Source organism: Helianthus annuus, chromosome 4 (genome assembly GCF_002127325.2).
Source record: "Helianthus annuus cultivar XRQ/B chromosome 4, HanXRQr2.0-SUNRISE, whole genome shotgun sequence".
Classification (NCBI taxonomy): domain Eukaryota; kingdom Viridiplantae; phylum Streptophyta; class Magnoliopsida; order Asterales; family Asteraceae; genus Helianthus; species Helianthus annuus.
In genome coordinates, this window is record NC_035436.2 from 133,849,657 (window position 1) to 133,921,745 (window position 72,089).

Sequence of the window (72,089 nt, forward strand, 5' to 3'; positions counted from 1 at the left end):
ACTACTGAGGCTGAAGCTACTACTACAGAATTTCGGGACGAAATTCCAAATCAACGGGGGGATGATGTGACACCCCAGGAAAATCAGTAAACGATATAACTTACCTAGCTTCCTCAGTAACCGCATGCTAAATTTCGGGACCTAATTTCTTTCAAGTTGGGGTATAATGTGACAACTCGAGTTTCCAAGATTCCATGTTCGCATTTATTGCACGTTCATTGTTTGTTTAGTCGTTTACTTGCACAATTAGTTTGCTGTGAAACTGTAACGTTTTGATTCAATAAAGTATATTGTGTTTGAGCATGGTTATGTGTTGCTTATGAAGGATTTGACAAATACTTAAATGTGGTGGTGAAACTGTAAATTATATATCTTGTGCATGCAATATGTGATAGATAATTCTTTAGGGTGCTTAGTGCTAATAGTGAAACTAAAATCATTCTTAACCCTAATCCCTTTCACTAATCATCACCCAAGAAACTAAGCACGTACTTTCACATTCTCTGATCATCTCCTACAATCATTTGCTTCATCTTCAGCACAAGTCTTCTGCATCAATCTTAGTCTTTCAATTCATCTAGAATCAATCCAAGGTAATTGTTTAATCGTTGCTTGTTGTAAATCGTTGGTTATATGATTCATGAAAAACCCTAGTTCTACATGTAATGTTTCTGTGTTTATTGATTCTGATTATTGAGAAATGAATATGATTAGTTGTATGCTCGATAGATTGTTCCTGTAATGATTGTTGTTGTTAATCATCGGTTGATTGATTATGATTCTGCCGTCTATATGAATGAAATTAGGGTTTCTTATTCGTATGCGTAATTGTTACATTGTGTTGAACATTTGCACGATTGATGCTAACCCTTGATTACACCTTGTCCGACCTTTATGTTATGCAAGTGGTCCGAACTTTGTGATAACATGTATGTATGTGTGTGTCCGAGTTTTAGATGGGGCATGATGTCCGACCTTTGCTAACAACCCTTGTCAGAATTCTTTCTTTTAACTCATGGTCCGACTTTCTTGTAAACAAAGGGGTCCGACTTTGAGTGAGTGTAGTATGTCCGAGTTTTAAAACATGATCTGAGTTTTAGCTTAACATGCTGTCCGAAATTCGGTATGTAACATTTGAAGTCCGAGCTTTCAAACTTATGCATAATGATCTGAATATATAAGGGACTTGGAGTCCGAACTTTGTGAGTATTTACATGGTCCGAGTTTTAGCATAAGGAGGTAGGTCCGATCTTTATTGATTGTCATGTGGTCCGACTTTTGATTTAAGATGAACTTGTCTGACTTTCTTTGATATGCGTTGTCCGAATATGTTAACTATGTTAAGTGATTTCGGCCCAACTGATAACCCTCTTAATTAATAACTCTGTTAGTTATTAATTCTGTTAAGTTATGCATGAAACTCCATTAATTATGTAACTATTAAACTTGTCAGTATGTTATGTGTGTATGATAACTCTGATTAATTCTGAATGATTCTGTTACGTATGTTCTCTATGCTAAGTGCGTAAATCTTGTCAAGTGTGGAACCTCGTTAAACCTGTTAAATGCCGTTAGACATGTTAGTGGTTAATATTGTTCGAACAAACTGAGAAAGCCTTGAATGTAAAGCTTGAGTTGCATGAATGTGATTAGCTACTTATGTGATACGTGATGTTAACTGTCAAACGTTTTGTGACATAGATCACATGCGTATCATTACGAACATGAACTGATCTTTTACACGTGCACACTATAGGACTCGACTGGTTACTTAACCTAGCATACCGAGCAAACCAAGGTGAGTTCACATAGCCAAGGCATGGGGTTCCCAGGGTGGGAATGGGATTGGATTATTTACTTGTACTTCTCTAGATAATGGAACGTAGTGAGATGATCCTCGGGTGAGGAAGGTGATTGGTTAAGATACTGCTAGACTAGTGATACTAATAGAACTGATCTTCGCATACACGCCAGGGTTGGCCGCGATAATATGACTGATCTTCGCACACATGCCTAGAAAGGGCTGCGAACTATTTACTAAACTTCGCACAGATGCCGGGTGGCCGCGATACAAATATACCTAGTCTAGAATACTTGAGAACTTTCCTTAATCTTCGCATACATGCCTAGAGGGCCGCGATACGAACTAATACGATACATGACATAATGAACGAACACAAGGCTTACTATACTGTTACAATTACTGAACTATTAATTGTGAACTCGCTCAACTAGTTGTTAACTCTCTGCTGCATGCCTTGCAGGAACTTAGGTACATATGGAGCTTGCACAGGGAGGAGCAGGTCGTTGTGGAGCATGGATCGTGGATGTTATGTTAAACTTTATAACACTTGAACTTATTACATACATTGGGTTTTCATATTATGCTTCCGCTACTTAAACTATGTTTGGTTTGAACATCAATTGTATTGAATTGGGTTTTACAAACTACTTTGATTATTATATACTATGTTCAATATGATTGGTGGCTTGATCCTGGTCATGTCACGCCTCCAAGCGGTGGTACTCCGCGTGTGGATTTTGGGGGTGTGACACGTATAGGTTTGATCTTTTGACTTCAAGAACATGACCCACGAATACCTTGAATAGTTGTCTGTAACCACCAGGCAATATAAATCATCGGTTATACTCTTGACATTCACAAGACCAAAGAGATCCATGTGAAGTCTTTCTAGCAATCTCGAGATCGAGTTTTCCATCTTCCCGGGGCAAGACTTTTTGGTTTGTTTACCTTTTTAGCAACTGATGCACTCACCTTCCAAGTGAAAACTTTTCAAATTCACACCTTTAACCAAATTTGTAACACCCCGTATTTCGAAAGTCAAAGTCAAAGTCAAGATTGAAGTCAAAGGAAGAAAAGATTGCTAATTGCGATCTGTCACTCTTTGCACAACTCCTGTTTTGACTTCTTTGACTTGTAGTGAACCTATTTATTTATTTGTTTTAGTTGTATTATGTGGAGTACTTGTTAATAATCGAGGTTTAATCGATGTTTATCGCGTGTTTTCATCGCTTTATCGCTTATCGCATCGCAATCGCATTCGCAACCCGAAATATGCGTACTGGATATTGTTTTACGTGTGTGTGCTATTTATGTGTTACTTGTGCATGTTTATTTATGATAATGTTGTGGTGATTAATCGAAACGCAATCGTAACTCTATCGCAATAGAACCACAGACACTACATGCAAGTTAATTATAGTGATTGTATGTTAGATATAGTAGTTGGGATTAATTGTGTAACTAATGGGTAATACTAACGCATCGCTCACTCGAAACGCATCACAAAACCCAACGCACGAAACGAAATGCCGAAACTCATCCGTCAGAGCCACTCGATCGAGTGACCGCTCGATCGGATGGCCAATCGATCGGATTGCCATCTGATCTGGTTGCCATCCGATCGGACTGTCATCCGATCGGTGACCCACTCGACCCATGGCACTTTCCTTTTTGGGAAACCCTATAAATACCCTCACTTGTCACATCACTTGATGTGACAGCTCCTCACTCGACCCAGCCGCACTCCAGCCTTCTTTCTCTCGATTTCTCGTGATTCTAGTATGTTTTCAACCTAAATCTTGTACTTGTATGATCTACATACACTTCTTCATCATTCTCACTTTTGAATCTTAACTTTTAACCGTAAAATCAGTGGATTTGAGGTGTTCTAGGGTGATGTCATCATGGAGTTCTTATGAACTTCATGTTTTGGCTTCAACCCACCAAGAACAACTTAGATCTAGACGGTTCCACATGAATGAACAAAGATCTTGCTTAGAACTAAACATATTCATGGTGAAAAGGATTGAAAGATGGTTTTGAAACTTTCTTTCAACTCTTTTACACTCAATGTTTGACACCCGGCTTTACAGGCTGTACCGTACAATTGTAACATGTGTTGTGAATAGGAAAAAGGCTGTATTTGACTGGTTATGATGTTTATATGTGGAATTTAATGAGTCGAAAATTTTAAACCTTGGTAAAAATTACGTTGGCAACGATAAGATAAACGCTTATCGCGTAACGGTTAAAATGCGAAACGAACGTCGGTGACCACCCGATCAGTGTTAAAATCCTAAAAATAGTCTGTTATCATTAATATAATAATTTTAATCTTATTCGTGAGGAAAAATTAATTAACATGCTAAGAAACTCTATTTTTCGAGTTTAAGCGCGTACTGCGCGATGCAGCGCGTATACCGACAAAATACTGTCAACACAACCTGTCAAGGCAACTCATAATCATTTTAGTAATAATTTGATGACTTTATTACTTTATAATGATAAAAATAAATAAAAACACATAAATCCCTATTTTAGCGATTTTAAGCGCGTACTACGCAGCACAGCGTGCATACTGCCAAATACCGACAACGTAGCCAGTCCAGGCAAACAAAATATTGTTCAGTAATATTTTAATGAGTTTATTTTTATAGAGTGATAAAAATAATTTAAAACGCACTAAAACGGGATTAAAATGCTAGATAAAATACCCGGTACCCAGTAAAATACCAGTTTTTACTCTATATTACTTATATATATGTATATATATGTAAAACTTCGTATATGTATGTGTGTGTAGAGATATATGGCAGCCCCTAATCACACTCTCTCTCCTCTCTCATAATCATATTGGGCAATTTAGGAGGTGCATGCATGAGTGTTTCCTTATGTTCCCCATATCTTCACAAACCCAAGGCACTTTTTCAAAAATCACTCAAACAATCTCTCTCTACAATTCAGCCGAAAACCTCCTTCAATCCTCCATAATTTCGAAAATTTTCAAGTTCTTGTAAGAATCAACTTAAATCCAAGGTGTTTCCAAGTTATTTTAAAGATCCAAATGTGTTCTCTTGGTGAAACAAGCTTTCAAACATAAAAAATCATGTCAAAACCCACTTGAATCTTGAAGGTATAAAAACTAATCTTTTGAAAATGTTCTTGATTATTTTTATGGAGAAAATGATTGTAAAAGTTTCTCTTGTTCTTGGATTTAAACATAAACTTGAAAACTAAAATAAACGGGTTTTTGAATAAAATAAAAATGGATGTGTACATATATGTATATGTGGCCATACATATGCATGTGTGTATGTTAGAGTATGAGTTTTGATTTTTAGTATGATCTTGTTTGATAAAATGTTGAAAAGTGATGTGCATGTGATTTTGGAAAGTTCAAAAAGGATTTTAATCATGTGAATGAACATGTAAAAGTAAAAGTTTGGATTCATATGAGTGTATGTATATATAAGCCATGTATGTATGTATAAGTATGCATGCATGTAATATTTTGATGATTAAAAGTCTTAGATATGTAAGAATGTGTGTGTCTTGCATATATGTTAAATGATTAGATGATGATACATGAAAAAGATGATGTTCTTGAATGTTTGAACATAAGTAAAGTGCATAATAGATATGATTTAGTTCATGCATATTGATGATGATATGATATGGTCGCATTAGATGCACATATTTAGACATGCATGTTGAAAGATGATCAAGAAATGATGATTTGAACATAATTTAATAAAGATGATATTTAATCAGGCCCTAAACACTAAAAATATGATTGTTTTGAAGTTTTAAGTAATATAAAACTTTGTCATAAAGATGGCTAGTCTTGCATGTTGTACTTGGTGCATTAAAAGTTGTAAAATACGTGAAATCGCATGATCTATGTGACTTACACAAAAACTGCACTAATCTGGTTATAACCACTATTTTAATCAGTATATAACATTTATTGTGTTAAAATATCAAGTCGTTTCGAGTTGGGATGGTTATACTAACGTTTAACGCAAAACTATGCGTTAAAACGGTCAAAAATCGGCTTTTCGAGTGATTTTTATAAAAAAAAAAATTAGATCAGTAAATAAACTGATGATTTTAGTTTAAAAACAAGTATTTTAACTAATTTTAAGTTTACTTGGTGTTTGGTTGGTCATACGTGACTTCCGACGCCCGAAATCGTTACCAAATCGCTAAAATAAGCATTTTTCGATGAACACTAGTATGGGTAAATTTTGAGTGAACCTTATGTGATAAAATGTGTTAAGTGATTTAAACATGAAAATGTGATAATATGTTAAGTGTTAACTTGATAGTGGGAAATTTAGACTATGCGTGTATACTTGTGCGTTTTGTACGGTAGAAAAGGTAAAAATTGCGTTAAATGTGTAACTTATTTGTCGAGCATGAAATTTGGTACATATGAGATGTTTTATTTATATTTGCTTTAAAAATGACAAAATAGATAAGTTAACGAGATTTCGCGTGTTTCGGTGTTAAATTATGTAAACATTTATGTATATATATATTACGATGCGCAAATCGTAGATATATTGCGTATAAACGGGAGAGTTAACGGATTTACACAATAATGGTCACCAATAAAATCGTTCAAGTCGCAAAATCATATATATATATATATATATATATATATATATATATATATATATATATATATATATATATATATATATATATATATATATATATATATGGACTCATATATATTAACGTGCCAACATAATCAAAAATAACAACTTTTCGAGAAAATCACAAAGTTATGTGATAATTCTAAGAAACGGAGAAACGTAGGGTTTTTGTGTTATGTGTACTAATTTAAAATCGTTCCTATATATATATATATATATAATAGGACGTGTAGAAATCAATCTCTGGGATTGCGCTATTTAAAATACGCACCCAAAGGTGAGTGTCACTAAACCCCTCTTTTTACTGCTTTGTATATGTTTTGGGGGTAGAACACGTCATTAAAAGGGTTTAATAATGTTTTCGAAATAAAACATACCTTTTAATATAAAATATATATTTTCGCTGAAAATATTTGAAATTTAATAAGTCATACGTTTCGAAGTAAAACGTTTTTGATGAATGAACATTGAAAGTACGGTATTTCCTAAGCAAAATATGACCCAGTTAGGGACGAATTCTTGACTGGGTCTCATATGATGGAGAGTAAGGGGAATTCGTACAACGTCGTGTATTAAATTTTCATATTAGTAGGATATATATTGTACGTGAGGCAGATATCATGTTGTCCTTCAAGAGGACCTTGCACCCATGATGTCGTTTAATCATTTAAGTATTGCACGCGATGAATTGTTGGTAGATCTATCGGGTTGACAACCCCGTCATGACCGGTCGCCCCATGTCAAGTCAAACGATGAATTTAAATTCTGTTTATTGTCTAGCTTTGATTATCCCTGCATGGTTAATATATAGTTCGTATCGTCTAGCTAACATACGAGTCTGAAAGTTGACGCAATAATTTAATATACAAAACCTGGGCAATATATATATATTACAGTTGTCGGATTGATGAACCGATGGAAGGCCCATGGATTTTATTAAGGAAGTAAAATGGACTTTCAAAATTATATGGATGTTTTCAAATAAACATCTAAACAGAAAGTTTTACTTGGATTAAAATTGTGTATAAGTGAATATGTGAACTCACCTTCCTTTGTGTTAACACTTGATTTTAACATGTTCTACAGGTACTTGAGTTCAGCTTCGGGAATCATGGTGTATCTTGTGATTGTTGATGCATGTTTTGTTACTTAAAATGTTGGATTGACTTTTAAATTTTTCTGGGAAGAATGTTATAAGATCCATAAGGATCAAAACAAATTAATCTTGGTTTGATTGTAATGGACTTTAAGACTTCATATTTTAAAATCTATGTTTTAATTAAGTGAAATGTCCAACATTTCGATGCATCGTTCAGCAAGATACAAATGGGCACCAGCTTCCGTCACCACTACGTTTTATATTCCGCTGCGACGTTTTTGGGATGTGACAGAAGTTGGTATCAGAGCCATTGGTTGTTAGCGAACTAGATGTTTTCGGAGGAAAACACTAGACTTCAACCAAAGAATTTTGAGATTTAAATTCCAAAATTCTCGAAGCCAGGATTTTTAAATAAATAAACATGGAAAATTTTATCATGTATGAAAACCCTTATGTGTTTATGTGCATACGTGATTTTCTGTTTATTTGGGCCTTATGTGTTACTATTCATATTGATCACACACTTACTTTGTACGGTTACGATATGTCACGTCTCGATCTATAGAGCCATTAGTAGTCCTGCTCACTGATACTGTTGAGCCTACACTTAAGATTCCTTCGCCCGTCGTTATAGAATCGTCTATTTCGCTATTCGAGTCGCATGTTTTGATACACCTCTTTCAGTCTACACTCGCCGTAGGAAGAGGACTCGACCCGTTGGAGAAATCGCATCGACCTCGAAAGCTGAGACAGCGTCCGCTTTGAAGAAGCAGAAGGAGATTTGGGTCAATCACTCTCACTGTGATCGTTAGTTCGCCACGATACGCGGAGGCATGGAGACAATGAAGGACTCAAAGGGACAGATGGACTGATATGATGAGCTAGAAGAGCTTGTTAGGAAGATGTTGGACTTCCAGGGATTGAAGCGTTAGTTGTTGGTTGTTTCTATTGTTTGTTTTGTATGTCTCATTTGATGAACCCTATTTATGGCTTGCATGCCAAATTTTCAGGTATTTAGGAGAAAATTTCATATAGACTTGTTACGGGTGTTGATGTAGACACGCCGAATTTTGATTAGTCTTAGTACTAAAAACAAGCTTTGTAAATTTCTGGTATAAATATCAAATTGGTTCCTTTTAGTTAAAAATTGTTCTCATTAATACGTGGATATTATACATGCGCAATGTTTGGTCCACTACCATTTAATGATTGAATTATTTTTGGTTATCGTCTTATGTGATTATTATTGTTGTAAATAATAGAAACGACGAAATGCCGCCAAAAGCGAGACAAGGTTCTGGACTACCTATTACCCTAGAAGAGTTGGCACAACTCATAGCCCAACACGTTAATACCGCCATGGAACAGCACGATGCTAACCAAAATAATGGCCAGGAACGTGGAGTGATGCTCATGGGCATGGTTTTGGTGGGACACGGATCGGAAACCCTTTAGGTGATATAATGATCGGAAAGTTTTAGTAGTTCCTGTGTTATGATATAATCGGAGCGTATTCCTGATTTTCATTAACTTTGTGAACAGTACGTAGATGTACATATAAACACTCCAGGGTTATGGCCCAAGATCATTTGTTGGTACCCTGTGTTATGCAATGACGTGGCAATGGTATGCGTGATGTCAGGCCGTCTTAGCAGATCGACCATTCAAATAATTCCGCATTCCGAGCCTAGAGCTGGGGATTCGCGAAAGCAAAAGTCTGAGAGTTCGAGGAAGGCGTATGTAGCCAGTTCTAGCCATTCTAGAAAGGATAATGCCAGGGATGGCAGGAGTGGTCTTGAGAGGAAGACTCACGAGGATGAGTGGATAAAGTGCGCTAGATGTGGTCGGACTAGACATATGACTCCCAAGTGGTATGCTGAGAGTACATTGGATGGAGTTACGCTCAAAGGATGCTACGAGTATGGTGAGCAAGGACATTTTGATAGAGATTGTCTGAAAATGTAGGGTCAGGATGCCAGGGGTAGAGCGTTCGAGCTAAACGCTGGGAAGGCACGAGACGATCTTGCTGCTGTTACCAGTATGTTTCGAATCAAAAACCAATCTATGTTCATACTTTTAATACCAAAGCTGACTTGAGTTTTGTTCGAGAAACTTTGAACCATTTTTGTGTTCACTAACAAGTAAGCTGAGTATAAAGCGCCCGATAGAACTAGCAATTGGTAAGTTGATAGAAACTAGCGAGGTCGTTCACGGTTGTAGTATTTAGTTTGGTGATCATGGTTCTAGTGTCAATTTATTTCCAGTGGAGCTGGGGAGCTTTGACGTACATGCGAGGATGGATTGATTATCCAAGAACGAAGCAGGGATTATCGCTTGAAGAAGCTAGCTAGGATGGATTTATTTCCAGTGGAACTGGGGAGCTTTGGCCCCACGCTTAAACTTTTATTTCAACTTTTCAAGTTTTGAACGTCGAACGGATTACCGTCCGATCGGATTACCATCCGATCGAACGACCATCCGACCATGTGATGTTTAGAACTTTAACACTTAAACAATTTTCAACATGTTCAATGCAATACCAATTCTAACGGATTTCCACCCGATCGGTAGACCATCCGATTGGATGACAATACCGCTGTGAACTTGTTCTCTGAGAAATACCTCACCGAACGGATCGTCACCCGATCGAACCGCCGTTCGATCGATCAACCTAAAGGGTAGAGATACTTCTCTGTTTTCAAAATGCTACCACGAAAACTTCAAAAGACAAACCATCATACATAAACACATCAAGATGTCAATCTAATCGAATGGCCATCTGATCGAATGACCATCCAAATGGATTGACATCCGATCGACTGGCCATCCGATCGGATTGCCATCCGATCGGATTACCATCTGACACTTATCACCCTGCACCGTTTTACGCGCCGCTTATCATTATTGCAATCGTTAACTGTTCAGGTTAATCTCTCTCAGCGCTCCCTTCAATCCAAGAGCGTGTTTACTTGTTAAACACAATGTGTGGGTATACTTGTTGGGATTGAACCCTACCAGAGGAACAGATAATATAAAGCCAAAACCAGATCACATCAGTGGACTAACAATAAGCAGCAGTTTACTCTTTGCTTTCCCCTTGAATGTGGCTCAAACATCTGATATGCTCCAAAGTACTGCTTCTATAAACATCTGCTGACCTACAACTGCTGATTCTACTCAAGGACTGATGAAGACTAAAAGCCCTGCTGTTCAATCTGCTGCCTTGAATCAAGCACTACTGATCATGACAAGTACTGCTGGGTTCACAGCAGTGGAATGATGCAACAGCATTTCTATTCATCTTATGTAAACTTTATACACTATCAGTAGTTAGCAAAGCAGTAGTTGTATAGATCAGTAGATAGAGTTTGTTAGGTTGTTAGATGTCACTTTCATGGTGACGTCAGCTGAGATGCGTCAGTGGATTGGATTGTCTATAAATGGAACAATACTCTGTACTGTTACATTTTGATCGTCTTGAGTGAGTTCTTCTCCTCAATTCAATCCTTTCATCTTGTACAACCAACCTTGGGGCATCAGGCTGAGGGGGAGCTTAGTATTGTAAGCATGCTTGTAATCTTTTGATTTTCATTGTAATCATTCAACTTAATGAGAAAGCATGTGTTTATCAAACTATTTTCCTCTTTAATTGTGTTTACAAAGTTTGTATCCATTTCCGCTGCACTTTACATTATTTCATATATTCTGAATGTTCAACTTATACAAACAAACACAATCATGAGAGCCTCCCATCCTAACAAGTGGTATCAGAGCTTGGACAGTCAAATTCAATCTAACAATCAATTTGACATAACAGTTCAGCTCACAAATTCATTGATACTAAGGTTGGTCGTATTTTAGTTGAAAAACAGAGTAACGAGAAATCATGTTCAAAATGATGACTCAAAAGCTCTGTAAAACAACCAAGATGTCATAAGATTCATAGATCTCATACAACTAGTGATATTCATGCACAAGTCACTCATAGTTTCCAGATCTGAAAAACTTATCTGGTAACTATGGTAGATCTTCATTCAAAATTGATTTCAACTATTGTTATGGGATTTGTGATGAGTTTATACTAAAGTATGTACCTCAGATTAACAAAACCTATGTTCATATAAACATTAGTGTTTTGCTAACATAGAAAGAGGGAAATAAAGCTTTAGTCAAAATTTCTTATGTGCTCAAAGGTAGGTTGAGATCCTCAAAAGGACCAAATCAACTTTGTCAAAACACATTAAGAAAATAAGGTGTCAAAACAGTCCAAATTATACGTAATGTGTGATCTGGTAATAAAACATGTACAAATGTGGCCAGATCTCTCAAGACATTACTTCAAAATGATTCTGGACTAAACTTCTTCAAAATAAAATCTCCCAGTGAGTATTTCTGTACTTAAGAATGGGAAGGGTAAAAGGGAAAAAGAAAATGAACAAATCTCAAAGTGTGGTTATCTCAAAACTTTTGAAATCAAAAGAAAAGAGTATAAGCATAAAACACTCATGAGGTCAAAGTTGGGTAAACAGTGGAATCATGCAACTGTGTGCTTTCATCAAATACAGGAATCGTTTAGGTAAAAATGGCATCTCCAGTGATTGTCCTTAAAAGAAGAATTTACAATCAATTAAATGACCCCAAACAATGGTCAAAATAACTTGAGAATGATATGATCATGAACTTATTTGAAAAGCTGTCAGATCCTTTTGATGATTTTCAAAACTTCCTTTAATTTTTTAAGGTGTTTTAATCTAAATAAAACCAGATATATATATATATATATATATATATATATATGTATATATCACTTTTTATAAAATATATTTTGTACTTTTACTCATTTTTTATAGTAAAAGTTCATCTCTGGTCAGGATGCAATTTCTTTTTTTTTTTTTTGTGTGTGAAATTACTATCCTTAAATCTGATCAAAAGGAAATGGCACACATATCAAGGTCATGTTAAGCTCAAGTTTGGATGTCACAGATCAAAAGTTGATTGCAAATTGATTTTGAACTACTAAGATACTCATGTTCTAGTTCAAGTAATTAGACACAAAATAAGTAGCTTGGTAGAAATGTCTTCAACATCTGGGATGCTAAACCAATGTATGGAATAATGGACTTTTGGCAAAACCTTGAACAAAAGTTTCTGTAGATGACTGTTGGCAATTTAATCTTGATAATATACATCTAAAATGTACTTTGTTAAGAATAGCATTTCTGGTGCTCAACAGATATTGGATAAGATATTATTCTTTCACAAGACAAAATCAACTCCTATATCTGAACAAGCAGATGCTAAAATTATTTGTCAAAAGTCAAAACACTACTGCACAAACAGTTGTCATGATAATGATCCTCAATATTGTCTTTGACGACTGTTGTTCTTAAATGTTGTTGTGCCACAATATCTGCTCTCAAAAGTCTGTCCACTGCTGACTGTCAACCTCTGTTCCTTCAAAAACACTGATGTTTAAAATCATTGTTCTATCCACTGATACACCCACTGCTTCATTTCATTAACGTTGTAACTACTGATGCTTGATCCATCAGTGGTTATCAAAACAACTGTCCTCCATTATTTACCATTTCATCAGGGGTTGGCACGTGGTCAGTTTTTAGCCGTCAGATCATTATAACCGCTGCCACATCAGCATTCACCTTTTTCCCTAAAATAAAACCCTGATTAAACCCAAACAGAGGCTTACAATGTCGAATTGAATTCCAAACATTCTCTTCACAAAGCAGTTTCCCTCTGATAACTCCAAAAATCTTCTTCGATCTTCTTCATCAAAAATGACAAAACCAAAATCGAAGTCAAAATCAAAACCATCGTCTTCCTCCACCACAACAAATGCCACTCAAATGGCCGCTGATACCACGGAGATTCGCTACAAATCTCCACACAACTATATGGGTATACTCACAAAACCCACAACTGACAACACCTTCGACTCCATCATTGATATCCCATCTGTGTCAAAGTACAAAACTTTGATAACAGCAGACACTCCTATTTATCTTCAAACCCAGAGAGAGTTCTGGAAGAATGCCACCCTTGAAAAACAAGGAGACATCATCACAGCATCAACTCCTCGATACAGGGTAAGAAGGTTCAAATCTCTCCACAATCCATTTCTGAAATCTTTAAACTCGATGATTTGAAAGGAAAAACCTCATTTTCTAAAGACGAGTTGAAAAAGGATTTCTTAAACAGGGGCTATTCGGGGCAACCTAAAAGGGATACCTTACAAAAAGGTTATTTTCCCTCTGCACCCAGATTTTTGTTTCACACACTATTAATGTGTGTTTCTAATAAAACAACGTCTTTTAATGAAATACCAACAAAAATTCAATGCCTGGGGTATGCAATTTTAAACAATGAAAACTTTAATTACTCCCAGGAAGTATTTAATGATTTGGTAAAAAAAAACGTTGAAAATAAAGCATTTCTGCTCTTTCCATGATTTCTAAGCTACTATTTTGAACAAAAATTTGTAAAGGAAGACGCAGAATTGCCCAAACAAGGTGCTTCTTTTAAAATAAATTGTTTAACACCTGAAACATTCTCTAGAATGTTGGCACCAATAAAAACAAAAGCAGAGGTGCCTGAGCAGAATTTAGCAGGTGAAACTGCTCCTCAGGTATCTGCTGCTGAGCCCACTGCTCCAGGTGATCAAAGCAGCACACCCACTGTTTTGAAACCCACACCTGCCACCACAAAAAGAACCAAAAAGAAAATATCCAGAAAGCCCACCAAACCCAAAACAAAGGCATCTCTGGAAGATGAGATCCCAGAGATAATGCCAGTGACCGCACAAAAGTCACAAATAACCACTGCTGCTACTTCCTCACAGCAGTTGGAAGAAAGATCTCAACCCTTGCCTCAAACTCCTCATGCATCCTCACAAAAGGATCAGGTTGTAAACACAAGGACCCCACAATATGAAGCTCTGGACCCACTCGGATCCATCTTCCACAGTCCTGATCCCAAGGACATGTCTCTTTCAACCCCTTTACCCTCACCTCAAATAATGCCACCATCCACCATAACCTTGTTGCATGCAGCTGATGTTACTCATACACAGACCAGTTCCTCTCAACCACCTATCACTGAGACTATACTTCAACAGGTGACTGGGTCTGATGTTGACATTTCTGCTATCCCAGCAACAATTGAGGAGGTTACACTGCAGGAATTACAAGTAATTCCTGTCAGTTGCAGCCACTACAAGTGTTGAATCTACAGGTTTACACTTGGACAGTGGTTTCATTAGTAAGACTCCCTTGAAGGCAATTTCTTCTATAGCACCACTGAGAACCACCAGTGAGTTTGTTTTGACCACTGGCAACATCAAACGGTTATCAAGTGCTGAAGAAAGAAGTCCCCAGTACCAAGAACAAGGGGTATCAATGGCTGACTTTTGGGACTCTGTTCCTAAGTCATTCATTGGTAAAACCACTGCTGGTGGGGATTCAGATGATCCTGTTAACTCAAGTGATGATTCAAGATATCAGGAATTGACGGGCAGGGTCGAAAACCTTGAAACCTCTGTTGCTGAAATAAAAGATATGGTGCAGCAGCTGCTAAAAGCTCAGAAAGCCCAATCAACTGCTCCTCCTGCTCAAGCATCTGCTCAACAAGCACCTGCTGCAAATGAGTTATGGAACCTATTCCAACCACTGCTGGAAAGACAAAAACAGATGGCAGATCAGCAGCATGCCATACATGTTCAAAAGCTGACCAATATGGTGGAATCAAGATTCAAGGATACTCAGGCAGATATAAAAGCTATAAAGGCTCACATTCAAAGTGCCTCTGGAAAGGTTCCCCCCACTATTCTCTTCATGAACGAACCCTTCTCAGATAATGCCAAAAAGGGGGAGAAGATTAAGTGGAAGAAAAAGGGAATTGATGATGGTATATATATGGAGCCAGAAAGTAGCCAAACCAAAACTACAGTATCAACACACACCACATCACCACACACCACCACAACTACTGTTCCACCACCATCTGTGTCTACAGTACAAAAACCACCATCACCATCAAAAACAGCCAAACCATCATCACCCCCTGCCAAAAAGTAGAAGACAACAGATGTTACAACATCTGTTGTAATGGCAACAGCGGTTGAAACACCAGTTGTTTCAACTACTGTTAGCCAGCCACTTATCACCACTCCAACAACTGCCATCATAACCCCTGCTCAAAAGCAGAAGACATCTGCTGATACATCAGTAGTTGTAATGACAACTGCGGTTGAGACACCAGTTGTTTCAACAGCTGTTAGTCAACCATCCACCACTGCTTTCACCTTTCCTACATCACAACCAAAGGTCTTCAGTAGAAAAAGAAAGCCAATTTCTGCCAATGAGGGTATACACGATCCTAATGCTGCTCAATATCCACTGGAACTTGAAGCTATCAAAAATGAGATGAGGCAATTCTATACAGAAGAAGATCCTTCAAAAAGAAGATTCTCCTCACTCATAGGCTACATGCCACCAGAGGATATGGATGATTACCTCAAGATCAAGGCAAGGCAAGCTAAACTAAGAGCTAAAGTTGAGAGTGAAAGTGAAGGTCTAAGCGAAGAAGGCATTGCTAATAGACTGGATTTCTTCCTCACTAAAGTAAAGCAGATAGAAGAGTTTGCACAACAACTGAACAAAGAAACGGCTGAACAGCGAAGAAAATTAAGAAAACAATACCTAGCCTACATCATGAAAGAAAAATTCTATCCTGCTGAAGAAAAACAGTTTGAACAATGGCCACTAATCGCTCTAAAGCATGAGGCTGATAGGATTGACAGAATAAAGAATGATCCTACAAAGAAGAAGAATTCTCCAAACTGGAGCAAATTCAAAAAGCTCATTGCTGACCTCACTGCTGAGTACAAAAGAAAGAAAAAGTAGCTGGTGGATGCAAAAATAGATACTGCTGAAGCCATATCAAAATGGTCAAAACAGCAGACTGATGAAGCCTATGAAAGGCTAAAGAAAAGAAAGATAACTGTTTCAAGTGCTTCAAAGAAACGTGAACAAATGATGAAGCTTGAACAGCAGTTTGAAAACCTCAGAACACTGTTCAAATCAGCAGACAATCCTACCCTTGTGATAAACCAAGAGAAAGGAAAACAGCTGTCTGAAGAAGAGGTCAAAGAAAAGGAAGCTGGGTACTTCAATGATACCATCACAAAAATGGGTCTAAAAGAAGAAACTTCAACAAAGCTTCAGAACCTTTTTAAGAAGGTATTAAACAAACCTGCATCACCAAACACTGCAACAGACATGTCAGAAATTGAAAGGCAAGAGCAAGTTGAAAAAGAAACTGCAGAAGACATAGGTGCAGCAAGCAAAGTCATTGAAGAAGCCTTCAAAAGAATGTCTGAGAGTCTGCAAGTGTTCACAAGGCCATCATCTCCTAACTCATCAAAGAATAAATCTCTCCCAAGAAACCCATTTGGTTTAAAAATACTAAAGTGGATATCTGAGCAAAAGACCCACGTATTAACTCTGGTCAGAACCAATGGTGAAGTGAAGTACATATCAAGGAAAGAAGCACTAGGCCTTAGTGTTGAAGATTTGCAGGATCTCCTTGAACTTACACTGTGTAGGGATGAAGATGATCTAAGTTCCAAGGAATTTGAAGCTGATTTAAAAGACAAGCTAAGGAACTTTTGGTGAGAAATAAAGGTCCTGAATAATGAAGGGTTTTGGCATTATCTGTTCCAGGGGGAGATTGTTGGGATTGAACCCTACCAGAGGAACAGATAATATAAAGCCAAAACCGGATCACATCAGTGGACTAACAATAAGCAGCAGTTTACTCTTTGCTTTCCCCTTGAATGTGGCTCAAACATCTGATATGCTCCAAAGTACTGCTTCTATAAACATCTGCTGACCTACAACTGTTGATTCTACTCAAGGACTGATGAAGACTAAAAGTCCCACTGTTCAATCTGCTGCCTTGAATCAAGCACTGCTGATCATGACAAGTACTGCTGGGTTCACAGCAGTGGAATGATGCAGCAGCATTTCTATTCATCTTATGTAAACTTTATACACTATCAGTAGTTAGCAAAGCAGTAGTTGTATAGATCAGTAGATAGAGTTTGTTAGGTTGTTAGATGTCACTTTCATGGTGACGTCAGCTGAGATGCGTCAGTGGATTGGATTGTCTATAAATGGAACAGTACTCTGTACTGTTACATTTTGATCGTCTTGAGTGAGTTCTTCTCCTCAATTCAATCCTTTCATCTTGTACAACCAACCTTGGGGCATCAGGCTGAGGGGGAGCTTAGTATTGTAAGCATGCTTGTAATCTTTTGATTTTCATTGTAATCATTCAACTTAATGAGAAAGCATGTGTTTATCAAACTATTTTCCTCTTTGATTGTGTTTACAAAGTTTGTATCCATTTCCGCTGCACTTTACATCATTTCATATATTCTGAATGTTCAACTTATACAAACAAACACAATCATGAGAGCCTTCGATCCTAACAATACTCGATCCCTTTTTGCTTTACGCACTTTTGGGTGTTACATACGTTACTTATTCTAAATCACAATCGACACACAACGCAAACACTATTTATACGCAAACCGTTATTGCATGCTACGTGTTATTCGATGAATGCTTTTATGTTATGTTAACACAGTGATTGTTGCCTGACACCTTAGCAACGATAGTACTATAGTTTGGACTCAGCACCTGTCGTGGACAGGGGTTGTTAAGGGCTTTACATCACGTGTCCCAGTGGGGATATGTGTTGCGCATTCTACAACTCGGAGTTACGTCTGTGCATATTTCTCTGTCGATAACCTACTAGCTTTCACTTTATACATTTTACATGCTGGTTATGCGTAAACAATTTCGAACTCTATTATATCTATTAAACTTGTATGCTCACCTTTACACTATATGTATTGACCTCTATTTTTATGTATGTGATAGGTGTTTAGGATGTTATCTGCTAGGATGCTTGCTATGTGGAATCAAGTTAGGAAGAGTCTAGAAACAAACAAACAATTTATTTAAATCTGAGTCGTCGGAACAGTTTAATTTGTTTTTGAGATGATATGTCTGTAATAACTAATTTGCTGGATGTGTTTTGGTAGTGGGACTTAACGTTAAATATTTGGTAATGTTAGCTGTTATGGATTTCTCTTGGACAATCTGTTTCGCTCATTGCCACGCCCCGATGTTTCCGCCATCGGTTGGGGTGTGACAGATTGGTATCAGAGCCATAACTATAGGGAATTAGGCAAGACTCGACCTAGTCCGGGTCGATGTCTTAGAAACGACCTAGTCTATAGTTAAGTACCAACAGACCGACTTGTGCATACCCTTTAGGGGTGTTGTACGAGCTTACTTGCTATTTCTCGCTATTCTCGCTTACACTACACTATCACTGCACACTAATTTTTGAAAATGAACGAGTGATTAGGTCGGGATTAGGTGTGAAAACCGCAACTCCTGACTAAATTACTTGTTCAACCAGCATTTTATCTATAAACAAGAGAATTTGCATTGAATCAGGAGTGAAATCCATACTTTAACGCAAATTTTCCCTCTCTATCTCATCCAAACAGGAATGTAGTCGCTAAGTTAGGGGTGAAACCCGAACCTTGACGACTTGTTCTGCCCTTTATTTTCGTTTTTACAAAACTCTCACCAAAGTCTCGACAGACTCCAATGACTTGAAGTCACACTGTAACTGGAGGGATGCATGCCGATCGTCCAAATTGAGGCGAGAGCACAGTCCCTAAGGCCAAAGTGTGTACCAAAAGTCCTTGTGAATAGTCGATTCACTTTGGGTAGTCGACATCTATCAAGCCTTAGACAATCTATCCTCGATTTCAAGCTCGCAATCGCTGATTTTACGTGTTTCAATTCTGAGCCGCAACTGTTGACTCTGATATTTGTCGTTTTATGTGAAATTTTATGTGTTTATGTGGTTTTATCTGATTTGTTAGCGTTTTGAGATACTGATGGTTTTGATCTAACGCTTCTTGCTCCGCTCAACACGCACAACACACTACACACCGTTAACAAATCGTTGCTACTTATGGATAATCGAACGCCATGTTACTCGATGTGTACTCGCTAATCGCAATCGCTATTCTTGAACGCGCGAACTTTGAATGATAGGTTTCTGTATTCTGACTGCTTCTATGTGCCCTACGTGCTTATGTGTTCTGTGTTTACGTGCTTATGTGATTATATGTTCTTGTGATTATGTGAATATGTGCTACATTATTCGTATTCCTGAGCTTTAGTCGTATTAAGTGAGTGTGAGGTGAGATTCGATTATACTGTGTTTGAGTCCTGTGGCAATGTCTATTGCAGACAATGTTGTCATCTAGATCCCTTCACTCTCGAACTGCTCGCCGAAACCAGAAAGACAAACGCCTTGCTGCTCTTGTCGCTAAACAGATATCGAAAGTTATCCCTCAGATCGTTAGCGACCTACACGAGAATACTAGCAAGTCTTCTGAAGAATCCCGAACTGATTCGCCAAAGCCTGTTTTTAGCTCCAAGCAGTTCAAAGCCTGCGGCCCGAAAGAGTTTACTGGCGAAGATGGGCCTACGGCCTTGTTTCAATGGTTTGATTTGATCGAGGTCACCCTGCACTAGAGTGGCTGTCCTGATGGTCTCCACACTCTGAACGTCACCGGCGTCTTCCAATCCCGAGCTCTAGATTGGTGGACGGTCGAGAGAAACAAACACGGAAATGATGCAGCTTACGGTTTCACGTGGGATGAGTTGAAGGACGTCATGATGGAAGAGTTCTGCCCTCCCCACGAGCGCCAAAAGTTGGAGGACAAATTCTGGCATATTAAGCAGAAGGATAGTGACAATGCTGCTTTAACTGCTCGCTTCAGACAGCTAAGCAAAATCTGTCCTGGTCAAGTTAAGACTCCTGATGTGACGATCAAGAAGTATATCCGAGCTCTGCCGGATTGTGTCGAAGACTTTGTGCAAGCTTCAAAACCAGCAACAATCGAGGAAACTTACCTGCTTGTCGCTGAGAAAAACGACAAGCGGGTCAAGTCTGGTTACTGGGATAAGGCTTCTAAGAAATTGCATCAAGCTACCACTGCCGCAATCGCTGAAACCGTCGCCGCTCCGCAATCTTCAAAGTCCTCACGTCGCAAGAGGAAGAACAATAGCAACTCTAGCAACAAGAATTGTGTTGACACTAGCTCTGCCCCGCTCCAAGCTGTACCAGCTCCACAGCAGACTCAACAGTGCCAAGTCACGGCACCGGTCACCAACGCACCGCCAGCCAAGCGTGCGTACACTGGTCCTCACCCGGCCTGCCCGACTTGTACCTATCATCACCCAGTGGGAATCGCCTATAGATACTGCGTGCATTGCAACATGTACGACCACTTCACCGCTAACTGCCGTACAGGTCCACGCCAAGCTCCAGCTTCAGCCCAAGGTCAAGCTACTGCTCAACAAGCTCTACTTCCTGCTCCTCAAGGCCAACAAGCGGCTCCTGCACCCGCGATCTATGCTAGAGCTTGCTTTGCATGTGGTGATCCCAACCACTTCGCAAACATGTGCCTGAATCGAGTTGTGAAGCAAGAGCAACAACAGCAGCAGCCCCAGCAACAGCAGCAGCCCAAGCAGCAGCAACAGCAGCAAACAGCTCGTGCCCGAACCTTCAACATCAATGTGCGCCAGGCTCAGGTTGATAACAACGTGGTCAATGGTACGTTCCTTGTGAATGGTATAGATGCTTTGTGTTTGTTTGATACTGAAGCCGATAACTGTTTTGTGTCGTTTGAATTCGAAAAGCTCCTTAATCGTAAGCGCTCCCATCTCCCCTCGACGTTCGATGTTGAATTTTCCACCGGAAGAACCGTCGCTGTCAATTTTGTCCTTCGTGATTGTACTCTCGAATTCAACAATCACATCTTCCCTATCGACCTTATTCCGATACAGCTCGGTAGTTTTGACGTCATAGTAGGCATGGATTTTCTTCGCGAAAACCATGCTGAAGTTGTTTGCTTCGATAAGATGATTCGATTCTCGCTCGCGAATGGTGACCAACTATGTGTGTATGGTGAAACTCCCTGGAAAGGTCTCAAACTCATGTCATGTGTCCAAGCTAGCAAGTATCTTCGCAAGGAATACAGAGCTTTCTTGGCCAACATTGTAGTAGCGGAGAAGGAAAAGAAAGAAAAGGCGGTAAATCAGGTACCTGTTGTTTGTGAATTCTCTCTCGTATTCCCTGATGATCTCCCGGGGCTACCGCCAAGTCGTGATATCGACTTTTGTATCGACCTCATTCCTGGAGCAAACCATGTTGCTAAAGCTCCCTGTCGACTCGCTCCATCCAAAATGCATGAACTCTCGAGTCAGCTCCAGGAATTACTTGATAAAGGCTTTATTCACCCTAGCACCTCTCCTTGGGGCGCACCAGTCCTTTTCGTCAAAAAGAAGGATGGGTCGTTCCGGATGTGCATCGACTACAGGGAACTGAATAAGCTGATAATCAAGAACCCGCTATCCCCTGCCTCGAATCGATGATTTGTTTGACCAGTTACAAGGTGCTACATGTTTCTCGAAGATCGATCTATGCTCAGGCTATCACCAATTACGCATTCAAGAGGAGGATATACCCAAAACCGCTTTTCGCACTCGTTACAACCACTATGAGTTCGTTGTTATGCCTTTTGGTTTAACCAACGCACCCGCAGTTTTCATGGATCTGATGAATCGCGTGTGTAAACCATTCCATGACCGCTTCGTCATCATGTTCATCGATGATATCCTGATCTATTCCAAGTCGAAAGCTGAACACGCGCAACATCTACGTTTGGTTCTCGAGCTACTCCAGGGGAATCGACTCTATGCCAAGTTCTCCAAGTGTGAATTCTGGCTGGAGGAGGTTCAATTCCTCGGTCATATTGTCAATAGTCAAGGTATTCACATCGACCCCACGAAGATCGAAGCTATTAAGAGTTGGGTTACACCTAAGAACCCGTCTGAAGTCCGTTCTTTTCTCGGACTAGCGGGCTATTGTCGCCTATTTATCGAAGGATTCTCTAAAATCGCTGTGCCGCTTACCTCTCTCACGCACAAAGATAAGACTTTTGTTTGAGGAACTGGACAAGAGACTACCTTTCAAACTCTCAAACATATGCTCTGCAATGCTCCCGTCCTTGCTTTACCCGACGGAAACGATGACTTCGTGGTCTATTGCGATGCCTCGAACCTTGGTCTTGGTTGTGCTCTCATGCAACGGGACAAGGTTATCGCTCATGAATGTCGTCAGCTCAAGATCCACGAGAAGAACTATACAACCCACGATCTCGAGCTAGGCGCAATTGTTTTTGCATTGAAGATTTGGCGACACTACCTCTATGGTACAAAGTGTACGGTCTTCACCGACCATATGAGCCTACAACACATCTTCAGCCAGAAAGAACTTAATATGCGTCAACGCCGATGGGTAGAACTTCTCAACGATTACGACTGTGAGATTCGTTATCATCCTGGCAAAGCAAATGTCGTTGCCGACGCCCTCAGCAGACGAAGCTATTTGCATAGCATTCGTAATGTTCAAACCCAGCATCATCTCGAAACCCTTATCTGCGAAGCCCAACATGCTTGTTTTACCGAGCACCTTTTGAAGAAGGAAAGGATTCTCAACGATGGAGCTCAGCTAGTGAATAAGTCGAATGGGATATTCCATTATCTGGACCGGATTTGGATTCCCAAGCGCACCGACTTACGAAAGATCCTGATGGATGAAGCCCACAAATTCCGATATTCTATTCATCCTGGTGCCGATAAAATGTACCAGGACCTTCGCTACAAGTACTGGTGGCCGGGCATGAAGAAGGATATCGCTCTCTATGTTTCAAAGTGCCTGACTTGCTCAAAAGTCAAGGCCGAGCATCAAAGACCCTCTGGCTTACTCGTCCAACTCGAGATCCCTATGTGGAAATCGGAGAGTATAGCCATGGACTTCATAACAAAACTTCCGCGCACGCCATCAAGTCACGACAGCATCTGGGTTTGTCGTTGACTAGTTGACCAAATCTGCTCATTTTCTGCCGATACGAGAAGACTACAAGGTAGAAAAATTAGCCCGAATCTACACCAATGAGATCATTTGTCGACATGGGACGCCTCGCGACATCATCTCCGACCGTGACGCTCGGTTTACCTCGCGTCTATGGGAAACGTTTCAATCCGCTCTCGGTACTACGCTTAACCTAAGTACCGCTTTCCATCCCCAAACCGATGGTCAGACTGAAAGAACGATTCGTACCCTTGAAGACATGCTCCGTTCGTGTGTCATAGATTTCGATGGTAATTGGGACGCATACTTACCTTTAGTCGAATTCTCGTACAATAACAATTATCATTCCAGCATTCAAATGGCACCATTTGAAGCATTATACTGAAGAAGATGTCGATCGCCTATTGTGTGGCACGAGTTCGGAGACTCGCAAATAACCGGTCCTGAGCTATTACAAGAAATGACTGACAAAATCCTCCAAATTCGAGACAATCTGCTGAAAGCTCGGAGTTGTCAGAAAAGTTACGCCGATAGAGGACACAAGCCCCTTGAATTTGATGTTGGCGATCACGTACTCCTAAAGGTATCACCTTGGAAGGGTGTGGTCAGATTCGGCAAGAAAGGAAAGCTTGCGCCTCGATATGTTGGACCCTTTAAGATTCTGGAAAGGATCGGCAAGGTGGCCTACAGACTCGAACTACCGGAGGAACTTAGCAACGTCCACCCGACTTTCCACGTTTCGAACCTCAGAAAGTGCCTGGCTGAGCATGATTTGTACGTACCACTTGAGGATCTACAAGTGAACGAAACATTACACTTCGTGGAGAAGCCTGTCGAGATCATGGACCGACAAAACAAACAACTTAGGCGCTCACGCATTCCCATCGTGAAGGTCCGCTGGGAAGGCAAACGAGGCGCAGAGTTCACTTGGGAACTCGAAAGCGACATGAAGGCGAAGTACCCGCAGTTGTTTGTTATGGCTAAAGCCTAATTTCAGGACGAAATTCCCTTAAGAGGGGGAGGCTGTAACACCCCGTGTTTTGAAAGTCAAAGTCAAAGTCAAAGTCAAGATTGAAGTCAAAGGAAGAAAAGATTGCTAATTGTGATATGTCACTCTTTGCTTAACTCCTGTTTTAACTTATTTGACTTGTATTGAACCTATTTATTTATTTGCTTTACTTGTATTATGTGGAGTACTTGTTAATAATCGAGGTTTAATCGATGTTTATCGCGTGTTTTCATCGCTTTATCGCTTATCGCATCGCAATCGCATTCGTAACCCGAAATATGCATACTGGATATTGTTTTACGTGTGTGTGCTATTTATGTGTTACTTGTGCATGTTTATTTATGATAATGTTGTGGTGATTAATCGAAACGCAATCGCAACTCTATCGCAATCGAATCGCAGACACTAAATGCAAGTTAATTATAGTGATTGTATGTTAGATATAGTAGTTGGGATTAATTGTGTAACTAATGGGTAATACTAACGCATCGCTCACTCGAAATGCATCGCAAAACCCAACGCACGAAACAAAACGCCGAAACTCAATCGTCAGAGCCACTCGATCGAGTGACCGCTCGATCGGATGGCCAACCGATCGGATTGCCATCCGATCTGGTTGCCATCCGATCGGACTGTCATCCGATCGATGACCCACTCAACCCATGGCACTTTCCTTTTTGGGAAACCCTATAAATACCCTCACTTGTCACATCACTTGATGTGACAGCTCCTCACTCGACCCAGCCGCACTCCAGCCTTCTTTCTCTCGATTTCTCGCGATTCTTGTAAGTTTTCAACCTAAATCTTGTGAGTTATAATATCCTTAGAAATACCTATCATATCCTCATGCTTCCATGCGAACGTGGACATCCTGCATTTCAAAAAGTTAGTTAACTGACTTTCAATATCCTGAGGGATATTGGCTCCTACGAGCACCGAGATATCTGGATTATCCTGATCCAGGATAATTTTATTAACATCTTGCTCTGAGGCCTCCACGATATCCTGGGCTCGTATCTTTAATTGCTATCCTGCTTTAGGCTTTGTTGAAGACTTCATTGAGGAAGAATAACATTCTTTTGCCTCTTGTTGATCACTTTCCACCTTGACAACCCCCCAAGGGGTAGGAATCTTGACACACTAATGATAGGTTGATGGGACAGCCTTCATGTCATGGATCCAAGGTCTGCCCAATATAATATTGTAGCAGGATAATGAGTCCATGACACAGAAACATTGCATTAAATTCACTCTCACAACATATACTGACAGCTTTATTTCTCCCACAGTATTCTTGGCCTCTCCACTGAACCCTACAAGTACAGTGGATTTTGAAGTGATCTCCATTTGGGGAATATTCATTCTTTTTAGCGTTTCCAGTTGAATAATGTTGTCTAAACTGCCATTATCCACCAGTATCTTGCGCACAAATTGATTAGCAATATACAAAGTTATCACCAAACCATCGTGATGGGTATCCTGGACACTATCCCTATCATCACTATCAAAAGTCATCACTTTATTAGTCGTGAGGGTTGTCATTCTGGTTGGCTTGTCCCCCCGTTCTGCCTTAGCCTCCTTTGCATGTCTTTTTGCTACAGAATAAGAGGTTCCACAAATGTCGGATCCTCCTGAAATAAAGTTAATTATCTTGGCATTTGGAGGGGGTGATGCTGCTCGTTTAGGATCCTTCTTAGTATCCTGACCCTTATTCTTTTTTCTGCCCAGAAGGTGGCCCCTGTGAGCGAGTATGGCGCATACAATGGCAAGATTACAAATCTAAATACTAAAGCAAATCTAACCCTAAAGGCACAAATTGCAAGCAAAAGGCACCTAAAGGCAATGGAAATCTACGAAAGCAAGTAAACAACTAAATAGACGACTCGGGTCGTTCTCTAAAGTGCCAGTGTCCCCGGCAACGGCGCCAAAAACTTGATGTGTGAAAATGTAACTATTAATTTCAAACAAGTTGTTAAAAATGAATCACTAACTAAACCACACACAATCGGCAAGTGTACTGGTCGTAGTGTAGTGTAGATGGTAAGACCGGATATCAATCCGTGGACACTATATGCAAACTCTAGATAATGAACCTCTATCGAATACAAAGTCAATAATTGATTTGATTTTAGTGTTTAACTAATACCCTAAATGATTAAGAAGATGGCAGACATGACAAACAACGTGAAATGAACACGAGAGCAAAGTTTGATCAAGTATCTATGAGACAAGGACTACCTAGGTGTCGAATCCCTAGAATCATGCAATGCTACTCTGACAGTGACAATGGTTAAATATCCTACCCTCTCGATTAACCCCCCGCTAGAGATGTATCAAACGAAAGATAAAGACGAAATGTGAAGTGCTAGAACAAACCGGCCCGACCTATCGATACCAAATCCTACGAGAATCAAGCAATGAAAGTAACTCTACCCCAAAACTCTCAAAACGCAAAGCAAACCAAGCCTTGAAGATTGAAATCCTTGGAAACCTTAACCATGATGTAATAAATGAGCCCGAGCTATCGGTCACCCAATCTACCCACCAATGATTAGCTAATAACCTAGCTCACCTTAATCGAATTGGTCAATTTCACAACTCAATATTCAAACCGAAAACCCTAAGATCAACGATTCAAATTAAACTCAAAGTCTAGGGGATATTTCTATGTGCCTAAACCGCTGAATTCATCAACCAATAATCAATCAAAACATACCAACATGCAATATCAAGATCAGTCACAAGGCAAAGTTATGTAAATCACATCAAATAACCATAATCATGTCAAAATCGCATTACAATCATCAAGTTCATCTAAACCCAGGTAGTTTATAACGTTAAGCTACTCATAATAATCGATAAAACAACTGAACAAAGTGTGGAAACGAAAGAAATCATGGTTCAAGGCGAAAGAAATACGAAAAACTAATGTTTAACGAACCCAAAACGCTCCAAGGATGATCCGAAAGCTTCCAAGACTTCAACACAGCCTCACAATGCTCCAAAATCGTCCCAAAGTGCTCCCTTGCCATCTGAGTTACGAGATATCCCAAACCCTGATCGGTTGCCTTGATTTATAACAATTTTCGTGAAACCCGACTCTCTTACGGACCATGTGGTAAATGGCTTACGGTACGTAAGGCTAATGCAATTCCAGCGCGCGCTCCTTGCTTACGGACCGTAAAGACCAAGTCTTACGGTCCGTAAGACTTCCTGTGCAGCAACTTTAATTCTTTTTTTTCCTTGTTTTTCGACACGTCTTTCCGTGCTCCTTTCGCTGCAATTATTTCCTTCGTTTTCACCGCGAAATCAACAACTCCTTCACGAATTTCTGTAAATATAACATATAATCAAATCAGTACCAAAATCGCGGGAAAACCAATTACAAACCCATCAAAATGTAGAGAATTCAATATGTAAAATGTGTATAATTCTAAACACATCAAACATCCCCACACTTAACCTTTTGCTTGTCCCTAAGCAACATGTCTAACTTAAACGCCCAACAACAACGCAAATCTCCAACAAGTTATAACACGAACTACGAAATCATAAAACACAGAAGTTTCGCAAGACTTACCACGTTCAAAAGGTTGATCATTCAAAATATTTCTCAAAAAACGAGGCTACCTAGCCAAGCTTTCTCACCTTCAAGCAACCAATCATGCAATGTCAACAGCTTTCACAATTTCACTCGACACTCGGTTGATATATATGATAATTCATGTGAACTCTCAAAACCAAACTATGAAGCAACACTATCATAAGCTTGTACGTCAATCAGATTTCCACCTATTTGTTAAAACTCGACACGGATCAAAAGGACTTTAATGGGTAGGTATGGGCAAAAGGTAGGGTTTTTTTTTCATTTTGGGAATATATGGCTAAACACGTAAACACACGAAAAAACGGATATGCACGAAACAAAATACTAACATATTGGTCATTTTGACCTACAACTTTATTCCTTTTTTTTTCTTTTTCGTTTTTTTGTCTATTTTTTTCTTCTTTTCTTTTTTTCTATTTTTTTCACGTATAATAATCACGTAATACGATCCGACTATCAAATCACAAACGGGTAACAAACAATTGGCTAGGCTCAAAGTGGTGTAACTAAGGGTAATGGTGAAACGGGTCAACACAAGGCTAAACAAATAGGGTGATCCTAATGCCTCTATCATATCCATGCCAAATCCTAACCGAAGATCTCAAACTGTATCAAAACGCACAAGTTCTAAAGTAATGCAACAAAGTCAGTAAACACGCATGAAACGAAAGTAGTGAACATATAAATACGAAACATGTAAAGGCTCAAATCTCACTAACATGTGGTAAATAAGGGCTACCGATATCGACAATGCACAATCAATCACTTTCCGGCTCAATCCACTATCCCAGGCATCCCAAAACCTTTTACTCCCAAAAACCGAATCAATCAACCTACTATCCCGCAACTTAAAGAAACACGTGCTCTCGACTCGTAAATTCGACAATTAAACCTCTTTTGACCGACGTTTTGAAAAGGTTTTTCGTTTTCTATGCGCTAAAGGACCGGGACTCGCAAAACCAACTCTTTTTTTTTAATAATGCGTATAAAACAAAATTTACAGACTCAATTTACAAATTCCCCCATCCCCACACTTGAAAGACACATTGTCCCCAATGTGAACAAAAAGGAAATAAACTAATTTCAAAAATACACAACAACAACAACAACAAACAGGAGAGGTGAAACGGAAACTCCCTTGATATGCTCGACAAACTGCTCGTAGACAATTAAGCTGTTCAGCTTACGCGATTCAGGAATCATAATATAACTTGTAAAATGAAACTGCAAGGCTAGAAGCTATATATCAAACACAACCATAATATACAATAAATATACAAAGTACAAGTACAACAAAAGACCCAACCGGTTACCCTTACATTTCCCCCGAATATATGTATCTATACACACCATGATCATGAAAACAAAAATAAGGAGAAAAAGTACAAAGGTAACCCAAAATCCAACTCTGGGGCTGTCTACTGCAGGCCTGGTGGCGGCTGCCGATCCTGTGGAGGAATTTGAAGATGATCCATGATGCGCTGAAGCATCGCTCTGATCTCTACTTGTGTATCCCTAACCTCCTCTACAGCCTGCTCCAAACTATCCAGCCTCTCATCTACTGATCTCGCTGCCCTAGGAGCTCCAACTCCCCTAACTTGAGCTCTCTACCTACCGTCATGCCGATGACGTGGCGAAACAACCGGGGCATCCTTCTGTGCCGCTCCCTCGGCTCCGTGGACTAACTAAACTGCCCTCGGCTCAAGAAACCTAGGCGGATCGGCTGCTGCCATTAGCTGTGTCATCTGCCTCATGTCACTAAGCCTGTATGCTGACCTGGCAGGCTCCTCGTGCAGCCATGCTGGCGGAAAATCCTAATAAATATCCAAGCTCTCTGCAGGTACACTAACATATGATCCCATACAAATCCTAGAATCTGTACCTCCTCGAGCCCTGTCAAATGCATGTAGTAAGAATACTGCCACATTGGCCTCCTGGCCCTCCACTATACAATATAAGGCAAATAAATCATGATATGTCACTTTCTTGTGACTCATGTGTCGAGAAAGGACAGTGCATGCTAGAATACGATGAACAAAACGGATAACCGGATCTCTGATCTGTGTAGCTGGAATACGAGAAACCCACACACCATCTCCTATGGTGGACCAAAATGCCGTCAGCTGTGTCGTGGTGACACACTGAGGTAATACCTCATCTATCCAACCCATCAAACTCTCAGTAAATACCGGCTGAGTAGTCTCCTCGAATGTGTACAACCCGACACGGATGGCGAACTGAGCAAGGGACAATATATGTGTCCGCCGTCCGAGACCAAAACTGACTGCAGCTGGCTTAGTGAAACGAGCATGATGAAACCTAAAGGTAGAGTGAAACTCTAGTACAAGCTCCTGATGGTATGCTCACCTCTCGTCTAACAACCTCCTCCAGCGAGGTGTAACCAATCCCTCAAGCCTAGCACGTACGCCCATGCGCTCCATCAATCTCCAATCCAGAACCCTAGCTCGATGATATCGTAAACCAAGATACCTCTGTAAGGCTGTATACTCGTCTGAATCTGGGTGAAACTGCAGCAATCTGTGCCCCTCCTCCGGTGGGAGATTAGCTGGTAGTGGTAGTGCTGCTAGCAGATCAGGCATCTGCGCATCCTCCGAATATCGGATCACCCGAGCAGGACGCACGGGTTGCGGCTGTGGTGGTGTGCGCTGACTGGATGGACGACCCCGCTTACAGGAAGGCTGCGACGACGATGATACCATACCTGCACTTATTTACAACAGTGAGAACTACAAATTAACAATACAAGTCACCGCCCCCAAACACGTTTTACGATGCTTTTATTATTATTATTATTATTATTATTATTATTATTATTTTGTATAAATATATATATATATATATATTGTATTTGTTTTTTTGTTATTTGTTTTTTTTAATTTTATTATCTTTTTTTTAATTTCATAATTAAACTAAACGGAAAAAATATATGTTTTTGGTGTGCTGGGGGTGGTGGTTGCGGCCGTATAGCATTTCGTTCGTGGCCACAACGAATAAATACAATAACAACAAAAAGTTAGAAATTTCGGCATGCCCCCGATGTATTTACAAGAAACCGACCGTCCTCGCCCGAATGGAGATTGAGTATGGACGAGGCAGTCACAATACTGCAAATAAAACACAATTTGACACTAAACATATAACAATTCAAAGCTCAACGTCATCATACTATAGGCATCCGAAATGAATGGTACATCATACACATTACGCCTAAACTATGACTCGACAAAATACAGGATATTATCACAACAGCAATAACAAAAGCAACATTATAAGAACGACGCATAATTTATTTGACTCAACGCAACGGAATTTATTCGACTCAACGGATAACAATTAACTAATGCGACTCAACACTAGACTCGATTTACCACAATTTAAGATTGATCACTACTTGACGCAAAACAACTCAAACTCAAACAGAACAATGCACATTAACTCACCTAAAGTTAAACCGACACGACAGGGATACCACACGACTGAACCCGACACGAGATACCGACTCGACACTGACACATAACTACTGACTAAAATCCAAATGATAAAAACTAACTGATTCAAGAAAAGTATACAAGAACATACCTGGAAGTTGATTAAGCGCGGAAATCGAGGTTTCCCGAGGTGGTTGGAGGTGGTAGAGACGGCGGTGGCGATAGCAGTGGCGGAGACGATGGTATATCGGCGGCGGAGATGGTGGCTCAGATGGTGAAATGGACGGTGAGCGACGGTGGTGGGTGAGTGGAGGGTGCGAACGGCGGTGGTTGGGTGAATGTAGGTAGTCCGCGGCGGAGGTTGGTGGTGGTGGGTGGAGATCAACGGCAGGTGGGTGATGGTGTGAGATGAGGGCGACGGTGGGAGACGGATGATGGTGTAATGGAGAAGACAACCCAATTTGGGGCTTTTATATTTTTTTGAACTGCTAACACTCTTACGGACAGTAGAGCCTTATCCTTGCGATCCATATGGATGTTTATATTTTTTTAAACCGCCTAATCCTTGCGGATCGTATGTGATTTATCTTACTGTCCGTAAAGGGTGTTAATTCAGTAATTTTCATTTTTCATTTTTTTTATTTTTTTATTTTTTTATTTTTTTATTTTTTTTTATTATGAGAATTATTATTAGTAGTATTATTATTATTAACCCCTAACAACTTACAACTTACAAAATTGGAATCGCCCAGTTTCCCTGGTTCGCTTATTTCAACCTGTTAACTGCATCTCAATAAACCGATTAGTACGTTCGATAATAACCGGACACTAACAGACTCAAAAATACACAAATAACGGTACAAACTATACAACTCGGGAAATCCCGAGTGTGCGAAATAAACTCTCCCGTGCTCATAACAGGGAGGTCAATCACCTCCTCCTCTCTCTCCTCGGTCGGTCCCTCGACGAAATGCTTCAAATGATGCCCATTAACCTTAAACCTTTGACCATCCTCATTCTCAACCTCTATCGTTCCGTACGGGAACACCTGTGTAACCACATATGGTCTACACCAACGCGGTTTCAACTTTCCCGGGAACAGCTTCAGCTGGGAGTTATATAGCAACACCTTTTCCCCACACTTGAACTCTTTCACCTGTTTCAAGTGTTTGTCGTGCAACGCCTTAGTACGTTCTTTATATGCCCACGACTTTTCATACGCCTCATCGCGTAACTCCTCTAACTCGTGAATCTGAAGAAACCGGTTCTTACCTGCAGCTGGCAAGTCAAGATTGACTGCCTTAAGTGCCCAGTATGCACGATGCTCTAGTTCTACCGGTAAATGAAACGCTTTCCCATAAACTAAGCTAAAGGGCGTGGTCCCAAATAGGCGTCCTATACGCAGTACGGAAAGCCCATAGAGCATCATCTAACTTCTCGGACCAATCAATACGACTATTTCCGACAGTTTTCTCTAGAATCCGCTTGATTTCCCTGTTCGAATTCTCCACCTACCCACTTGTTTGTGGATCAAAGGCTGTCGAAAGCCGATGGGTCACCCCATAGTGTTTCAAGACCTTCTCCATTGGTGAATTGCAGAAGTGGGTGCCCCGATCAGATTTCAAGGACTTCGGTGTCCCGAACCTCGCAAACAATCTCCCCAAGAATCTCACAGCAACCCTAGCGTCGTTCGTAGGCAAGGCCTCTGCATCCACCCACTTAGAAACGTAGTCAACCGCGACTAGGATGTATCGGTTCCCCCTCGACATTGGGAACGGGCCCATGAAATCGATGCCCCAAATATCAAAGATCTCAACTACCTGAATGGGGTTTTGGGGCATCCCATTACGGGATGAGATATTTCCTGTCCTCTGATAGGCATCACAGCTTCGCACAAACTCATGTGCGTCCCTAAAGATGGTCGGCCAATAAAAACCCGCGTCAAACACCCGTTTGGCGGTGTAAGGCGCACCATAATGGCCACCAGTCGGTCCCTCCTGACAATGTCGCAGAATACTGCGAGACTCGGGCCCAAACACACATCTCCTAATAACCTGGTCCGCGCCAATCCTAAACAAGTAAGGATCCTCCCAAATGTAGTGCTTGACGTCCGCAAAGAATTTCTTCTTTTGCTGGTGTGTCATGCCCTCCACAAGGTCACCTGTAGACACGTAGTTCGCCAGGTCGGCGAACCAGGGAAAGCCTTCCTTATGGGCTTTCATAAACATCAGAATCTCATGGGGAAACTCATCCCCAATCCTATCCTCCCGAGTTTTCTCTATCTCGGGGCTCTCTAATCTCGACAAATGATCAGCAGCTACGTTTTCAGCACCCTTTTTATCTCGGATTTCCAAATCAAACTCCTGAAGCAGCAGAATCCACCGAATCAGCCTCGGCTTTGCATCCTTCTTCGCAAACAAGTATCGAAGGGCTGCATGATCTGTGAAAATAACGGTCTTCAACAGCACAAGATAAGACTGGAATTTGTCACACGCGAATACGACTGCTAGCAACTCCTTCTCTGTCGTGGTATAGTTCTCCTGGGTGTCGTTTAGGGTCTTGCTAGCGTAGTATATGGGATGAAAGTGTTTCTCCTACGCTGCCCTAGAACGGCCCCAACGCCGAAGTTGCGAGCATCGCACATGATCTCGAATGGGAGGCTCCAATTGGGAGCAATCAGAATGGGAGCACTCACTAACCTCTCCCTAATCAACTCGAAGGCCCTCAAACACTCATCGTCGAACACGAACGGCCTATCCTTCTCTAACAGCTGGGTCATCGGGCGAGCAATCTTTGAAAAGTCGCGGATGAAGCGGCGGTAGAATCCCTCATCACCCAGGAAACTCCGAATCGATTTCACAGAAGTAGGTGGCAGAAGCTTGGAAATAACATCAACCTTGGCTTGATCAACCTTAAGCCCCGCCTGTGAAATCTTGTGCCCTAGCACAATCCCCTCTCGAACCAAGAAATGACACTTTTCCCAGTTAAGCATCAGGTTTGTCTCCTCACATCGAGTAAGCACACGCTTGAGATTACGCAGACAGTGATAGAAGGAACTCCCAAACATAGAAAAGTCATCCATAAACACCTCCATGGAGTCCTCGATCAACTCATGAAAGATCGCCACCATACAGCGCTGAAATGTGGCTGGAGCGTTACAGAACCCAAATGGCATGCGTCGATACGCGAAGGTGCCGAAGGGGCATGTAAATGTGGTCTTTTCCTGATCCTCTGGTGCAATAGGGATTTGGAAATAACCTGAGAATCCATCATGAAAGCAATAGAACTGCTGTCCTGACAGTCACTCCAGCAATTGATCAATAAACGGCAAAGGAAAGTGATCCTTGCGCGTGGCATCATTGAGTCTACGATAATCTACGCAAACTCGCCAGCCGGTGGTGGTCCGGGTGGGTATCAACTCATTCTTATCATTGACGACCACTGTCATACCCCCCCCCCTTCTTGGGGACCACCTGGACGGGACTCACCCATGCAGAGTCCAAAATTGGGAAAATTAGTCCTGTATCCAGCAACTTAATCACCTCTTTCTTCACAACGTCCTGCATATTAGGGTTTAGCCTTCTCTGAGGCTGAACCACCGGCTTGAACTCCTCTTCCATCAAGATCTTGTGCGTGCAAAATGAAGGGTTAATACCCTTGATATCCATCAGCTTCCACGCAATCGCCTGCCTATGGTCTCAGGACACTCATCAGCTTCTTCTTCTCCTCCTCCGTCAATCCAGCAGAAATGATGACGGGTAACTGAGATCCCTCGCCCAAGAATGCGTACTCCAGATGAGACGGCAACTCCTTCAATTCCAGGGGCGGGGGTACCTCAACAGACGGTGTCTCCTTCGGAATCTCCTCTTCCTTGATGACCTCAAACACCTCGAATCTAGGGGAAGGCTCGGTAACCTGCGACATAGGGTCCTGCTCAACATCCAACTCAGTGACCCCACTCCCCTAATCATCCACACTCGCAACCTGCGTATCGGACGCATCTTTCCCGCAAATCTCGCTGAGGAGGCTACCCACATGTGACATAAGAGTATCGATAAAGTATAGAGTGTCATCATGCTGTTGGGTATGCCTCATAGAACGCTGAATGTCGAATGTGACTTCATCCTCATCAACTCGAAGAGTGAACTTGCCGTCGTGCACGTCAATGAGTGCGCGTTCAGTGGCATGGAATGGACGACCTAAAATCAGCAGGACCTCAGGTCAACGAAGTCAACTGGAAATACGAATTTGTTGACCTTCACTAGCATATTCTCTACAATCCCTCTTGGGAACTCACGGATTGATCAGCCAACTGAAGACTCATCCGCGTAGGAGATGGCTTGCCTAGATTGAGCTTTGCAAAGATGGAATATGGCATAAGATTTATGCTAGCACCTAGGTCTACCAGCGCATTGCTGACGATGAGATTTCTGATCAGACACGGAATGATGAAGCTACCAGGATCAGAAACCTTCTTCAGTAGCTTGTTCTGCAAGACGGCAGAACACTCCTCGCTCAATGTGACAGTTGAAAGGTCCTCCAGCTTCTTCTTATTCGTGAGCAAGTCCTTGAGAAACTTCACGTACTTCAGCATCTTCGATAAGGCCTCTACGAATGGAATATTCACGTGTAGCTTCTTCAACATCTCGAGGAACTTTCCATACTGCTCTGCATCCTTACCCTTTATCAACCGACCTGGGTAAGGGGGTGTCAGTTTATACACCCTCATCGGCTCCTTTTTCTCCTCGTTCTTCTCTCCTGAAGACCCGCTGGACTGTGCTGTACTTGCTGGGTGCAGCCTCTCGTGCACTTTGCCAGCAGGGGTCTCCATCTCAATCTCCTCGAGGACCGGTTCCTCATCAACTATCGACTCGACCTCGACAGCTCCTCGCCCACTCCTCGTAGTAACAGCCTTTGTAGTGGCGTTTGGATTTCTAACAGTGCTACTAGGGAGACCAACTTGAGGTCTCTGGTTCAGCTGATCGGCCAGCGAACCGACTGTCCTCTCCAGGTTCTGCAGTGCAGTGCAGTGCTCTGACTCTTCATGAAGGTCTCGTGCTCCATGAACCTCGAATGTGTCTCCTGATGTCGAGTATCCTCTCGCGTGATGAACTGTGTAAGCAACTGCGTCTGCTTAGCTAATGTCTCCTGGTTTTGCCTCAGCATCTCCTCTATTGTCGGGTCCTTCGTACCCGAACTCGCTCCTGCTCCTGTGTCCTGAAACAAATTCTGACGCACCTGAAACCCCGGTGGGTTGTTGTTCTTCCAGCTGAAATTCGGGTGGTTCTTCCAATCCAAATTGTAACGATCCCCGAAATTGTTCTGATTTCGATTACCCACAACTCTACCTACTTTGGTGACTCCGCAGGGGCAATAGGACATGCAGTTGTGTCATGCCTCCCAGTGCATATCTCGCACACCTGTTCCTTCTTTGACTCCATATCATTCATCTTTTTCATCAGGGCGTCAATCTGCGCTTGCATCCTAGTGGTATCATCAACCTTATGCACGCCTCTTTGTGTAGTGGACGAATCTTTGGAATCAGGAAACTCGTAACTACTCATCGCTCTGTCCTCGAATATCTCAGTGCACTCCTCTGGTGTTTTGGCGGTCATCAGATTGCCACCAGCAGTGGTGTTATGCATATTCCTCGTGGCGGGCGTCACTCCATGATAAAACTTCTCAACTAAAGCCCAATCCTCGAATCCATGATGAGGACACTTAAGCAGCAGTTCCTTGAAATGCTCCCATGTCTCATAGAAAGACTCTCCCTCCTTCTGGCGAAACTCTTGAATCATGCTCCTCAGACGAGCGGTTTTGGAAGGAGGAAAGTACTTGCCTAAGAACTTGTCTTTCATCCCGGCCCAAGTGGTGATGGATCCCGCAGGAAGGGATTCCAACCAAGCATGAGCACGGTCAGCAAGCGAGAATGGAAATAGATGCAGCTTGTAGGCGTCTTCGGTGATGCCCTGCTCCTGAAATGTATCACAAATAGTTGAAAAGCGAGAGATATGGACATTCGGGTCCTCAGAAGGTAACCCATGGAACTGGATGGTGTTTGTAACCATCGTGATGACCTGAGGCGGAATCTGCCAGCGATTAACTCCGATAGCGGGTCGGGTAATGCTGGATCGACCGTTGGCAGCGTTCGGCCGGGCGTAGTCTGCGACGACTCTCCTAGCTGGGACCTCGTTGTCACCCATAGTGAAAGTAGAAGATGGAATGTGTACCTGACTAGCTCGAAAGGTGCGAAGGCGCTCGTGGAAATCTCGCTCGGGCTAAGACGAAGCAACAAACGAAGGTGGCCCCTGTGAGCGAGTATGGTGCATACAATGGCAACATTACCAATGTAAATACTAAAGCAAATCTAACCCTAAAGGCACAAATTCCAAGCAAAAGGCACCTAAAGGCAATGGAAATCTACGAAAGCAAGTAAACAACTAAATAGACGACTCGGGTCGTTCTCTAAAGTGCCAGTGTCCCCGGCAACGGCGCCAAAAACTTGATGTGTGAAAATGTAACTATTAATTTCGAACAAGTTTTTAAAAAGGAATCGCTAACTAAACCACACATAATTGGCAAGTGCACCGGTCGCAGTGTAGTGTAGATGGCAAGACCGAATATCAATCCGTGGACACTATATGCAAACTCTAGATAATGAACCTCTATCGAATACAAAGTCAATAATTGATTTGATTTTAGTGTTTAACTAATACCCTAAATGATTAAGAAGATGGCAGACACGACAAACAACGTGAAACGAATACGAGAGCAAAGTTTGATCAAATATATATGAGACAAGGACTACCTAGGTGTCGAATCCCTAGAATCATGCAATGCTACTCTGATAGTGACAATGGTTAAATATCCTACTCTCTCGATTAACCCCCGCTAGAGATGTATCAAACGAAAGATAAAGACGAACTGTGAAGTGCTAGAAAAAACCGGCTCGACCTATCGATACCAAATCCTACGAGAATCAAGCAATGAAAGTAACTCTACCCCTAAAACTCTCAAAATGCAAAGCAAACCAAGCCTTGAAGATTGAAATCCTAGGAAACCTTAACCACGATGTAATAAACGAGCCCGAGCTATCGGTCACCCAATCTACCCACCAATGATTAGCTAATAACCTAGCTCATGTTAATCGTCTTTCGAGTCACAAGATGAGGATGCAAGTTTTATTATATTGATTTTAATTATTAATCGAATTGGTCAATTTCTCAACTCAATATTCAAACCGAAAACCCTAAGATCAATGATTCAAATTAAACTCTAAGTCTAGGGGATATTTCTATGTGCCTAAACCGATGAATCCATCAACCAATAATCAATCAAAACACACCAACATGCAATATCAAGATCAGTCACAAGGCAAAGTTATGTAAATCACATCAAATAACCATAATCATGTCAAAATCGCATTACAATCATCAAGTTCATCTAAACCCAGGTAGTTTATAACGTTTAGCTACTCATAATAATCGATAAAACAACTGAACAAAGTCTGGAAACGAAAGAAATCATGGTTCAAGGCGAAAGAAATACGGAAAACTAATGTTTAACGAACCCAAAACGCTCCAAGGATGATCCGAAAGCTTCCAAGACTTCAACACAGCCTCACAATGCTCCAAAATCGTCCCAAAGTGCTCCCTTTCCGTTTGAGTTACGAGATATCCCAAACCCTAATCGGCTGCCTTGATTTATAACAATTTTCGTGAAAACCGACTCTCTTACGGACCGTATGGTAAACGGCTTACGGTACGTAAGGCTAATGCAATTCCAGCGCGTGCTCCTTGCTTACGGACCATAAAGACCAAGTCTTACGGTCCGTAAGGCTTCCTGTGCAGCAACTTTAATTCTTTTTTTTCTTGTTTTCCGACACGTCTTTCCGTGCTCCTTTCGCTGCAATTATTTTCCTTCGTTTTCACCACGAAATCAACAAGTCCTTCACGAATTTCTGTAAATATAACATATAATCAAATCAATACCAAAATCACGGGAAAACCAATTACAAACCCATCAAAATGTAGAGAATTCGATATGTAAAATGTGTATAATTCTAAACACATCAGGGTATATTAACAGAAAAACAATATTCTCACAATTCAGGATACTTCTCAGGATCCTCATTCTCAACAGCATTCACTTTCTTGCTGTCATTCCTGCCATACGGCTTAGATCGATATGGTTTGTATGAGGATTCTGACTTCCTGTTAGTTGAATCATAGGTTATGGATGAGTCCATCCTCTCTTGCATCTTTTTGTCATCTTCAAGTCTAATATCTCAAAGCCCTGTTCCGAGCTTCATCTAGGTTCCTGCAAGGATTCATTACAAGATCCTGATAAAATTGGGAATCCTTTTGCAACCGCATTTTGAATGCCTGCACGGCTGTGGCGACATCAAGATGTGGGATATCCAGGGATTCCCTACTAAATTTGTTCACATAATCCCTTAGGGATTCTTGAGGACCTTGAGTTATCCTGTAGAGATCACTGGTTAGTTTTTCAAAACTTCGACTATAAGAAAATTGACTATTAAATAAGTTAACTAAGTGAGCAAATGATGTAATTGAATGAGGTGGAACGTTTAAGAGCCATTTTAAGGTTGATCCTGTCAGAGTAGAGACAAAACCCTTGCAGAGGCATGCTTCCTTGAGATCCGGAGGGATAGGGTTAATCTCCATCCTTTCCCTATACTGAGTAATATGCTCTTCAGGATCCGTGGTTCCGTCATAGAGCTTCATGTTGGGGATTTGAAATCTTTTCAAGATTTCAGCATCACATATAGGATATGCAAACCAGGATATCCTGTGGCTATCCTGGGACACTTCTAGAATTGGCTGGACAACCCCAGGTACACTGGATATCATATCTTTTAACTTCTGAAGCTCCCTATAGAGTGCTGAAGTCACACCCGTATCTTGCAAAGATCTAACACCGTTAGTAGCAAGAGTATTAGTATTATTAGACACGTTACCGATCTGAGGATTCTGGCCATACCCTGGAGCATATCCTGAGCCCCTCACAGTTGATACCCTGACTGATGAAGGTATCTCAGGAGTATGACCCTGAGTATGGCTAAGTACAATATTGCCCCGGTTATCCTCAGTATATACTGCCGACCTAAAGTTCAATGCTCTGGGCTGCAAGGGAGTGACAATATCCTCAGCAGGCCTGCTTAAGCTAGATTTCAAGAGTTGTATCTCTCTTATCAGCATTTGGTTGGTCTCCTGTTGTTGCTTCATCTGATCCTGTATACTACCATACAAAGTTAGAATTTCATCATTAGAAGCCATAATAGGAGTTCTCCCTAAGCAGCAGATCCATGGATATTCTGAGTAGGAACAACATCTTGAGAGGTGTGAGTTTCGGTCCTCCTTGGAGGAGCTTGAGGCTGTGAGGAAGCTTGCGTCCTTGGAGGTGGTGGAAGCACTGAACCGATTGTTGCAGAGGTTGTAGCAGACATGGTAGAAGAGCTCATGTTTGATTTTGAGGCCATTGAAAATAGTTGTGCAAAAAGTTTTGAAAATAGAAAACCAAGTAGTGATTTTAACAAAGCTTTTAGTAGAAATAGCACCACTTGCCCCACGGTGGGCGCCAAATTGTTTTGGTCAAAAATTACCTAAGCAATTAAGTGATCAAATTAGTTTTGTGAGGTAGTATGCTAACAATGTGTGTTGAAAATATTCTGATTTAGTTGATTGCAAAAATGGTTTTCAGGATATAGCCCAGGATACCGAGCTATATCAGCAATCAAACAATGAGCAGAAATGTAAAGGTTGACACGAGATGTACGAGGAAAGCCCTTGATCAATCTAGATCGCCGGCACAAAACCTCGGGAGCTGACAATCGCAATTGCCTTGTTCTTCTTATTACTTAAAAATTAAGGATACAGTGCAGGATATTGTACGGATCAGCTAAGTGTTACAAAGAATTTCGAGTGTGAGTGTTTGTGATTGCGAGTGATTGCAGCTTGTAGAGAGAAAAAGAGTGAGTGAAAAATTGTGTGTGTCTATCGATCCGTACATTCCTTTTTATAGTGAAATAGAAACAACAAACTATCCTATAAAACCGGGATGCTGCGAATATTCCCTCTTGAATGTTGGAGACCCCTTCTTCCGGCTTCAACATTCTCTTTTCAACTGATCAGTCCGAGTCTTCAGGAGTACAAGTCCACTCGAACGTTATAAGCTTGTAATCCTAATCTGCACGTGAACAATTAGTAACTACCAGGATACTGCATCAGGATGTTACCAATATCCTAATCTGGTGTCCTGGTCACAAACAAAAGTAATAAAGTTAGGATATAATTCAGGATATGGGTTCGGAAAACCACCCATAACAGGGACGAAACCTCTTTAGAGGAGGTAGACTTGTAACACCCCGAAATTTCATTAGTATTTAATAATCAAATGTTTACCAAGCATGTGAGTAGAAAAATATAAACTAGTTGGTAAATACAATTAAAACCTTAATTTAATCCCAAGTAATAAACCTTTAAAAATAAAACCCTAAACTTGAGGGACCAAAAGGGGAAAATTGAAAACTTGAGTTAAATAAAGGAAATTAAAACACAACACACACACTAAGTGTGTGTGTCGATCACCAGGAGGAGCAAAACAAGGACCAACTCTTGTTCGTCTTAGATCATCAAATTGAAGGAGAATTCGGGTCTTAAATTCGTGCATGAACATAGATTATCGATCACCTAGGCTAGGGGATCATAAGGTATGTCAAAATTCTTGTAGAAATTAATGTGAGTTAAATGATGTAAACAAGCTTAGAGACAAACTCGAAGTGAAAGATTGTGAATCAAATAGTAAATTATAAGTGTTTAAATGAAATACTATGCATATGTAAATGGGTTTTAGTAGATATGTAGGACACATGAATTTTGATGATGAAAAATGGTGTATTAGATGTTTGACACATTGAGTTTTAGGTGCTAATTGAACATTCCAACTATTTTGATGTTAGGAGTTGTAATGGGGTAGTAGGAAGATGACAATTTGAGCTAATAAGAATAGCTTAAAAATTATGCACATATGGTGTTTGGTGAAATGTTTAAGTGAAAGAGCTAATAAGAATAGCTTAAAAATTATGCACATATGGTGTTTGGTGAAATGCTTAAGTGAAAACTAGATGCTAACAATTCATGAAAATCATTGGTCAAGAATGCTATGAATGGTTGTTAGCAAGTATTGATAAAATAGCTTAGTTGGTGACCTAAAAATAACGCCTACCGAGTACTTGATAAAATGCCTAAATGAGTTTGTTGAACTTATCAGTGTATTTGTATATGTAAATAGGTTGTTTGACTTTTAAAAGTCAAACTAACCTATAATAGGATTAAATGGTAATTTTGATATAAAGTCCGTAAGGTGTGATAGTCGTGATAAACGATGACTAATCTAACCATCTTGCGAATGATAAATGATAGTTGACGCTTGACAAGCTAGGTGGAAGCTTGGGAAGAAATGGATCAAATATGCGGGAAAAGCATTATCGGACGCAATGTAAGTAAAGCTTACATCTTTTAAATAGAACACCTACTCATGTATTGGTTAAGAACAAGGAGACCTAGTATTGGAATGGGTCTTGAAATATGACGTTCCGACGCAAATCGGTACGGGTTGGAACGAGTAAAAATGGTAAGAAACCATATTTGGTGATAAACAATGAGTTTTGAAAAGATACCCTATGGTGTAAGCCATAATGGGTAAATGGTAATTCGGTTACATGTTGACGAATAAACAACGAGTTTTGAAAAGATACCCTATGGCGTAAGTCATAATGGGTCAAACGAGTAAAGAAATGACTTTTAAGAAATATGACCACATGGTGTAAACCTTAATGGGTCAAATAGGCGAGAAGGTAAATAAATACCTTCTTTCAATGAACAAATACGAGGTTTATCCCAAATGCAAGAAGGGAAAGTTAACAAATAGGTAAAACGGTCATTTGAGCCAAGCGGGTCAAATGGTGATGCTATCACCATTTGAAAATAGAATATAATGCTTGTTCGTTAAGTCTATACTTACATGAAAAGCATAGTGCATGATTATGTATTGCCAAGAATTAACAAACAAGAAAAGTAAGGCATTGATAACGGGTCAATGCTTTGACCCGAGCCAGGTATGCGTAAGGTTTTAAACTCTCGTGAGGGCTTGTGGTCCAACGAGAGATAATCGAGTCATGACGGACATTGGATTAGCTCGAGTGAGGTATGTCTAGTAATTGAGATTGGATTACAAAATTTAAACGAATAATGGATTAAAAGTGTTCACTTGGTCAAGGTAAGCTTTTAAATGTCCTTTGATAGTAAAAGGGCTAAAATTGACCAAAATATCCTCGGACGATGAATTGGGTAAACAACCCTTAAGGGTAGATTAATAATGAGATTTATAATAAGTTAGACCTCTCCTGTAGTATAAAAGTGGGAGGCTTTAGCCTTTTGGCTAAATGCCTCCTAATGGGTCATTTTCGTAAATTATCAAACCGGAGGGTAAAATCGGAATATAATGATTTTCCTATAACAACGCACCACAAGTAAAGTTGTGATATAAGATAAGTAGAAGTCTTTTTTTTTAACGGCAGCGTATTTTTTTTTTCCACACGAAAAAGGGCAATTACAAAGCAATGGCAGGTAGTCGGGCAACAAGTTTCGCCGCCACCCCCTTTTGAATAGAAAAACCAATTCTACTAAATGCAAATTTTGAAACCTTTAGCGACGAAGAATTACGATTAACGACTTTTTGAACCCGATTCAAAAGTCGCACAGCGTCAGGAGCGAGACCACCAAAGGTATCAAACGCAAACGGGACAAACACATGTTGATTCTCCAGGCAGGCTTTCTCATGTTTTACCACTTTGCTCGCCTCTGCCTTGAGCACCGGTTGCCCTACGACAAAGCCCTTGTCCTCGAGCCCGACAATCGGGAAGACTCCAGTTAAATAATTATGGAGAGAATGGGTGAGATTTGAGCTTAGTGCTCAAATCTTGAAACGGGCTAAATAATTATGCGCATAAACTAGGTAACGGTGGCGTGTTTCGTAAAAGTAAAGAATACATGTTAAGGATTTTGGGTTAATTACGTAGGCAAATGTTTTACAGTCATTTAGAAACAAGTTTGAATTGAAACGGACGAGTATTGAAGAAGTTATGGAACTTTTGTAATAACAAGGGCAATTCAGGAAAATCTGCAGCACATGTGTGTTGTAACCTAAGGCTAAGTGTCGTAGGCTACGGCTGGTGACGTATGGTCGGACTAGGGAACGCAGGCCATAAGCTACGGCAGTAATGTCGTAACTTACTGCGAGATGTGTTCTTAAGTTGTTTGTTTGTTTGCTTTTGCATTTTGGACCTAATTAAATATGTTATAAACTCTTATTAACTTATGTCCTTGATAATATTTTTATCTAGGTGGTCGTTATGAAGTCGGATGTATGATCAAGTCTCACGAAGAACCAAACACAAACTAAGATCAAGCTTTCGTGTTTCCTTTAGTCATTTTGTGAAACCAAACAACATTAACATGTAGTAACGTTTTTAATACTAATGAAGTTTTATCAAACTTGAAATTACGTATGGACATGTATTTGCATTATTATTATATACAAATGCAAATCTCTTATAAAATGTATGTTTATTAAGTATGGGTCTTACAGTTTACTAATAAAAGATTCCACTAAATGCCATGTGACATTTTTTCCTTTAATGTAGATCTTTTGTTAATTAATTAATTAATTATTTATTTATTTATTTATTTATTTATTTATTTATTTATTTATTATTATTATTATTATTATTATTATTATTATTATTATTATTATTATTATTATTATTATTATTATTATTATTATTATTATTATTATTATTATATAACTAAAGGATATTGATATAATAATTCTAATATTATTATTAATTAATATATAACATAAGGATACGGATCTAATTCACACGAGTCTAATCTAATTTTAATATATATAATATGAATATAGTTATTGCTAAATATAGCTAGAAGATTGGAGATAACGAATATACACTTTTAAATTTAAATTAATTTTATATAGGTACTAAATTCTATTTAATTTATCGTTGTAATTTAATTTACGATCAATCGTGAATATATATATATATATATACATATATATATATATATATATATATTTGTAAGTTAACTTTCATTCAAAACACCCAAAAAGGCGGACCTTAAAGCAAGGACCCCCGGGCACTAACAAGCGATTACATCAAATCCAAAGGGTAATTACACCATTTTTTCCAATCGAAATCTTTAATTCTAGTTCTATGACGAAACCAAAAGAACGACGTAGTCTTGAGGAACTCGAACACTTCAACCGGTCTTCTATGTTTGCCTAAAAAGATCCGCGCATTTCTTTCATTCCAAATAGACCACAAAGCCGTGTATATAATGCCCCGAATAATAACCTTCTGCTGAGTGGAAACCGACTGTGAATCGGCAAGCGAGAGAACATCGGACACATCAAAAGCATAAAAAGGATGAAGCCGACACCAGGTCATCACTGTATTCCAGATTTCAAATGAGAAGACACACCCGGTAAAGAGGTGCATTGCCGTTTCGTGACCCGGGTGACAGAGGCAACAACTATTATCTTGCAACTGAACGCCTCGCTTTTCTAACGCCACGCAGGTAGGAAGACGGTCCCGAAGAGCTCTCCAGACCATGATCTTACACTTTAAAGGGACCCAAACTTTCCATTTAATAGTCGAAGCCTTGTGAGTGTTTAAAAGCATTGTAAAGAACCAATTTCGCTGAACGAACTGAAAAGTTCCCGCTGGAATCTCCTTTCCAGCTCCAAATCAATTCCTCCGCTCCACTAGAAATTTAACAAGTCATCCAACAGGTGAAATAATTCAGTTAACTCCTCCTGTGTAGACGGGACATTCCTCCAGCTCCATTCTATCGATTTGACGCCATTTTGAACCTTCAATCAATAACTGACGGCCACCCATTTGTCCGTTTCTAATCTGAACAAGCTCGGGTAAATTAACCTGAGAGGCGCATCACACAGCCAAATATCACACCAGAAAGAAACAGCGGTACCGTTACCAACTTTACCAACGAAAAGGGAGTTTAACGAGCAGCCATTTGGCATTAACTTGTCTCCAACTTTGACAATATCCTTCCAATTCCCACTAGCCGACTGCGAACAAGGCATGATAGACCATCTACGAGCAGACCCATTGCAAGCCATGATAATTCGCTTCCAAAGATTATTGATTATTGCCCTCCTTTTTATACCTCCAAGACCATTTAAGTAATAAAGCCTCGTTTGTTTACTGTAAATTGGAAACGCCAAGACCACCGTCTTTCTTTGAGGTAGCTATAATATCCCAAGAGATCCAAGGGATCTTTCGTTCAATACTAGAACCCGACCAAAAGAATTTTCTCATGATAGCTTTGATTTTTTCAATAACCATTTTGGGAGCCTTGTAAAGCGATAGGTAATAGATCGGCAAGCTTTCAAGAACCGACTTGATGAGAATTAAACGACCACCAATAGACAAACATCTAGCTTTCCAAGACGCTAGCCTATTTTTAATAACTTCTACAACCGAATCCCAGTTACAAATCCTGGACATATTCGCTCCTACTTTAATTCCAAGATAAACAAAAGGAATACTACCTCTACGACAACCCAAAACCTCCATCATATCGTCCACCTCATTATCAACGGTTCCAATCCCATAAAGATTAGATTTGGAAATATTAATACGAAGACCCGAACAAAGATGAAAAATGCGAAGGATCCGCGCCGTACTTTGTATGTTCTCCCTAGACCATTCTCCCATGATTAACGCATCGTCTGCGTAAAACAAGTGAGTAATATCCGCTTCATTGTCCGCGAACCCCATACCTTTTAAAACCCCTATCTCCTTGGCCTTCTTTAATAAACACGACAAAGCTTCCATAACAAAAAGAAAAAGAAAAGGGGATAGAGGATCACCTTGGCGCAAGCCCTTTTCACATTTAAATTCGAAAGTAGGAGACCCGTTGACAAGAACCGAAGCACGAGCGGAAACTAAAATCCCTTCAATCCATTTGCACCAAATAGACGGGAAGCCAATTTGATCCAAAATAGTCAACAAAAACTTCCAATTCACGTTATCGTAAGCTTTCTCAAAATCGATCTTCAACAAGAAAGCCTTTCTACCTCTTTTCTTTAACCAAGCAAGAAGCTCATTGATCATTAACGGACCGTCTAGAATAAGCGATCGGCAAGTTGGGACTCAGAAATAACCTTATCCATAACCTTTTTAAGGCGATTAGAAAGGATTTTAGAAAGAACCTTACTAATCGTCCCTATCAGAGTTATGGGACGGTAATCTTTAAGACCCAAAGGAGTTTTAACCTTTGGAATTAAAGTGATAAACAAAGATGCACACCCCGAATTGATGATCCCGGACTCATGAAAGTCCGAAACAATACGCCAAAAATCGTCTTCAAGCAAATCCCAAAATCTTTTAACGAACCGAAAGTTGAAACCATCTGGGCCTGGCGCCTTATTAGAACCACACTCAAATACTGCAACTTTCACTTCTTCTTTAGTAAACGGCATAACCAAAGCGTCTCTGTCACAAGATGAAATTGTCTTCAATCCGGGACAAGTGAGAAGGGGCCGATTCTTAACTTGTTCTTTAAAATGATTCCGGAAAAAAATCATAACTTCTTTCTTAATCAAGGTAGGCTTAGAAACCCACCTCCCATCGATCATCAAACCTGGAATAACATTCCTAGCTTTTCTTCCATTCACTAAGTTATGGAAAAAACTCGAATTCTCATTCCCCATAGACGCCCATTTCACCCGGGATTTCTGCTTCAAGTCACGGTTCTTGCGGATTTGAATATCTTCTAGGCACCTACAACATTCGGACCACACCCACAATTCCTCTTCTTCCAACTGTTTATTTTCCATAAGCATTTCCATCGATTCTTTATTTTCCACACCCACAATTCCTCTTCTTCTACCTTTTCATTTCGGCTCCATGAATGATACCAGGAAGATAAACCAGCCCGTAACTTTTTCAACTTAAGCATCAGATTCATATCACTAGGACCATTACCGGCGTACCCATCCAAGACCGATCGAATTATATCCTCACACCCCGGTTTTTCTAACCAAGAATCAAACCAACGGAACGGTTTGGCGCCAAAATTAGAATTAATCATCGAAAAAATAATAGGAGAGTGATCCGAGAGGTCTTTTTTTTAATGCCCTAACACAAACATTCGGCCAACAATTGAAAAAACTGTCACAAACGAGAAATCTGTCTATCCTGCTTAACTTGCATTGGCCACGTCTAACCGTCATACAAGTAAACTTCATTCCTTTCAGTTGGTATTCACGCAAACCGGCATCTTCTATGAACTCATTAAAGTCCTTCGCACAAGTAGGATCAAACTGAGAATTTTTTCTTTCATCTCGGTCACGAACGGCATTAAAATCACCGAACACAATCCATTTACCTTCGATAGACTGAATTAAGTTACCAATTCTCGCCCAAAGAGCTCTTTTATCCCCATTTTGCTGTGGAGCGTATACATTTACAACATTTATTCTAACCAATCCTTCAGTCAAGTAACCCGAGACACAAAGAAAGTTACTATCCTTAATCACCTTATCTTTAGAAAAAGCTTTAGGATCCCAAATGCTAACAATCCCACCTGAATTTCCCACTGCATCAATAGACTCAAAATCCGCCCCGTGACCACCCCAATATTTCGAAACCAAAACAGAATCCACACTACTGCTCATGGATTCTTGTAAACCGACAAAAGAGATACCACAATCGACTTTAATTTTGTTAATCCAGCTAGCTTTACCGACACCCCCCATACCCCGGATGTTAATCGACAAACAATTCATGGCTTACCGGGTTGTAACCCTTCATCAATGACTGCCTCTCGAACCAAAACTTCAAAGTTATATATAGAGAAAAATGCCCGGATAGTCCCTGTGGTTTGCCTATTTTTCATCTTTAATCCCTAACTTTCTAAAATTACAGCTATAGTCCTCAATTTTTGCAAATTCGTTCCCGGATAGTCCCTTGCGCGGATGAGAGTTAGTTTTTAGTGTTAAATGAAAGTGAAATGACCAAAATACCTCTACTGTTAAATTAATACCTAAAAAGTTAAAAAGAAATATAATTAATATTAAATAATTTTATGTGGGACCCACCACCCACCCCTCCCAATTCATCTTCCCCACTCTAAACCACCCACCACCATCTCCACCTTTCACCACTACCACCACATTCCCTCTTCCGACAAACTCACATTCACTAAAAAATATATAATCATTCACAATCAAAATCAAACAACCAGAATATGGGTTTTGTTTAAAGTCACATTTTATGTATAATCTTACACGTACACTTTGATAAGTGACAGTTACACTCATGTCCGATAGACACCTTGATGCACAAACATACTGATCTGAGTTGGTTTTTGTGTTTATTGTTTGCTTTTATAGAAAGAACTGTGGATGAAAGATTGTATGGGAAGCAGAGATGCTGGTTGAGAAAAAGAGTGAAAATAATGGCAAATGTCGAGAAGAAAGAGATGATGTTCGCCATAATCGAGTTGAAGCTAGTCTTACGAGTGCTCATGATGTCTGTAATCTCGACTTCTCAACTCCAATGGTGCCGACAGTAGCTTGATAGTATAAAGATCAGGCGATCAGCCATGGCAGAATTACAAGGTCACTATGCACTAGTTCATCATTGTTTCCCCCTTCTTGATTACATCTCTTTGAGACATTTAATCAAACACCTGACACCTCTTTGTTCAACCCAGAAAATCCACTACTTATCCAAAAAGAATCTTTGTTTTTCAAAAGATTCATATGATTACAGATACTCTTACGATGTATATGAAACTTGTTTCCCGATCAAGTACATGTGAATAAATCAAATACCGGTTCATTGTTGTTTCACCGTTATTGATTGCACCATTTTGAGACATTAAATCAAACATCTTAATAGCATCTCATTCAGCCCAGAAAAACCATTAGTCCATTACTTGTGTAAAAAAATCCATATTCTGGTTGTTTGATTCCTGGATTTATTGCTGAGTCGAATCAGGGGGCTAATGGGGGTGCGAAATTGGGGTTTAGAAGTCTGGTGAGGAGGAAAAGGGTTGATTCTATTCATTTTCATTGGGGTTTACATCTCATTGCCATAGGTATAATCATGGTGGTGGTGGTGGTGGTGAAAGGTAGAGATGGTGTTGGGTGGTTTAGAGTGGGGAAGATGAAGTGGGAGAGGTAGGTCGTGGGTCTAACATAAAATTATTTAATATTAATTATATTTATGTTTAACTTTTCAGGTATTAATTTAACTGGGTATTTTGGTCATTTCACATCCATTTAACACTAAAAACTAACCTTCATACGCGCCAGGGACTATCTGGGAACGAAATTGCAAAAGTTGACAACTATACCTGTAATTTTAGAAAGTCAGGGACTAAAGGTGAAAAATAGGCAAACCACAGGGACTATCCGGGCATTTTTCTCTTATATATATAAATAAGTTGTTTATTATCATTGTAGAAGATATTTGCATTGCACTTTAAGTTTACATTTGATCAATGGATAAGTTTAGTTTTTTTATTTATTAACAATCGGACTAAAGTACCGGTTAAACTCATTTTCGTTCATTGGCGCATTGATGATGTATCAATTGTAAACACCATCATATTAATATTAGTAACTTTCGTTGAAACTTGCCAAATAAACGTTTGATTTTATTTATGCTACTGGTACATCATCTATACTCATCCTAATAAATGATTTCAAAAGAACATCAGGTGTTAGTACCAAATCTCTTCTTTTAGTTTTAATATATATATATATAAATATATATATATATATATATGAGTAAATTGCCATTTTTGCAGGGCCGGCTTAAGGGTAAGTCAAATGAGGTTTGGGCTTTGGGCCACCAAAACTATAGGTTCTCTACAATTTGATGAAACCACAGTCCATTTATAAAAGATTTAGGATGTGGGTTATCTATAGATTGATGGTTGGTAGTGTAGTGGTTTTGTGTATGTATGAATGTTGGTGACACCTGGGTTCGAATCCTTGGTTTAGCATTTTTTTTCCTTGTTTTTAAATTTAACACAATCTTCCAAATAATTACACTTGGGCCATTCAAGTTTAACTTTCAATTACATACATTTTTTTGGGAAAAGGCCACAAGATTTTACTTCGCCTTAGGCCACCAAAATGGTTGAGCCGGCCCTGCATTCTGGTCCCTGTGGTTTGGTCAGTTTTGCCACTTTAGTCTAAATCTCAAAGTTTTTGTATCTGGGTTCCTGTGGTTTCATTATTGTTGCCATTTTGGTCCAAAAGTGAAATCATGTCAGATTCCCCTAATTAAACCCTCAACTTTTGTCCTTTTCTATAGGGGTAATTTTATCATTTACGTTTTATTATAACTGATTATCAATTAAAATTAATATAACTAAATTATGAAAACTGGAACTCAGTCTCTCCCTTCTCTCTCTCTCTCTCTCTCTCTCTCTTTCTCTCTCTCTCTCTCTCTCTCTCTCTCTATAAACTCTATCATCACACACACAACACTTAATCAAACACCCAACACCACCATCATTGTCACCCTTCACCGGATAACATCCACCACCACCTCTAATAGCCATCGCCCACCACCGTATTGGAACCCTAGAACTACCAGCCGCCATCGCTCACAACCACTAGAACCCCCATCACCTAACCCTGTTCCACCTCGTTTCCAGATCTGTTGAAAGTCGCCACTTACAACCACCGGAGACCACCACCGTTCACACCGATGATTAACATGATGAACAAGTACAACAAAACTGTTCTCCATTTCTTTTGCGTCTGCTTGTTGTGATCTTCTTCTTGTTCAGACAGTAATGGAGTTTTCAAAGTGAGTTTGGTCATCATCTTTGACAAAGTGTGGTACATATAAGGATTGGTGCAAACTTATTTATTTCTGATTTCTAGCTAAACTTATTTCTAAAATCACATGTTTAATGATTTTGGGGCAATTTGGATTCACACAGTGGGGGTAATCAAAGTTTTGAGTTGATTTAGAGATGATGCCTGATTGTAGAGAGTAGAGGGTGGTGGTGATGGTGATGGTGGTTGAAGACGATGAAGGGTGGTGGTGGTGGTGGTGGTGGGAGGTGGCGGCAGGTGAGAGAGAGAGGGGGGAGAGAAGACGATGAAGGGAATTTTGTAACGCTCCGCGTTTTTGATCTTTCTATTTATAGCTTTATGGGTTGTACTTTCTAATTTCAGTCATTTGTACTCTCAGTTTACTCTATTGTATTTCGAGACTTGGATCATAATGAAAAAGTGCATTGTTTTGATCATATGCTTGTTTTAATACTATGTTATGTTATTACACGTTAAATCACGTTAAACTATGTCAAACACGTAAAAACAGTGGAAAGATATCCTAATCTTGGCTCTCGAAACAAGTATTATCAAGAGATTACCCTAAACCGGACAAAAATCGGGACTTCGTACGTTAATTCGGTAGATTACCAGAAAGTTGGGTTAAATCAAATTGTTATAATATTTATTAATTTTAAATAATTAATTAACATTTTAATTGATTAAATAAATAAATTTTTTTTATCAAATTTTGTGAAATAAATAAATAAAAAGGAATTTTGTTAGATTAAACTAACTAAGTTAGTTAATCCTTTGAACATTGGAGATACCCTAGTTAAAGTCTAACTATGTTAGTTTTATAAAGGGGACCACTAACTGAGTTAGAAAACTCAGTTAGTCCAGTTAGTGTCAAAAAATGGCAAAAAAGGGGATAAACCCCCTGGAACCGGCGCATACGGGACTCGAACTCGTGACCTCATCGATAACAAACAACATCTCAACCACTCGGCCGGGCATGCCACATCCAAACAATTATGGAAACATATCATTCTTATACGCAACTTAGTAACATTTCCATTATTTTTAAAAGTTGCCACCAACACATGACAGCAGCAACCTTCCTTTTTGACCTTCATCTTCCTCGCGAGATATACTGGTTACCATAACAGCAAGCAATCATCTTGATTGCCAGTCAATCAAGATCATTTCCATATCAACCGATTCAATCAACCAACGTTTCCGTAATTACGTAACCTTTCGACCCCTATAAATACCGAACCTTCTGACACCCTCACATCACCATTCTAAACGCATCTCACCATTCCCAACACACCCTTGTTCGCAGCTCGCCGGAGGTCAGAAAATGAGCCGGAGAATCCAACTGTCGCCGGAGAACCGCAACTCGCCGGAACTAGTCGGAGATCCACTCGCGTGGTGTTCGGTATATTTCCTTTCGCTAACCTTTGTCTACTGTTGATGCATATTTTGTCTATCGCCTTCGTCAATCCGAGTCGTAGTGAAAAGCCGGAAGGAATCAAGTGCATAACGTCATATTTAGTTAGAAATGGTAAGGTGGCAAACTTGTAATTAATGTGAACTTTCATTAAAAGCCTTGACCATATAAATAGGGTGTTATGTCATAGTTTTAGTGAGTGATTAAGAGTTCTTGATAGAGATTTGGAGTTAGAGTTGGAGAAGACTTGGAGAAGACTTTCTAGAGAGAGAAAGTAGAGAGAGAAAGTTATAGATTCGTGAATTCTTGTACCGAAGCGTCAAATCTATCAATGAAATCACGTTAGTAGTACGTTATCGTGTGTTCGGTCACGTTCGTTCATGGATTCCGCACGTGAAACGTTTGTTACGCAATCGAACGGTGCCAAAACCGGTCCTACAAGTGGTATCAGAGCTAGGAGCTCGATTGCTTGATCAAACACGTCGTTCTCGTACAGATTTGAGCCGATTCAGATCCGATTTCTCCTATTTCTTCATCTTCTACTCGTTCTTTACGGAAATTCGACAAATTGAACGTGTTTTCACGGTCCGATTCGTCTGAAATTCTAGTATATTGTGCGAAATACATAGAATCAAAACCCTACCAAGTTTCACATCAAAACTCCAAGCCGTTTTGGAGAAATCGCGAATTTTTGGTCCGAATTTGCGTCAAGTTTCAGCTGTGAACCGCTTATTTGACACTGCTATGGATCGCTCATGTGGTGTTATTGTTGAATCGCTCTTGTGAACTTTTCTGAACCGCTCAAAAGTGTAACTTGTGGTAGTTCGCTCATTAGACCATACGTGGATCGCTCATATGACATCCTTGAACCGCTCATAAGACATCAATTAGCACCGCTCATTGGTAAACATCTGAACCGCTTATATGTCAGATGAACATATGTGGACCGCTCATTGAAAATCTTCTGAATCGCTTTTAAGAAAAACTCAGAACCGCTTTTGTGTCATCGTTCTTCACATAAGTCACTGATCTTACAGGTTGTTGACTGGTTGTTATTGTTTGCACGTGAAGCCCATTTTGCCGCCCACTTTAAGATCATTGGCCCACAAAACGGCCCAATCAATAGCTTTTGGGTCACCGCCCATTTGTTGATCTTTGTTTTGTGGTGTGTGCCGCCCATAAACTGTTGATTCCCTTGCACCAACCAATTAATCCAATTAACAATTGGGGCCCGCTCGAATCGACTATTCTGGATCGCTTATTGGACACATTATTCTCTGGTCCGCTTTTTAGCCCATCTGATTCGCTTTTGTGTCAGATTGCTGATTAGTTCGCTTTTCCGTCACACCTGGTTCGCTTATTCGTCACAGTGTTTGAAAAACGTGTTATCGAATCATGGATTTCAATATCGTTAACAGGACTCAAGAAACACTTGATAGAATAAAAATATTAAAGAATGAATTTGATTCATTTTCAGGTTTTCCAGGAGAAAGCACAAGAGGTGTCATTAAGAGATACAAACATCTTGTTAGTTCAATGTCTGATTTAGATATTACAAAAGCACCAGAAGAGTGGGTTGAAAAATTTATCAGTGCTTTACCGAAAGAAGAATGGGAAGATTATGTCTTGAACTTGAAAAGTTCTAGAGAATTTTCTCAACTGACAATTTCTCCACTCATTAAAAGGATTGAAGAACAGATGGTGATCAAGGATGAGAAAAGGAAAGAAAAAGCTGTAAAAGTCAAAGAATCTGTAAAGAATGAATTGTCAAGGTCTGCATCAGTATGCTCAAATTGTCACAACTTCAAGACAGTCAATGCCAAACTTGTGAAGGATGCAGAAAGTTTAGCATTGGAGATCAAGAAGTTGAACAATAAGAAGAAAGCTGATGAAAAACAGATTCTAGACTTACAGGGTATTTGTGAGAAGTTGAAAGTCGAAAATGCCAAACTGTTGGGTAGTGTGAACAGTTTGACATTAGAGAACAAAGGTTTGAAAGAAAATGAAAAGGTTTTTGAAAGCAAACAGAAATCATCAGAAAATGAAGATTTCTGGATAAAATTGGAGAACAAAAATCTAAAAGCTAATGAAGTGAAACTTCAAGAACAGATAAATGTTTTGGAAAATGAAAAATCTGTTCTTGAAAACTTGAAAAATGAAAATGAAAATTTATTCAAGTCTCATCTTGAAAGAATATCTAAGCTTGAAGACGAAGCTAAGAGTTCAAGGATCAAGATTGATGAACTTGAAAAGAAATTGATCAGTTTTGCGACTAAATCTGACAAGTTGAATATTCCTTGTCCAAAACCGATCAATTCAGTTCCAATAAGTGACTGTGTCACAAACTTTGACTCTGTCAAAGTTGAAGATTGTGATGATGCATCCGATGATGAAAATGTTAAAAAAGAAAAACAAAAATTGTTTTTAAATTTGAAAGAAAAATTTCAAAAAACTGTTTTGCAGTCGACCGAAAAAGGTGAATGTTCTAAGCAAAAGCCTTTGAAGAAGAAAGCAGAACAGAAACAAAAAGATAATAAAAGTTCATCGGATCGATCATCCAATCAAAAACAAAATTTAAAAAAAATAAAAAATGAAAACTCAAAAAATGTTGGTAATAAGTGGTGCAGGTCAGACCACAGTGCTAAAGCGTCAAATCCAACAAAGTTGAGGAAGGAATATCACCAGGCCAAACAGTGTTACGACTTGAGTGTTTGGTACAACGGTGATAACTGGTACGATAACAGAATGTGTTACAGCTGCGGCTATCATGGACACATTGCTGTTAATTGCCAGTACTGGAGATATGAGACCAGGAGGTGCTATAACTGCAACATCAAAGGTCATATTGCCCGAGATTGCCCGAGAAGATCAATGGGAAGATCAAGGGTTATGTCTCAGAAAGTGGCAAGAATTCCAGTCAAGGTCAAGCCCGAAGAACTAAAAGTTCGAGAACCAAAAGTTCAACAACCGAAAGTTCTAGAGACGAAAGTTAAACTTTCTGAAGGGCAGAAAGACCGACTGAGGAAGAAGAGAAAGAAAGCGAGAGAATATCTCGAGAAGATTTTGTCCTCAGGTTCACAGGACAAACAGAATAAAAGTTCTGATGAATCGACTCCTTCAGTTGCAAAAACAAGCAAGACGAATTCAACAGATACAAATCTGAGGACAGAACAGAGAGAGAAGAAGAAAGAAAAGGTCGGCGATGAATCTGACAGATCAAAGTCGGACAAGCCACCTGCAGGCAATGATTCTGGTATGGTAAAACCAGAGGAGCCATTGGTTGAGGTAAAAAAGGAGAATTCAGGTTTAGCAATGGATGATGCAAACTTTCCACCATTGTTGAGCAAGAATTCAAAATCACCCAAGGTCAGTCAGGCTTGGGTGAAATTGTTTAATTAGAAAAACCTGACTTGCCGGAGATCCCAAGATGGTATCGTGGATCATGAATCGGCACATTTCTTGAGAAATTTCACTTTGGTGATTTTTCGATTTACATGTGGTAAATCAGGGACATTAATTTGTACTTGATTTTCTACAGGTGGTTTATGGTAAACTGGAAATGATAAATCTTTAAAAGGTTTGAAGAAAACAAGATGATGAGATAACCCCAAACTTACAAATGGTTGGAACACAAACTAATTTTTCCGGAAAAACCATTTTGATTAAAACAAACTTAAGTGTTTTGAAATCATAATGGGAAAATAGTTTGTTGTGAGGGGGAGTTCTGATTGTTTTTGCACAAGAATGGTGAATTGAGGTAATTCACATAATGTTGTCAAGTTTCTTGTATAGTTTGTTTTCAATTTTTTTCTTCAGAAAATCAAAATTGAAATATATTTTGATTTTATGGGGAAAATCAAAATTGAAATATATTTTGATTTTATGGGGAGTAATAAAATGAAAAATGAAAATGAGTTTTGCTGCAAAAAGAGGAGATGATAGTACATCGGTGGACTATCACAGCATGCTAGAGATTTGTAAAGACAAAATTGTTTTTAAACAAGTCTTACTAATGATGTGTCAGTAGGCTTCACACAGTTAGTAAATTGTATTCGAGATATAAACATAAAATCAAACTTACTTATTTTGTGGGGAACACTACTTGGATATATAGGTAACCCCTGAAATCTCGTCTGAAAGGTTTCTTATTCTGGAATACTAGGTTCTTGTACTCAAATGATGTCAGGGATATTATTCCGGGACTTCTGCTGAACGGTAGTTCTGACCTAGTCCCTGGCTAATACTTGCTTCAATATGCTTGAAACATAGCATAAAGCCCTCAGCTGATTAGACAATAAAATTGATGATCAGTTGTTGTAGCTGAAAAGATCCTCTAAAGGGGACCCACTGCTAAGTCGAAGCTGATATCTCTCTGCTGAACGGAAGTTCTGACCTGAGATCCCTCAGTTCTCGCATTTTTTTCCCCTAATTTATATACAGATATCATTTGTAGTTATACTTACCTGTAGATCAGAATATTGGGATCTGGATACGGGAGTATATTCAAGAGGTGGGACACTCAAATAAGTTTAAGTGCTAATACATTAAATACGTATCTTGAATCAATTGAAAATTTGTGTAGAGGTTTAAGTGGACAACAATACTGACAATCAGAAGTAAATTTGTTTTTAACATTTGCTGATTAATCAAGATCAACGGTGTTGGTGATATGTCTAAAAAAACCGATATGATCCTCTTGCACAAATCTCTCAAAAATAGTGTTCATTTCTGTTTTTCTATAAATTCAAAAATCCAAAAATATTGTATTTTTGTTTGATATTTGAAAACTACAAAAAGATTTTCGACAACAGAGTGTGAAGAACTGATATTTGACATTTCAAGTGCTAAACATGTTGAACTTGTGGTTTGGGAGAGTATGTTAAACTGTGAAGATTTGAAATGCAAATTTGGTTCATTAACTTGATGAATAAGTTGAATGGTAATCTACAGTTTGATCTTCATAATTTTTCTTATATGATTTGTTGATTCATTAAGTTGAATTGCAAATTGTATTAGTTGGTAATAGTAGGGTTGAGTTTTTGCAGGTTTCTGATCTTGTCGCTACGAATAGCCAGGAGACACATCAGAACCAGAGGAGAGCTTAAACAGAGAAAGCCAGGAGTTGATTTCAATGGTGATAACGATTTCCAGACAGAGATCCCAGCATGATGATAGGGGGAGTCTGACGAAAGTTAGAGCCAGAGAATGATCCAGGCATATGATTCCAGGAAGGAATTCCTGAAGAAGATATTATTCCAGGCTGAGTTCCTGAAGAATGACAAAGAGAGAGAGAAGCCTGAAGACTGATCAAGACTGAAGAACTGAATACAGCATTGTTGTGACTCGATAGTCGACTCCATCAACATCTGAGGGGGAGTCTGTTGGTGCACTACATCTGCTGATTACGTCTTGTATCGAGTCATTGTCTTAGAACGTTAGATCTGGGCTCGAAATACGAGAAATGGTGAAATGTATAGGTTTTAGATGATTGGGCCGCTTTTAGAGTCAAATTAGATAAGTTGGATCGCTCTTAGGACCATTAGGATTCGGACCGCTCGAGCAGACATGTTTGGACCGCTCAAACGGCAAAGCATGGTTGGATCGCTTTTGGGACAACAAGTAGGACCGCTTTTATGACATATGCATGGGCCGCTTATTGGGCCTGTCCAATAAGCGGTTCCAGAGCCCAATTAGCGGTTCCAGATGCCTATATATAGCCTTATGAGCGAATTCAGTGGAAGAGAAATCGTGCCGAGGTTCTGCCGGTGCGAGATTTGAGCTGTAAACGTTTGAAATCAATAAACAAGTAGTTAAAAGTGATTTGCCTGCTGTTTCTACCTTAGTTTCTTGTTATTCCGCACCTGAAACCAAGGAGAAAGCCTCTGAACGACTCTCACTGAAGATCGAACAAGATTGAGGTGCTGTGAATAGTTTCTACCTTAGTTTCTACCATTAAATCCCTGTTGTTTATATATATGATTCGGCAATTATACTCACCCAAATGGACCTAATGAATGAAACCGAAAAACACAACTTACGTATCGTTTTCTTTTTCCGACCAAGAATCATTTTACAGTTTGTTAATACTATTTACAGTTATTATCGTAGTTGCTATTATTATTCCATTATTATTGTTACTGTTATAATTATTATTATTATTATTTATATTACCATAAATCACTGAAATTGATTTATTTATTTTATAAATATCAATATTTATATTGTTATTAGAAATATTAGTATTCTCATTAAATATAGATTCAGTATTTTAATAATATTATTAATGATAATCAGATTTACTATTATTAAGCTATATTATTATAAATAACCAGAAATTATTATCGATATTTTGATCAGAATTATCATTATTATTAGATATTAATCAGATTTATTATTATTAATCTATATTAATCGGAGTTGTTATTATCAGAATTATTATTATTATTATTATTAATATACATATTATCAGAATTATGTTATTATTATTATTATTATTAAAATTGTTATTATTAATAATATTTCAGCTATTATTATCAAATTTATAAATCAAATTCCTCAATAACATTATTATTTGAAATCGGTAAAACTAATATTTATAAAAATCAGAATTTTTTTTATATATAAGAATTGTTATATATAAATCAGAAATCTTATTAGAATTACTATGATTAATATTTTTTAATCAAAAAATTATTATTATTATCATTATTATTATTATTATCATTAATTATTATTACTATTACTATTATTAATCAGATTTATTAATAATATTTCATTATTTAAATCAAATATATTATTGTGAAATTTATTTTGATCAATTTGAACTATCTCTATTCTTATCATTATTAATAATTTTATTATCATTACTAATTCCACAAAGTTTCCATTATCATATAAATCATTTTACCAACCTTAAATTAACGTATTCCCAATCAAATAGGGTAAATCTCTTGCGCTTGTTACAACTCTCTTGGATCCAATTCACTATCTAATCTCTTTTCCAAGAAACGCAACGCAAACTAAGGTGAGTATACTCGATCCCATTTTCGTTTTAAACACATTTGGGTGCAACATGTATTCCGTATTCAAATTACACAACACTTGAGTCTTGTTTTTAAGCACACTCTATCCGCATTTAAACATGAAACAATTTGATGCTTGTTAATCTCTTATGCGATGTATGTTGAACGTGTTAATCTCAATGCCCTTGAGTCTTGGGGTATTGCGATGTTGAACGATATTTGAACGATATGTGAACGATGTTGAACGATGTTGAACGATGTTGAACGATGTTGAACGATGTTGAACGATGTTGAACGAGATTGAACGATGTTGAACGATGTTGAACGATATTGAATGACAAAGTAGTAACATGTATCATTTTGTTCATGTTGGATATGAGCACATTTAAACATTTGATTCTACTATGCTATGTATCAAACTTGTATACTCGCCAACATATTTTTGTTGATGTTATTTTAATACATGTTGCAGGTTGATAGTCAAGATGAAGAAATCAAGTTAGGATGGACTAGATACCCATTTTAATAATAAACCATGTTTGTTGCTATTTGTCTTTATTTGAAACAATGTATTTGAATTTAGTCATTTATGAAATTTGATTTAATCTATATTGTCACAATTAGTGTTATGTTGTTTTGAGCAATTTGTTCGTCTCATCCCGATGTTTCCGCCATCGGTTGGGGTGTGACAGATTGGTATCAGAGCCATAACTATAGGGAATTAGGTAGGATTGCCTTATTTTTGCCTAGTCTATAGTAGGAGTACTCTGATACCAGATTGGTATCAGAGCCATAACTATAGGGAATTAGGAATGCCTTGCCTAGTCTATAGTTTAGGAGCTTACTCACTATGTGTTGCTTAAAACAACCTCCTTTCTATCTTCTTTGCTTCCCCCTACTCTCTTTTGGACTTTTAATATACAAGCCTTTCCTAGGGCTAACACAATACACACTTGGGAGCTTTGAAGACACTCTTACAACACAATCGAAAAGATTCATCAAGATAGGGGTGATTCCCACACTTGGTGATGATTTTCACTCAGCTATACTTTGATTTTTGCACGAAATCTACCCTCAAGTTAGAAGTGATATCCAAACCTTGAAGGGAGTTTTCCATTTCATACTCTAGTGGACCCTTATCTTTTGATAAGTACCAACCACATTAGGGTACGGTGTTATCAAGTTAGAGGTGATACTCGCATCTTGTTTAACTCGTCCCACTCCTCGATTTTCGCTCTCGCCAAAGTCTCGATTTCCCAATCGATTAAGGACGTGTAGTAACTGGAAGGGTTAGGTACCGGTAGTCGGGACGTCCTGTCTAGGCTTGGCATTCGTATAAATCCATTAAGGACCTGTTGCCTACCTGGGGACCATCGATGAGAGTACTAATACCTATTATGCCAAAGCACGTTTCCTTAATTCGAGAAGGAATTCGATTCACTTTGGAAGTGTCATATGTTACGTTCCGTGACAATCCATATTTTATGTTAAATCTCTTTTATGTTATCTCAATTTCTATGTGTTTTACATTGAGCGTTATCTTCATTTCAAGCTAGGAAGTCACAATTCACACTTTTGTCGCAACCTAAAATAATTAATGATACTCTCTCGTGAACAAATTAAATTTATTATGCTTTTGTCATACATGTTATCCTGTGTAGAAATTTCATGTCATCTTATTCATGTTATTCTATGTGAAAAAAAAAAAACAATGTGAAACAATGTGCTACGTGTTGCATGCATTAAACAACTTTTTCTCCAATAATCATTATGATCAAAGTCTCATCCTCATTCCATTTCAAATTCGTAGATGTCTTCATCTCGCCAATTTTCCCACTCGTCCAGAAAGTCAAGAGTCAACTCTCAAAAGAAGATGATGGCATTTATGGCCAAGCAGTTCGCTCGTCTTATCCCCAAAGTTGTGACTGAAATCCAAGCTTCCAACACCCCCAACTCTTCCATCGACTCCAAAGTTGCCCAACCTAAGCCCATTGCCTTTAACTACAAACATTTCGCCTCTTGTCACCCAAAACCCTTCACTGGCCAAGAGGGTGTGACCGCTATGTTTGAATGGTTCGATAGCATAGAGGTCACATTCATCAATAGTGAATGTCCTGATGAGCTCAAGACACGTAGTGCTACCGGTGTCTTTCAAGCAAGAGCCCTAGAGTGGTGGACGAATGAAAGGAACATTCGTTCAAACGAATTGGCATATGCGTTGTCATGGGAAGAATTGAAGCAGCTCATGATGGAGGAATTCTGCCCTCCTCATGAACAACAGAAGCTTGAGGAAGAGTTTTGGTCGCTCAAGCAGATTGGTGACGACAACCTTGCGTATACCATTCGTTTCAAGCAGCTGAGCTTTGTTGTAGCCCACCTGGTTCTCACTGTTGATCGTATGATCAAAAAGTATATCCACAGTTTACCCCCTACCATGAGAGACACCATCGAGGCAGCCCAGCTCGACAACATCGAGGCTGTCTATCGACTTGCAGCAAGCCTGAACAACAATCGCGTTCATGATAAACAAATTGCAACACCTACCGGCTCCTCTAAGATAGCCAACCAAATCGTCCAACAATCAAGTGGTGGCGAGGGTAAGAAACGCAAGTTTCAAGACCCTGGCTGCAATGCGGTTGTACCTGCTGCTAACCCAAACCCTGTTACACCAGAGAACACGAGTAAACCATACACTGGAATCCATCCCAAATGTACCACTTGCAACCGTCATCACCCTACCAACTCGAATTGCCGCCATTGCACTATATGTAACCGTTTTGGCCACGATACCGCTTATTGTCTCACTAACCCTGCAAACAAAGTTAGAGCCTGTTTTAAGTGTGGAGACACAACCCACCTTCGCCGCCATTGTCCTTTATGGAACCAAGAACGACAACCAGCCCCAAAAGCTCCAGCTCTCAATGCCAACCAAGCTCAAGATGCCAACACCTAATGGTAAAACCGTCACGATCAGCGTTGTTCTCCAACCATCATATTTCCTCGGTCAACCATTGCATTGTTTCTTTTATTTCTTCTAAGATTTCGAGGACGAAATCTCCTAAAGTAGGGGAGACTGTAATGCTCCGCGTTTTTGATCTTTCTATTTATAGCTTTATGGGTTGTACTTTCTAATTTCAGTCATTTGTACTCTTAGTTTACTCTATTATATTTCGAGACTTGGATCATAATGAAAAAGTGCATCATTTTGATCATATGCTTGTTTTAATACTATGTTATGTTATTACACGTTAAATCACGTTAAACTATGTCAAACACGTAAAAACAGTGGAAAGATATCCTAATCTTGGCTCTCGAAACAAGTATTATCAAGAGATTACCCTAAACCGGACAAAAATCGGGACTTGGTACGTTAATTCGGTAGATTACCAGAAAGTTGGGTTAAATCAAATAGTTATAATATTTATTAATTTTAAATAATTAATTAACATTTTAATTGATTAAATAAATAAATTTTTTTTTATCAAATTTTGTGAAATAAATAAATAAAAAGGAATTTTGTTAGATTAAACTAACTAAGTTAGTTAATCCTTTGAAACATTGGAGATACCCTAGTTAAAGTCTAACTATGTTAGTTTTATAAAGGGGACCACTAACTGAGTTAGAAAACTCAGTTAGTCCAGTTAGTGTCAAAAAATGGCAAAAAAGGGGATAAACCCCCTGGAACCGGCGCATACGGGACTCGAACTCGTGACCTCATCGATAACAAACAACATCTCAACCACTCGGCCGGGCATGCCACATCCAAACAATTATGGAAACATATCATTCTTATACGCAACTTAGTAACATTTCCATTTTTTTAAAAGTTGCCGCCAACACATGACAGCAACAACCTTCCTTTTTGACCTTCATCTTCCTCGCGAGATATACTGGTTACCATAACAACAAGCAATCATCTTGATTGCCAGTCAATCAAGATCATTTCCATATCAACCGATTCAATCAACCAACGTTTCCGTAATTACGTAACCTTTCGACCCCTATAAATACCGAACCTTCCGACACCCTCACATCACCATTCTAAACGCATCTCACCATTCCCAACACACCCTTGTTCGCAGCTCGCCGGAGGTCAGAAAACAAGCCGGAGAATCCAACTGTCGCCGGAGAACCGCAACTCGCCGGAACTAGTCGGAGATCCACTCGCGTGGTGTTCGGTATATTTCCTTTCGCTAACCTTTGTCTACCATTAAATCCCTGTTGTTTATATATATGATTCGGCAATTATACTCACCCAAATGGACCTAATGAATGAAACCAAAAAACACAACTTACGTATCGTTTTCTTTTTCCGACCAAGAATCATTTTACAGTTTGTTAATACTATTTACAGTTATTATCCTATTTGCTATTATTATTCCATTATTATTGTTACTGTTATAATTATTATTATTATTATTTATATTACCATAAATCACTGAAATTGATTTATTTATTTTATAAATATCAATATTTATATTGTTATTAGAAATATTAGCATTCTCATTAAATATAGATTCAGTATTTTAATAATATTATTAATGATAATCAGATTTACTATTATTAAGCTATATTATTATAAATAACCAGAAATTATTATCGATATTTTGATCAGAATTATCATTATTATTAGATATTAATCAGATTTATTATTATTAATCTATATTAATCGGAGTTGTTATTATCAGAATTATTATTATTATTATTAATATACATATTATCAGAATTATGTTATTATTATTATTATTATTATTAAAATTGTTATTATTAATAATATTTCAGTTATTATTATCAAATTTATAAATCAAATTCCTCAATAACATTATTATTTGAAATCGGTAAAACTAATATTTATAAAAATCAGAATTTTTTTTATATATAAGAATTGTTATATATAAATCAGAAATCTTATTAGAATTACTATGATTAATATTTTTTAATCAAAAAATTATTATTATTATCATTATTATTATTATTATCATTACTATTATTATTACTATTACTATTATTAATCAGATTTATTAATAATATTTCATTATTTAAATCAAATATAGTATTGTGAAATTTATTTTGATCAATTTGAACTATCTCTATTCTTATCATTATTAATAATTTTATTATCATTACTAATTCCACAAAGTTTCCATTATCATATAAATCATTTTACCGACCTTAAATTAACGTATTCCCAATCAAATAGGGTAAATCTCTTGCGCTTGTTACAACTCTCTTGGATCCAATTCACTCTCTAATCTCTTTTCCAAGAAACGCAACGCAAACTAAGGTGAGTATACTCGATCCCATTTTCGTTTTAAACACATTTGGGTGCAACATGTATTCCGTGTTCAAATTACACAACACTTGAGTCTTGTTTTTAAGCACACTCTATCTGCATTTAAAGATGAAACAATTTGATGCTTGTTAATCTCTTATGCGATGTATGTTGAACGTGTTAATCTCAATGCCCTTGAGTCTTGGGGTATTGCGATGTTGAACGATATTTGAACGATATGTGAACGATGTTGAACGATGTTGAACGATGTTGAACGATGTTGAACGATGTTGAACGATGTTGAACGATGTTGAACGATGTTGAACGAGATTGAACGATGTTGAACGATGTTGAACGATATTGAATGACAAAGTAGTAACATGTATCATTTTGTTCATGTTGGATATGAGCACATTTAAACATTTTATTCTACTATGCTATGTATCAAACTTGTATACTCGCCAACATATTTTTGTTGATGTTATTTTAATACATGTTGCAGGTTGATAGTCAAGATGAAGAAATCAAGTTAGGATGGACTAGATACCCATTTTAATAATAAACCATGTTTGTTGCTATTTGTCTTTATTTGAAACAATGTATTTGAATTTAGTCATTTATGAAATTTGATTTAATCTATATTGTCACAATTAGTGTTATGTTGTTTTGAGCAATTTGTTCGTCTCATCCCGATGTTTCCGCCATCGGTTGGGGTGTGACAAATTTAGAGAGAGAATTCAGACTTTGTTTTGTTTTTATATAGGGTCAGGTTTTAATAATTTAGTTTTATTAATTTTAATTGATAATCAGTTACAATAAAACGTAAATGACAAAATTACCCCTGTGGAAAAGGACAAAAGTTGAGGGCTTAATTAGGGGAATCTGGCATGATTTCACTTTTGGACCAAAATGGCAACAAAAATGAAACCACAGGGACCCAAAATAAAACATAAATGACAAAATTACCCCTGTGAAAAAGGACAAAAGTTGAGGGTTTAATTAGGGGAATCTGGCATGATTTCACTTTTGGATCAAAATGGCAACAAAAATGAAACCACATGGACCCAAATACAAAAACTTTGAGATTTGGACTAAAGTGGCAAAACTGACCAAACCACAAAGACCAAAATGACAGTTAACTCTATATATATCAATAAACTATGTTAGGTAATCATGTAATAAACGGACTAAACACAGTCCATCTTATTTTATTGCATACCCAACTTTGATCAATTTTTCTGTTTTAACCTGATACAAGATGTGCTTTACACTCCCATATTGGTTAGGAAAATAATTATGCATCATCATCATACTCAATAGATTTCACCAATTACAAAGCTAAGATAGGATCTGATGAGGATAAAATATAGACATGCTTATCTCTACCCCGTAGGAATAGAGATGCTGCTTCCAGTGAGGCCCTCGTCTCGATAGTAGTTTTGCATCAAGCGTTGGACATAAGGTACATAACACTCAACACTTGAGACAAATGCCGATTAGTGCATGTACCCCCTTGTCTTTCGGCTATCAACGCCACACATGATGCATGATTAACCATCCCCTCTTTTAACTTTCACAAAATTAGTAGAATAACGTTAAAATTTGTGCACTTTCGCTTTTGCCCCCTGAGCATTCATATATATATATACATATATATAGGATAATGCTAGGGAGAAAACCCTAGAAAAACCAACCTCCCGACATTTTTTTTTGAAAAAAAATAACACATGTAATATACATGTTTTTAAGAGTTTTGAGCCAAAAAAAAAATCAAAAAAAGCGTCGAGTGGTTTTTTTTAAAAAAAAAAATAAACAAGTTTCAGCAACTTTTTCACTAACATGTGTTAGACAAAAACTTGCTGAAACTTGTTTATTTTTTTTTTAAAAAAACCACTCGGCGCTTTTTTGATTTTTTTGGCTCAAAACTCTTAAAAACATGTATATTACATGTGTTATTTTTTTTTTAAAAAGTCGGGAGTTTGGGTTTTCTAGGGTTTTCTCAAATTTTTAGGGTTTTCTATCTAATCCTTCCCTATATATATATATATATATATATATATAGAGAGAGAGAGAGTAAGGTTAACATACAAAAAGCCTTATCATACATCACGTAAGAGACAATGGTAACCGTTGGATAAGGGGTATAATCACGCATGGGACCACATAATCACGCATGGGACCACATAATCACGCATGGGACTATAATCACGCACGTTCTATGATAATAACGCACGTTATATTTTTTGTCATGTATGTTAATGTAGGTTAAGCCTTGAAGTACATTATACTTTCTCTCTCTCTATATATATATATATATATATATATATATATATATATTGTGAGGTTCATTGGGGAACACTAAAAAAGTGGGGAACAGTGGGGAACCGACTCAAACGAACCCCGATTGGACTCATTCCAGCGGCGTTGGAACTGGCTCGTCGAACCCTAACTAGGATCTCTTAACCCTAAACCCTAAATCATAACCCCTAAACCCTAAAAATATTAGGGTTTGGCTTTTAGGGTTTAGCTTTAGGGTTTAGCCTTAGGGTTTAGCCTTATGGTTTAGCTTTAGGGTTTAGGGTTTAGTTTTAGGGTTTAGGGTTTAGCTTTAGGGTTTAGCTTTAGGATTTAGCTTTAGGTTTAGCCTTTAGGGTTTAGCTTTTAGGGTTTATAGTTTAGATTTTACGATTTAGCTTAGGTTTTAGCCTTATTTTTTAGCTTTACGGTTTAGAGTTTAGGAGTTAGGATTTAGGGTTTAAGGTTAAGAGATCTTAGCTAGGGTTCTACGAGCCGGTTCCAACGCCACTAGAATGAGTCCAATCGGAGTTCGTTTGAGTCGGTTCCCCGCTGTTCCCCACTTTTTTAGTGTTCCCCAATGAACCTTCCCCTATATATATATAGGGGAGGGTTATCTTGAGAACGCTAAATATTGCGAGAACCGTGAGAATGAATGAAAAAACCAATGAAAACCAATTTTTTAATACAAACCCCATTGTAATTAAGATACAACATCAAAACAAGAATTTATAACATCAAATAATTCATTTCTCCTTTCAAAATCACTCGTTTTAGATTTTTTACACATGTGTAAATATAACAGATTTACACATGTGTAAATGGCAAACTTACACATGTGTAAATTTTCTTTATTTACGAATTCACGTAAATTTAAACGTGTAAATTAAATTTCTAACATTGTATTCGAATAATAATGATAAGTGTAGAAAAAAAATTGAATTTGAATTGTTTTTGACCAAGTTCTCATGGTTTTTTCATTTGTTCTCACGGTTCTCACAATATTTAGCGTTCTCATTTAAACCCTCCCCTATATATATATATATATATATATATATACATATATATATAGGGTAAGGTTCATGCGAGAACCACCTTTATTGCGAGAACCGCGAGAACCAATGTGAATACAACCTAAAATAGCTAAAAAAACCTAACCCCCACCCCCCCCCCAAAAAAAAAAAAAAAAAACCTCTTACTGCGAGAACCACGAGAACCAATGTGAACACAAACAAAAATGCCTAAAAATAGCTAAAAATCACACAAATTTTTTTTAATATTTTTTATATAAAAATCGCTACTTTTCGAAGCCAAAAAAAAATAAAATTTTTTTTTTAAAATAAAATTTTTTTTTGGCCACTAAAAGTAGATATTTGAGCATAAAAAATATTAAAAAAATTAGATTTTTTTAGATTTTTTTTAGATTTTTTTAGGTTTTTTGGGGGTTTAGTTTTTAGTATTTTAGCTTGGGTGGAGGGTGGGAGGGGGGGTTAGGTTTTTGGGGGGTGGGGGTGGGGTGTTTAGGTTTTTTTTTTGAGGGGGGGTTAGGTTTTTTGGGGGTTTTAGTTTTTAGCATTTAGCTTTGGGGGGGGGGTTAGATTTTTTTTTGGGGGGGGGGGTGGGGGTTAGGTTTTTTTTAGCTATTTTTGGTTGTGTTCACATTGGTTCTCGCGGTTCTCACAATAAGGGTGGTTCTCGCATGAGCCCCTCCCTATATATATATATATATATATATATATATATATATATATATATATAGGACAAAGATCCGTTAGGAACCACCCTTTATTGCGAGAACCGCGAGAACCAGTGTGAACACAAACAGTAATTCCTAAAAAAATCTAAAAAACACCCAAATTTTTTTTTTAATTTTTTTACAATTTTTTTTTGGAAAAATCGCTATATTTTGTTAATAAAAAAAAATTCAAAAAAAAAAAAAACAAAAGAAAAAAAAAATCGAGTAACAGTTATCCATGCACATGTGCATATGTATCATTTCTTTGTCAAATTCTGTAATTCATTACAAATAATAGTCAATTGCACTTTCATTTACACTACTACGTGTAATACACTACTTTTTACGTTAACAATATTAGAAATGCACATGTGCATCTATATGTATCAACATGAAATAAGGTGTTTTGGTACACTACTTTCTCTTTCATCTATCATTCCATCATAATACACAAGCATGCACATGTGCATTTTTGTCATTTCTTTGACAAATTCTGTAATTCATTACACATATTAGACAATTGCACTTTCATTTACACTACCATATGTAATACACTACTTTTTACATTACCAATATTAGAAATGCACATGTGCATTTATATGTATCAACATGAAATAAGGTGTTTTGGTACACTACTTTGAAAACACTTTCCCTTTCATCTATCATACCATCCATAATACACTACCATTACCTCCTACCATCCATAATACAATACCATTACGTCCTACCATCCATAATACAATACCATTAACAATATTTTCACTTTATTACAGTGTATGTAAACACCATTTATACCATCCAATCAACATATTACATCATAAATTGACAACTATAACCGAAACCATCAACCACTAGATATAACTAACCAAAAAACATGTATATGGGCCTACTTCTCCATTCAAAATCACAAACTTTTTGTACCAAAACACGTTATATCATGGGTATACCTAATGATGCACATGTGCATTTTGAATATTGGTAATGTAAAAAGTAGTGTATTACTAATTGTATTGTAAATTAAAGTGCAATTGTCTATTCCTGATGACGTATTACCGAATTTGTCGAAGTAATGATACATATGCACATGTGCATGGATGACTGTTAGTCGAAAAAAAACGTTTTTTTTACGGTAACGAAATATAGCGATATTTTGAAGAAAAATATTAAAAAAACAATAAAACAATTTTTGAGTGCTTTTTTGATTTTTTTTAGATTTTATTTTGTGTTCACATTGGTTCTCGCGGTTCTCGCAATAAGGGTGGTTCTCGCATGAACCTTACCCTATATATATATATATATATATATATATATATATATATAGAGAGAGAGAGAGAGAGAGAGAGAGAAAGGTTAACATACAAAAAGCCTTATCGTACATCATGTACGCGACGCGCGTAACCGTCCGATCAGGGGAATAATCACGCTTTGGACATGTAATCACGCATGGGGGGTAGTTTTTTTGGGAAAATCACGCATGGATCCAAAAATCACGCACGTTATTTTGATCAAAAATGTAATTACGCATGTTATATACTTTGTCGCGTACGATAACGTAGGATAAGCCCTTTTGTATATTATACTTATTATATATATATATATATATATATATATATATATATATATATATATAGGGTAGGGATATGGTAAAAAGTGTCTAAAATGTAAGAAGGGTAAGAAGTGTTTTAAACCATTGGATATTTGATCT

The 72,089-nt window shown here is 38.6% G+C and overlaps 2 protein-coding genes and 1 non-coding gene across 3 annotated transcripts; 2 read left to right on the forward strand and 1 right to left on the reverse strand.

Moving 5' to 3' along the window:
- Positions 1 to 35,642: 35,642 nt before the first annotated feature.
- Positions 35,643 to 37,882, reverse strand: LOC110933669. The gene is made up of 4 exons (XM_022176879.1): positions 37,100 to 37,882; positions 36,872 to 37,001; positions 36,138 to 36,761; positions 35,643 to 35,878 (listed from the first exon to the last, which is right to left on the reverse strand). The coding sequence occupies exons 1-4, from the start codon at positions 37,880 to 37,882 to the stop codon at positions 35,643 to 35,645; spliced, it is 1,773 nt and encodes a 590-aa protein (XP_022032571.1).
- On the forward strand, positions 37,383 to 37,489 carry LOC118492030. The gene has a single exon (XR_004892471.1). It is a non-coding gene; the product is annotated as a small nucleolar RNA R71 (small nucleolar RNA).
- A 25,010-nt stretch (positions 37,883 to 62,892) lies between the features above and the next one.
- Positions 62,893 to 64,035, forward strand: LOC110933668. Its single transcript, XM_022176878.1, has one exon. It carries the CDS (start codon positions 62,893 to 62,895, stop codon positions 64,033 to 64,035), a length of 1,143 nt encoding a protein of 380 aa, XP_022032570.1.
- Positions 64,036 to 72,089: the final 8,054 nt, after the last annotated feature.

Coding starts and splice junctions, on each gene's coding strand:
- LOC110933669 (XM_022176879.1), bottom strand. CDS start 37,882: ATGGGTGACAACGAGGTCCCAGCTAGGAGAGTCGTCGCAGACTACGCC. Junction 37,002..37,099: donor TGGAGTCAAAGAAGGAACAG/GTGTGCGAGATA, acceptor AATCGAAATCAG/AACAATTTCGGGGATCGTTA. Junction 35,879..36,137: donor GAAGAAGGTTTCTGATCCTG/GTAGCTTCATCA, acceptor TGCTGATTTTAG/GTCGTCCATTCCATGCCACT.
- LOC110933668 (XM_022176878.1), top strand. CDS start 62,893: ATGTCTTCATCTCGCCAATTTTCCCACTCGTCCAGAAAGTCAAGAGTC.